Source organism: Phaethon aethereus, assembly GCF_964289735.1.
Source record: "Phaethon aethereus genome assembly, chromosome: 26".
In the NCBI taxonomy this organism is placed as follows: Eukaryota; Metazoa; Chordata; class Aves; order Phaethontiformes; family Phaethontidae; genus Phaethon; species Phaethon aethereus.
The window spans coordinates 2,160,697-2,232,785 of record NC_138602.1 but is presented as its reverse complement, the minus strand read 5'-3'; the positions used below and the strand labels follow the sequence as shown (position 1 = coordinate 2,232,785).

Sequence of the window (72,089 nt, the reverse complement as noted above, 5' to 3'; positions counted from 1 at the left end):
ATATCATCAGAAGAGGAGAATTTTTGCATTCATTGACATGAAATCACATGTCTATACATAACTACACATTGTTTTAACATGTCAGCTGAGTTAAGGAAATTTAAACATTTCTGGTACTTCTGTTTTATCCGGGTGAAATGCAAACACAGCCATCTTCAATAAAAACATGACCCAAAGCTGAAGGTGGGGTTTTGGGGTTTTTTTTCCCCTTTTCCCCCTAACTGGAATGTTTGTGGAAAGTTTGTGTACGGATGTGCCCTGAAATAATTTCTTCTATGCTTTCTGTGCTAAGAAAAGTGAATGACTGGAGGTAGTGCCCCATACAAAAGGATTCCTCTTTGTTCAGTGTTTTAGGGGGTACATGGCTTGCGCTGAAGAAATGTTTTGTCATCTATTTATGTATTTACAGCATAATTTGTTCATATGCTACTTAGGTGGAAACAGCCTAACATGAGAAAGCCAGCATATTCTTAGACAATAAGGTGGATTTGTGATCGTTTGAACGCAGGACTAAAGAACTGCCAGTCTAAATAAGACAAAATACCGAGTCTCAAAGCGCAGATTACAGAAGGAAACCTTGCATATGTTTCAAATATCAGAAACATAATCCCGGATCACTGAGCTGCATGCGCTGACACACAGGGAGGTTAGGCGCTCCTCTCCGCAGCACCCACGGCAAGCCCTGGCACGCCGGTCCGGGCAGCACTTTGCTCCAGCTGGCGGGCGTCCAGACGTTAACTGCGCTGGCATTTGTTTCGAGGGAGGGAAAGAGGGGAAAACTTGGGTTAAATATAACTCGGCAGCCTCCAGCAGAAACTTTGGCTGAGAAGCCGAGCGGTAAGATACGCCTGTTGAATCAGCACTGCCCTCCCTGCGCTGCGACTCTGCACGCTGCAGGACGCTTTTAGCTCTAGAGTGCTAAAATTGAACAAGGAAAATATGCTAGAATACGTGAAAACAGCTATGTTTACAGGCCTGCATTAAAAGGGAAAACGTTGTGATTAAACGTAACAGCTGTCAGTGCTCTGAGGTGTTACAAGCTTGAGACTATTTAAAGACAATGACTGGCGCCATCTATTTTACGGCGATCGAGCTCGGAAAAGCTGCAGTTATTAACCACCGACTGGAGCTTTACAGTTATGGCAGCCCCAAAGAAGTTGTCACAGAGGAGGGTAGCAAGTACAGAGGTGACTTTTAGTGGCAATGAATACTCTCAGCTGGAGAATTTACCTCGCGAGATAGCCAAGACACAAGACATCAGTGGCACTAGCTGCTCATGTCTTCAATGATTATGGCCTTAAATTACCATTTCAGATTTACACATGCAAAAATATACAGAAAGCGTATTTTTAATGTACATGATTTAACAGCTACTCTCTCTAGATGGCACTCAGTCTTGAGGTGGGCAACCCTTTCCCTCCCTCACACCCCTGCTGCAGGGGACTCAATGGGACACGTGGGTGCCAAGTCCCTTGATGAAGATGGGCCTCCACTTACATGCCAAACCTAAAATTTATATGCCAAACCTACAACATGCTCTTTGAGAGGACAGATCTGATGCTAAGGGGCAATTTGCTGCACTGGGCCATTGCCTGCAGGTCTTATACCCTCTCCGGTTGCTGTAGTACGGCGTTGGGATTTCGAACTCGCTCGGACCCGCTCGGACCCTTCCGCAGCCAACAGAGCTGGCACGCAGGGCCCCAGGACAGGGACACGGTACTATGAGAGGAATTCATGAGATGCAAATGGCACAGCAGGGAAATGCAAAGCAGGGACTGTCTGCGGGAGCCCCATGTGAAGTCTGAGGGCCCTGGCTCTTGCATTCCTCTGTAGCAGTGGATGCTCCTATCACCATCCACGAATGCATTGGGATGATTCCCATTTTGCAGAAAGCAAGCAGGGACAAAGAAATTCCAGTTGTCAACCCTTCGCTTGCTTTTGTGTGCACTTTCACCCTCAAGACCAAGATCGTGCAGTTACCTGAGGACCCAGTTTGAAAAGATGAGTATTTCCAAACCTCCCTGGTACGGCAACAGCTTTGAGAACACAGACTGTAAAGGCTCAAAACAAAAAACTGGAGCATGCCCGCATCTGTATACACCAAAAGGCAAATGCAAAACATCTCACAAAATTCAAATAAATTTCATATCCCTTGGGACAGCAATATCAAGAGGTAAAGAACCAGTGGGATATGTTGGTTTTCTTTAAATATGAACTAAGATTTTCAAAATGAAACAATGAGTCTTGCTGTCGGAGCCACTGCATCCCAGTCCTGACATCAGATATCCAACCCCCACAATTTGGTCCTACAAGTGTGGATTTTCCTCACCTGAATTCAGCCATCTAGAAGTCAAACTTTGCTCAATCTAGACTCCCTCAACAGAGAAAGATACCTTCAGAGGCTGATTCAACCCATCTTGAAATAGGTAACTATGAGAGGGCCTTCCAAGATGCCTTCCCTCCCATATTGACTGCCTTCCACTGGACGTGTAACTTTAAAATAAAACCTGAGGTGAGACTGAATTCATCTTAAATTGAATGAAGCAAACTCACACAGAGAAGTCAAACAGCAGAGGCACAGCATGAATCCCGGTCTTTGGGAGCTCAGGGTTTATGTTTTGAGACTGGTTATTTTTCTTTTTTTAAGCCAGCAGTTACTTTCTATTCTCAAATGATTGGTAACAGAGATGGAGAGTTAAAAAGTTTGGGCAGAAGCAGATGAAAAAAAGCCTTGACTAACGAACCTGAAGCTGAGCATGGTTACTTTAAGGATATTCCAAGCCCAGAAACATAAAGTAAAATTTTAAAAATTATTCTTTATTCCACTTTGCTCTTTAATTTGTTAAGAATTGCTTCTTTCAATAGCAAAACCAAAAAAAGACTTTAGAGTAGTATCTAAATAAAAAGAATGGAAAGATTTAATCAGACTGCAGGAACTCAACGCTTGAAATAGGCACATACACAAAATACTGCTTTAACAGGGGATGAGTCTTGTTTCACAACATACTTTATTCAAAACAAACAGGAGAAACCAAGTCAAGAATAGACGGCAGATGCTTAAAAATAGGTCTTATTGCGATTTTCACTCGTTTCTAAGACCGACCAGACAGCACGTGCTGGGATTTCAGAGCTCTGGCAAACTAAAGGGATGAGCAGGAGTTGAGATCAATCCCCCCAGCCAGATTAGGAGGAAGGCCGGGGGGAAGACGGAGACAAGACAAAAGGTGTGCAAGCGGCTCAGCAGGCAGGCGGAGGGGCCTCGCAGCCTGCGTCCCCCTCCCCAGCTCCCCCCGGGGACCGGCGAGCTCGCACGGCCGCGGGCGGCGGGGGCCGCTGTTCCTGAGCGCTTGTTCCGAGCCGGCTGCTCGGAGCACGAAGTTCAAGGAGGAAAAAAAAATAACACCGGGCCGGGGAGAAGTTGGCTGCGCGGAGGGAAGCGGTGCCCCGGAGGGCGGCGGGACGCCCGCTCCCCGCGCAGGGCGCGGCGCGGGGCCGCGGCGCTCCGGGCGGTGTCCCCGGGCCGCGGCACCGGAGCTGGGCGGGGGGGGGAGGGGGCGGGTGCCGCTTCCCCCGCTCCGCCCGGGCGCGACGCCGCTCCCAACTTTCCGGGGGCGGCGCGGGGAGCGCGCTTAGCCCCGGGCGGCACCGAGGGGCGGCGGACCCCGGGGAAACGCTCCGAGGCGCGAAGCCTGCGGCCGGACGGGGCGGAGGGACGGGACAGGGTCCCGCGTCCGCCGCCGCCCCCCGCCTCACCGACCCCCGCGGAGGCCGCGAAGTGCCTCGCACCCCCCCCCCCCGGCGCCCATCCACCCCACCGCGGGCCCTCTCAGCGGGCGGGCCCCCCGCGGCCGGACACCCCCCTCCCCGGCGGGGCGCCGCGCCCCCGCTCACCTGCCCTCCCCGCCGGGCGCCGCGGGCTGCGCTGGGCTCCGGCCGCCGGGGCCGCGCGTTGCTCCCGTTGGCAAGTAACAGTCTCCAGGGCTACGGTCACTATGGCGCCTGGCGCCGGGTCTCGAGGCAACTGTTGCTACCCTCTCCCTTCACGTCACCTCCCAGCCGCGCCCACTCCGCCGCGGGGGAGACGCCGGCAGTTGGCGCGATCGGCTGCCTGTCCCCGGAGAGGCGGGGACGCTGCGGGGATGGACCAATAGCGACGGGGAGGAGGCGGGGCGGAGAGTTGGCGCGCGCTTTGGCGCTTCAGCGAAGGGCGGGGGGGAGAGCGAGAGGCCGCCGTGGGACGGTGCGGGCCCGCCCCGGGCACTGGCGGGCGGGGGGCGGCCGGGGCGGGGGGGTGGCCGGGTGCGGGACACGGGGCGCGGATGGGCGGAAGGCAGCGATCCTGTAAGCTCCGAGACTTGGTATTGGGAAAAAAAAAAAGTTATTTTTTCCACTATTAATTATTAATGTTTAATATTAAATATTTTTTAATTCCCGTTAGCTCCGGGGCAACGGCACAAATCCAGTCCGCACACAGGCGGAATCGTGATTTCTCCGAGTTGCCGCTGGTTTCTCCCTACCTGAGCTACCAGTTCCCCATGACATCAAACCGTTTCCATAGCGACCGGCTGTGAAGTCACAACCAACATGGGGGGGACACACACGGGTGGGAGCCGATAAAGAAACAGGGGTCAGGGGTCCTGGTTTAGCGCAAATTTTAGAAATATAAATGAATTGCTGCACAGCATCCTTATGCTCCAGCTTCTCACCTCAGCGTAGGTGAAAGGAGTTTCGTCGGGGGTTACAATGGATAAGCATCGTCCCACGACACAAAATTATCTGTCTAACAGCAAATGCTTCCTGACGGAGCGTCCATCATGGGGTTTAAAGAACAGGCTAAGTCCACAAAATGCTGGGCTCAAACCCCGAAGGGCTGCAGCAGCAATCGTGTTATCTGGTGAGCTCCGTGCGGAGCCGGAGTGAGGCCGGAGGAGACATCTGCCGGCTGCCTGCAGCTTGGGAATGGCTCCCGCACTCGGCCAGAACCTGTGCAGAATCCATCCACCCCGCAGATAGATAGATATCTATACCTATACCTATATCTATGTATATATATTTGCACATGTGCAGCATGACCAGGCTTTGGGACACTGCACCACATAGCCCCTGCTTATGGGTGGGAAGATGTAACTGATGGTTTTTGTGTTGGTGGTGGAGAGAAAATGAAGCCTAAACTCTGGACTCAGAGAATGGCACAAGCAGCGGCCACCTCGGCTCTACGCTTTCTCCCCTTAAACGAACATCCCTGCTACGCCGGCGGTGAGAACCGCTGCTATCCGGCACAGGTATCCTCTGCCCTCCCGGAAACCCAGCGCATTTCAGGTGGAATGTCCTTGAAATCCCTTCCCTGAGTGACCAGGAGAAACTCGAAAGATTGTGCTGTGCGAAGAAGGGGATTTGTAGCCTTACGCTTACATTTCCAGTCCGGACCTGACTGCCTGACCTCACCAGCAAGGTTCAGGCAGATGAACGCATGCAGACTAAAGTCTATCCATAAGGATGGTCTTTATTCCTTCATTTTGGGGGAAAAAACAGGCTTTTTGTAGTAGGCATCACAAATTCTGCCCCTGCAGGTTTGGGATGCTCCTCTGGCTACAGATTCCTATAAAAACAAATCAGCATGTACAAACCTTTCCAGGCAGTTAGAGCGACTTCCCTTGGAAATTAAGTAGTTGCAAGAATCCCAGCTCATGCTGAGCCGTCTTGTCCTGATCCTAAGAAAGAGACGGCGAAGCAAACACTGACACAGCTATTAATGTGAGTTTTCTCTTTTTCACCTTGCATTTGTAATAGGTGACAAATTTAAACATATTTGAAAGTTAAGATGGTTCTGTTGTTCAAATTCTAAGAGGTTTCTCTTTGCAACCAGTAGGTCTTGGTAGTATTATGATGACAATGATGAGCCTGGTCATGGCTTTGTGCTTAAGCTTAAATATAGTTTTACTCCTAAGGAAGAAATTATGAATGGAAGGATAGCTTTAAAACCAAGTGGGGATATGTCCTTCCTCTTACTGCGTGTAATTGCGTCTCCCACCAACACACACCAACATCACTGCTTCGGAGCTGGCCTGACCCACGCAGAGGTAACCCAGTCCTACATCCTGGGCATTTCTCTTAAGTTTAAAATGACTGATAGACTTGAGGTGGCTAAGACACGGGCTTCAGTCACAGGAGAGGGAGGTCCTCCGCTCCCCACGTGCTCTCCTGTTTATTTTAATGCTGGCAGTAAGGGCTGCATAATGAAAATCAATACGTGCTCTAGGTCGGTCTCAGTTCTTCTCTATGGTTTTTGAAGGCAAGTGCTGCCAAGGAAAGCAACACTTTTTATAAAGCTTTATGGAACACTTTTGTTTGTGGGGGTTTTGTTGGGTTTTTTCCCCCCAGTTAAACCCAGCGGAAACGCCACGTGCGCTTTTCAATTGCTTTGAAAAATCCCTGTCAGACATTTCAAGATTTCAAGGATCACCACACTGACATGCAATAAAAAGCTTTTATGATGTATTTTTTCTGTAACGTTTTCTGAAAAGTATGTCCCAGCCTAAGCCAAGGAAGTGTGTGGAATTTGTACCCATGGAGACTCCAATAACATAGCCAGCTCCAAACACCGCAGGATTATTAGTTTTCTTACCTAACATATCAGGAAAGGAGTTACTGGAAGAGGGAGAAACAGGGAGAAAGTGACTGAGTGAGGCAGTATAAATCGGAGAGACTGGACTTGCTGGTTAGCATTTGGTCTGTCCGCAGATTTGGGGTTAGTATACCTGCTTTCAGTAGGTTACTATGAGAGTTATACAGGAAAAATTCACAGAGTTGCATGTCTGAGCACCCAGGACATGCCAGGTGAGATTTTGAGAAGCTCCAAAGAAAAACAAGTCACTCTCTTAATGGGTTGTAGGCCCTTAAGCCAAGGATGTTTAAAAAGATCAACTTTTAGGTGAGTGTGTTACTGCTTAATAAACAGTAAAATAGAAAATAGAGACGGAATAGTTTTTGAGAAGTCATCTAATGCACATAAACATCCACCTTTACCATGAGAAATGGAGACCAGATTAATATCTTTTTCTTAATAGTGCCTTATGATGTGTTTGAAGATTGTTCTCATTTCTCCCCTCAGTGCCCTGTTTTCTAAATTCAACAACCCTCTGTTTTTTCTCTAAGAAAAATCCAGGCCTTTCCTACAGAAGCGCTATGTAAATAGTTATTTTTGATCCTGCAATACTGTGGTCACTTATTCCTGCTTAAGCACCGTACTTTGCATTTGGCCATATTGAATTGCATCATGTTTATTTTGAGTCATCACTCAAATTTACTAAGAGCTTCATGAAGTCCTTCAGGAGTGCCTGCGGTCCTTCCCAGTTTAGTAGCACCTGCAACGTGTTGCTGCAGATCCGTTATCACTTTAGTTTTTAGGGCATGATTCTCCACTGCACGGCATCCGTACCACTGCAAAAGCAATGTAAAACACATTCAGATGTGCTCTTATTCTTTCCAAAGTGTCAATTATTGTATGAAACCCAAAGCAGAGGTTCCCTGTTTTGTTGTACCCTGCCAGCAATATCCTGACATTCTTGATAATGCCCAGCACACAACCTTTTATCAAAAGTCCTACAAACCTTGGAAGTTAGCCAGTTCCCTCCTGGGAACCTAGGGAGTAATCACAGGGCTGTTATTTTTAATTAGGGACCCATCTATCGCCTCTTGTGTCAAGCTGATCACTGGGAATTAATTTTTCCTTCTTTCTTGCAACCTATTGCATAAGCCAGATCTCATCCCTCTCTGCCTGGACAGTATCGGGGTGGGTCTGGGCGACGGAACCTTGTTTAAGAAAGCTGCTGGTAAAGAGAAGAAATTAAGCCTGCTCGCAAAGGAGCACGTTTGCTGCAGCTGTAACAGATACCCACAGGAGGGCACGTTCCTCAAAGCAAACTGGAATTCAGCTAAAATCCAATCCCGTTCAAAAGATCCATTTGATTTGATTTCACTAAAGGGAAATTTTGATATAACCTAGTCTTTTGATGAAAACAAATGCCCTGCAAAGGTACTGGGATCCTTTGAAATTTCATCTTTATCTGTTAAAAATACTTTTGTTCTGGTTGCTGGTAATGAAACCTTAAATGAAGCTATTCCCTTGAATTGTTTTTACTGATAAAATGAAAAAAAATTCCCAAAGGATTAAAAATGAAACAAAACAAAAATGCATTTAGGGTTTTTTGCTTAAAAAAAAGTTTGGTTGTGTCCAGCCAGTTTTAATGGGGAAAATCCCTATTTTGCTACACATATCAACCCACATGGCACTTTCTGACCTGGAAGCTGTCTGTGTCCGGTTCCCCCCGTCCGTGCTGAGTGATCTCAGTGCATCTGGTGCAAAATAGAAGGAGCCTGAACTGGTGGCTCTCTGTGCCCACTCTACCACAGTATAAACAGCATCATCCCATGCAAGCTAAGAAGTCTAAACTGCAATAATGGATTTTCTTTTAATATATCAGTGATAAAATTTAACTTCACAATCATTTTAAATTGTGATGCAGATGGGAAAGGTTTTGGTTTTGTAGGTAGGTAGCTGCTCAAGAGAAGCAGTTGAGAACAGAGTAAATCTCCATACCAGCTACTCCGGAGAAAACTTCTTCAGAGGGACTGAAGCAAACTGAAGCGGTGGCTTTTCCTGCGTGGAGCTGCTGCATCCCTCGAGCACTGCAGCGTATCGATAACGCTGGATAAGAGCCTGCTCCAACCACGGCCCCAGGAGTGTTGTCTTCTGCATCATGCATGAATTTGCTGCTGGTCAGACAACAACCCTCTTCAGTGCTTTTGGCTGGGCTTAAGAGGATAAATCTGTTGAGTGTGGTTGTGCCAAGGTTATGCTGGAATTTCCCAGTGGCATCGTAGCACATCCTCCTCTGCCCACGCGTCTGTTCAGCAGGAAAATGAAATCCAGGCTGTCGCTGCTCCAGGGTTACAGGATGCCCTCTCCTGTGCCGAGAGCATACCAGAGCTCTGCTTTCCTTCCAGCCTTACCCAACCTGAAAGCAAATGGGTGAGTGTTGAAGATGGGAGAAAGCAGAAACGGTGTTCAGTTCTTCCCTTGCCCTTTCTTCTATCTTCCTTGGGTGGCAGCAAGTATCACAAGAGTCCCTGGCAAAGGCTTCCTGGCTTGCCATTTTGAGGACGTGGACTTTGAAGAGGTTACTCCTCTCAACCTCGTGTCTTCCCCGAACAAGTTTTTAGCACAGCTAGAAACCCAAATGCTCTCTTTCCACTCACCCTGGAAATTTCCATTCAGCCGAATTAATGGACTATGCATTTATCTGGAGTTTTATCTGTTTGGTTTGGCCATAGCTGTCTGGAAATTCTGCAAAAAACACTGAGTATGGTCATGGAAAAAGCAGTGTATGTGGTTTATATGTGCCACACCCACAGGGAGCTGTAGCCTTCTCAGCTTGCAGAAGCTAGAGGAGGATGTGTCCACAACTTGGATGTAATCAAAAATAGTCATATTGATATAACTGAATCAATATAGCTTATGTCAACACAACTTTTGTACGGAGGCGACAAGACTGTGTAATTAAACTTTCAAATGACTGGATAGCCCTGGCATAAGGTTTCAGTGGAAGTTCTGCATTGTACATTCTTTTCTAGCACAGTGAGTTTAAATGAGTCTCCCCTTGTTTCCCAGATAACCACAGGCATTAAGAGTGATGTGGAGGGACAGAGTAACCTGGGAGGCAGTGATGGACAGGATCAACAAGCAAAGGGCCTGGGTTATGTGACAGGAAGGGATTACAAAATCAATGAAATGGCTTAAGCAGTGCCACCTTCAGCATTTGCTTGTGAGCAAAGAAATGTTTATAAGGCAACGTCACAGAGAAATCCCTAAAATCATTTTGCAAAGTCGATGTGCTGAAGTGCCTAAGCAGTCGTGCCAGCAGCATGGGGCATAAATGTGAGGGGTTGGAGACCTGCATGCAGCTACAGGGCTACCATCCATTTGGGATCATAGAGATGTGGTGGGATCACTCCTGTGACCAGATGTGGTGGTGTATCCCTCCCCGCCCTCGCCTTGTACCTGGGCCACTCGAAGTTGCCTGACAAGCCTTGGCCTCCAAACAAAGGCTTTGGCGGTTGAGAACCCCTCAACCGTACCAAGCACTCTTGTGTAGCCAAGGAGGAGAATGGCACTGAGTCTTATCAGGGACGTGATCATCTAAACAAGGTACAGAACAAGAACAGAACTAATCAATTACCTCCTGACAATCCCGGCAGCTTTACCGCTAAAACTTGAGAAACCACCTGCCTGGACTGTGGAAACTCACTGATGCCTAAAGTCAATCATCTCCCAGTCCTATAAAGAGTGGTCCCAAGTGAGACCCTTTGAAGTCTTCTGGACTGCAGCAGGCTGCGACCACCATCTCCCTCAGAGCGGGATGCCTTTCAGAGCCCATGAACCCTCAAGTTCGCGATCAACTCAGAGGCTCAACTGTGCACCCGTTGAGCGTGCAAAGCATTCGATGTGAGTACTTGACTAAATTCGAGGAGGATATTTAATAGGTACCTTTGTACATCTCTATCTCTTTTCTCTACATCTCTTCATGTGTCTCTATCTCTACACCTATATGTGTGTGTGATTAAGGAATCTTAGTAAGTTGATTATGCTGCTAAGTTTTATATGATTCAATACTGTGATTTATCTCAATATCATTGGTGAATTTAATTGCTGTTATTTTGTATCAGATTGTTGCCATCCTAAAGTTACACCAAGCACAAAATATATCACCACATAAGAATCCTCGATACCCTATCCCTTTAGTCATAAACCGTTGACCAAGTCTGGGACTAGGAATGGATTCAGCTGCACCTAGACTCCTCTCTGAGAGCAGTTTAGAAAGCAAGGGGGTCCACTCTGAACCTCATGACTCAACGGGAAAGCATTCCTTTACTTTCCTTACCTAACCTTAGTCATAAACTGTTGACCAAGTCTGGGCCTAAGGGTGGATTTTGGTCCACTCTGCACCTGGTCACTCAACAGGAGGGTCTCCCTCATTTTCTTTCCCTTTTCCCAATCCTTAGACATAAACCACTGACCAAGTCTGGGACCAGGGGTGAATTTCAGTCCACTCTGAACCTGGTGAGTCAACGGGAGGGTCTCCCCTAATTTCCTCAATATACACATTAACTCGATTCGATACACGATTAAATCGTTCCAATCTAATTGTAATTTGGTTTCTCTTTGTATACCTTTTCCATGTTAAATAAGTAATAGAGTGGACCTTGCCATCAAATTCTGTTAAGTCACACTTTTTACAAATTTGTATTAAAATCATTCACTTCCTGGTATCTTTGGCAGTGATTCTTTAAACAGCCTAAGTTATTCATTCGCGACATCAGAGTGCTGCAACAGGGGTGATGCAGGTTCTTTAGGAAGGACATCACCTGGGGATGGGTGAGGATTAAAGAGGAGACAGGTAAGGGTGGCATTGCAGTAGGTGTTTATTACAGGTTGCCTGACCAGGAGGAACGAGTGGCTGAGGACCTCTACAGACAGGAGAGGAGCAGCCTTGTGTTCACAGGTCCCGGTCCCCATGGGGGACTTTAAGTCTCCTGAGAGCTGCTGGAGGGACAGCAGAGCAGGCTACAAGCAATCCAGGAGGTTCCTCGTGATCATCATCATGCTAGGGATGAGGCCAAGGACGACCTAGTTTATATTTCCATGTTTAGTCAGTGCAGCAATGCTCTCTGGTGAGCAAAGAAACCCCAAACACAAACCCCTTACCTCCAAGCTGTTACTACCACTATTTCCAAAAATGCAGCTATGCCAGCAAAAAAGTCCTGCTTTGGGGTTCTTTTCCTCTAGTTAATATTAGAAACAGACAGCTTCTGGTTGAAGATGTTACACCTTCAGCAGTTTGTTGTGTCCTAATAGGTAGGGTTATTTTCCCCACCTCTCTCCTGGCAGACCAGCATGTGTGACCATTTCCCAGTCTGCAGCCATGCAAAATCAGTCACTAGCTCAAACTACCTCTTTCTGTGCCTTACACTAAGGCTGTTTGCCTCCCAGACGCAGGTATGCTGGTGGAAAGATTACTGCCCTAACTCTGCACCACCTTCACGTGTGTTTTGGAGGTGAATATTAGTGAAGCAGAGAAATCAATGATCACTGAAATTACTATCAGGCAAAATCAGTTACCCTAATTTAGACAAGCTATTTACATGATTTAAGCCATAGCTGTGGCTTTTGCCTGAAATGATTTAGCAACCATTTGTGTATCAGCAAATCTACAGGACTGATAATCAGCAGGTGTGGGTACTGGCTTGGGATGAGAACTTTATTCCTCATCTGCTGGATCTGACAGCGATGTGATCTGCTGCTTAAGATGCCTGACTCTGCACTCAGGTGGGTGGGAAGCTGCTGGGTTTCTGTACTAGTGGCCCTATGGAAGAATGATCGCAGCAAACAGTTCAGTTGTATTTAAGGGAGGTGTGGCTGAGTCTTTAAGGTTTTGATGGAAGGCTGTGGTGAACTGCCATGTCTGTCCTCACCTTTCTATTCCAACTCTCTGCTCAAAGCCATCATCTGCCCAGCAGTGCTAAGAGAAAGGTACCTGTGCTTTTGCTTTGCCACCTTCATGCAAAGCCTGGCTTTGTAGCCTCAACCAGCAGCAACGTGAGTCTGAGCTGCAACACTGTGAACTGCAGCAGCTCAGGTAAGGGGGGACAATGGGAGGCAACAACTACTTCAACTGCTATAGCATGATTTTTTTGAGACATCAGATGAGGGACAATTTTCTTCCACAAAAAAAAATTGGGAATTGTGTTGTGGCTGTATGGGCACAAGTGGCTGTCCCACAGGATGGATGAGCAACAGGGCAAAGACCACGCGGCTGGATATAGTGTAACTCATGTGCTGACCAGGTAAGCTGGGATAGAATTATTCTGAAAACCAGACTGTGGGAGGACAACCACTGCCTACCTTGTGAATGTTTTCAATGTTTCACATCACTTCTTCCATCCTGCACTGGGACAAAAAGTTGAAGTCTTATGGAAGTTTGGAACCTGATTATTAAACAGAAGGGTTCAGCTTGTTTGGGGAAGCTGAACATCCTCAGGACTGTGAGCATCTTAAAGTTCTGTCACTTTTTTACTATAATGAGTTTATGTTTAAAAAACACAGAAAAAGATTAAGTAGCCCTGTGGATTATTAACATTTCAGCCTGAATTACAGGTGCATAGGTCTTGCACCACACTCCAACCATCATCAGCAACTTCTCTGCTTGTATTGCCTCAAAGCACACAGAATGGTACCTGGACTTGGTGTAATCAAGCGATAAAGCATGTTTCCTTGTTGCTATCTCCTACTCTGGTTACACATTCATCCCCTTTCCTGGTTACAACACAGTTTAAGTGGGGAGGACAGATGCTGCACAGTGTTGTTCCGCTTTGGGATAGATCTGCCTGGTAAACATTGTGACACCACTGCAACGAAGTCCCTTGGCTTGGGAATGGGGAAGCAAGCCTGCTGTCCTTGATCTACATCAGCTGGCGAAAAGATGTAACTGTTGTCTTTTATTCAAGTTCCACTGTTTGGTTGTTTTGTGTTTTTCTTCTGAGCTGCTGGAAACAAGTCCCCTCTTCCACATGTAACCTCTGTATGTATCTCATGGCTTTCCATCAAACTCTTTTTCAAAAGTGGGCATAAATAGCACTGCAATGTGGTTTTAGCTTTAATGTTCAGAGAATATAGGCAAGACCTCCGAGGACAGGTGATATCTAGCATTAAACTATTATATAGGCTAGAAATTCTAATTCTCCACTGCCTTTCATGCTTTATAAATGTGTATGCCACAAACTATACTTTGCATGTTGCATAAAGAAATGGATAGCTTTTGCCTATACTGTGTTGTTTCAAAATCCACTAGTGTACAAGTTTTAATGAGTACTAAAAAAACATTAAAATGTGTTTGTGCCTACAACAGACAGGACAAATACTTTTTGCTCTAGTTTTATTTGTGAGAACAAAACTGCAGAAGGGTCATGTTATCACAGGCAGAGGCAGATAAAGGTCAGTTATCAGCTGGTGTGCTCTGGTGAAGACTCCTTGGCTTTGTTGAAGCTATGTTGATTTGTGACACCCGAGAGCTGGATATTGAATTTATAACTTAATTTGATGTGGGATTTAAGTGTGTGGAGGGTTTTTTGGGTTTTGGTTTGTTGAGGTTTTTTTTCCAGACCTACACATATTTACTGTAGGCCCTTTCATATGACCAGAAAAATGTTGCAAGTCCTTGCTGGGAAAGATAACGTGACCTGTTTAAGTTTAGAAAAGACTATGCTATAAACAGACTCTTCTGTCTCCCTTCCTTCCTTGTGACCCTGTGCTTACCAGCCTATTTTCTCAGTGCATTCATTCTCCTCTTGTTGAGCTTCATGTGGAAATTGCTAAAATAGTGTATTTCCCCCCTCACTCCATTATCTTTCAAGTCAATGTCCTGAGGTGCAGATACATCTCGTGTTGAGTCACTTGCTACCAGTGACTCTGGAGTTGGGAACTTGTGAGCGTTATCAGAGGAATGCTAGACCAGAATAGCTTACAGATCCAATGCCAGGGCTGGACGGGAAGGGTGATAAAAGTGAAAAGTTGTGTAACTGTCTGGGGTTATTTAGGTGGGCAGATATGACCTGTTCCATGTGGGGAATGATAAAGCTGAAGAAGAAACTTCTTTCCACTCTCTCCCTCTGTCCACAGCTGTATGAAGAGATGATTCTTTGCTTGAGGTAGGAAAGAAGTTGCAAATGGAATTTCTTCTGTTTCACCAGAAAGCAGGGTGATGTTCTGTAGGTCACAGGAAACCTGTGGCCAAGATGAAGAACGCAGCTCCCGGCAGCAGCCAGCCTGTCCCTCACTGACAAACTAACCCCTGTCGGGAAGAAGTGTGCTGTCTGTACGCCAGCGTTTCCAACCACAGCTGAGCAATTTGACATGCACAAGCCTAAAGTACCACGGCCCCAATCTGCATTTATTCTGGGCCTTGGCAAGGCACTTATCCTACCGCTCTTGTCTTGTGAGGGACGCCTCTGTCCTCGACGGCATCTTTCTCCATCATGCTGCAGCATGTTAAATACCTGCAAATGTCAAGGCAGGATAGAAACATGAAGGAACAAAAGAATCATTTAGGTTGGAAAAGACCCTTAAGATCACAGAGTCCAACTGTTAACCTAACACTACCAAGTCCATCACTAAACCATGCCCCCAAGACCCACATCTACATGTCTTTTAAATACCTCAAGGAGTGTGTCTACAGTCAGGAAAAGGTGACTTATAGCGCAGTAATCAACAAGCTGAAACGTCCCAGGCACAGACAACCAAGATGCTGCTGTCCTACTGTAAGTGATCTGAGCAGACCATTAACTGGAGGTTTTATCGAAATCATGCATGAATCTGCGTTTTCAACCTGCTGCAATATCTGGGTATCCTCACCATAGAATAGGAACAAAATGGATTCTGTGGATTTTTTGGTCTTCCCTTCGAGGTCAAGCCTGTGTTACCAACAGAGCTTGAAGCTGTTTAACCTGCAGCTATCTCCTCCTCTCCCACAATCTCACGACACAAGCACAATTTAAAGGTAATGTCAAACTTTGATTGTTAAGAATGACTCTATAATGGGAAGGCATCTTCAAAGGGGAAGGTTTTTTAGTATTTCTTGAATACTCCAGCCACATTTGCCCGGTATTTTCTGGAAGCTTGGTCCACAGCTAGCCTTTGTAACCAAGAACTCTTCCCCAGCCCTCATACTTTGTGACCTGCCCTTTCTAAGGACAGCAGATGTAACAGTTCTTCAAACCTGTGTCAGATGAAAATTGTAACTTTTTACTAGTATTTGACAATTTATTTGGATAACCTACATTAACACTCTAATGTGGGCTGATCATTTAGACAACACATGTCAATTGTTAGGTCTGTCTTACAGAGTCAAACACCAAGGCACTATGCTTGCTTATCTGCTCCTTTACTGGAAAATACACAGCTTTGCTTTAGATGTTGATCTTGGCAGGAAGCATGCCACAGGGCATGGCTGCTTCTGCAGAGCTGTGTTGATTGGCATCAGATGAGAAACTGGCCTTTATTCCCTTTGAAGTCCCAGAGACTGAAAATGTCTATGCCGACAGTAGATACTGTTACACTTTTCTGCACTTGCCTTTCCTCTCTGTAGCCAACAAATGCAGGACTAAGACATGTATGTAATGTTTTTCCCCCGCTCCCCATGCCAGTATACATAACTCATGCTGGTTGCAGTTTTCATGGAATGAAAATTCAGTAAGATCAGTCACGAGCTGACAACTGGAACAACTGATACCTGCAAAGACTTTCCACTCTTTCCTGGTCTAGCCAGCCATTGCTAAAATTCACCCCAGGCAAGCGATTCTGTACTGTGTTAATATTTCCTGCAGCTTTTCAGGCCACTCTGTTCTTGGTGCCTTGGAAAGCAAGAACCCTGGGACTCCGCTTGAGTTAATTGCTAGTAAATATAGAGCCAGCAAAGGCAATACTTGACAAAGAGTGCAGTCACTCTGGTGCATTCACTAGTTCAAGCTTAACAACTCCATGTTTGTTTATAAAGGCTGTGCTATCACCAGTCAATAATAAGGGTTCTTGTAGTTAATGACAAGGTATGAGCTGATCCCCTCAGGCAGCGAGAACGGTTCCTCTCCTCCCCGTGGCAGAGTTGCCTGAGGACCAACTGTACGTATTTTTGCTCTTGTCTGGTCCTTCACCAGTAACGTGGTCCCCTTTGGTCCCAGAACCTATGGGAGTTTTGCAAACACCGTGGCATCTACCTTTGTAGTGATGCAATCTCAGTTTGACAGACAAGGACATTAGGAGCTCAAAAAAGCAGCTTGCCCAAGGTAATTTATTGCTCAGGACATCACCAAAAATAGAACCGGTTACTCCTGCCACATCAGTTAACCTTTAGGTTGTGCCATTGAATCTTTTCTTGGTTCACCAAGAATTACGTGCCCCTTGTCATCACAGCAGCTACTGGCTAACGACCAGTGCATGACTGGACTAAAGGTTAGCAGTCTGCTGTTTACAGATCTCACCAACTTTCCAGATGCTGTTTGTATCCTTGCTTTTCAGAATACATTTGCCATCTGAATTGAAACAGAGCCATGCGAGGGATTTGGACAGGCTGCAGAGAGGAGCAGATGAGATAGCTGGGACAGGGAGGGGAGTGCAGCGGAGCGGCAAAGGAAGGCTCAGGCTGCAAGAGATGGCAAATGTACAGCAAAGCAAGAAATGCTGGGTGCCTGGACCTGCGGACAGCACGGTGCAGGGCTCCTGGGGCTGACTTGGCAATTACCTGTACTGCTGTTTTGCAGCTGCAATATCCTCGGCACTGCTCTGTCCTCTGGACCTGCTGCTGCTCCAGCTGCAATATCCTCGGCACTGCTCTGTCCTCTGGACCTGCTGCTGCTCCAGCTGCAGCCCTGACCTTCTGGCAGGAGCTTCGCTCATGACATATTCCTTAGGTTTGCTCATGAACTAAATGGTGTGAACCATACCCTCCCCACCATGCCCGAGTGGGGAATATCTCATGGCGGTGGGGGGAGGGTGAAAAGAATTCACAGGAAAAAAACGTTTATGAATTCGTGGCCTGCACTAGCAGAAGAGCAGCAATAATTCATTTGACGGATACAGCCCATTTGCTAACAGGATAAACAAAATTCTAGCTTTTCTGTGACTTTATCAGCTAGGAACAACTGAGAATGGCTAGATGATCTACCTGACCATAACCTCCAAAAAAAAAAAAAAGTGCCATTGGACTTCAATATAAATAAGCAAGGCCAGGGAAGGGAGGACATGGTGGACCCTGGTACCACGGGTGTGGTGACTGTGTGCCTGCTGACGCCACAGCCAGAATCACCCGATGCTTGTGCCTACAACGCTGTCAGCACAGATCCAGCCTGTTTCCTTCCCTTCTGGTGATCGGAAAACAACAGCTCAGGGCTGTTTTTTTCGAGGCCAGCCTCCTCCTCTGCTGCAGCACTTCAGCTGTGAGCAACCATCGCACTGTTTCCTCTTTCGCTTTTATTTCTCCTTGCTGGCCAGAGAAGGCCGAACAGCAGCATGCTGCAGGCAGAAACACCTCACTCTTGCAGCTGCTAAATGATTTCTCAGGCATAAAGCCGCGCTCACTGGTTTCGGGGGGACTGTGAGGCAACTCACGCCTCTGCCACCGCCTGGCGGGCGCTGCGCTGGCCCAGCCCGTCCTGCCTGCGGGAGCTGAGGCGCGCTCGGAGGGGCCGCGCTGCTCTGCCCGCGGCCAACGATCGATGCAAAATGGCGGCGCGGGCCTCCGAGTACGGCCCGGCGGCGGGGCAACGACCGCGGGTGACCGCAGCCGCGGGGGGGCGGGGCCTCACCGCCTTCCGACCGCCGCCTCGCCCAATGGCGCGGCCGCACGGGTCCTTCGAGAGAGGGGGGAGAGAGGGCGGGGCGGGGGGAGGGACCCGCCCTTTCGGGGCGGCGGCCCCGCCCCCGCCACAAGCACTCTAAAGGGCCCCGTGTGGCGGCGCGCGGCAGCTGCTGCTGCGCCGTGTGGGGGCTGTCGCGTGCTCGCCATCTCCTGAGGTAACGGCGCGTGCGCGCGGGGCAGCCCACTCGTGAGGTCCCGCCTTCCACTCGCGGTCGGCTGCGCGTGGCGGGGGCGGTTTCGGTTCGTCGTCCCCTCGCAGCAGGGGAAACGCGGCGCGGGAAACCCGCTGGCGCCCACGCGAGTCGTGACAGGCCCACGCACCCGCCGCGGCCGGGGAGGAGGGCGCCGGGGGCTTTGCGGGGGTCGCAGCTCCGCGGGACCCTGCCTGGCCGTGCTCACACCACGTCCCTGTGAACCTTTTGGGGTGTCCCGAGTGGGAGGCTGTGCGGCCGTGGGGCTGGTCTGGGTGTCGAAGCCAGGCCTGAGCCCACCTGTCTCGGGGTGGGGGGGTTCACTCTTTCACTGCAAAATTAACCTCTCTGGCAACTGCTGAGCCCAGGTCTCTCGATGCTCCTTTTGTGAGTGGGGTGGCCTGGCCAATGGAGCTGAAAAACTTTGAGATTTTGGTTAAATGAACCCACAGACCCTTTGGGGTCCACCCGCCCTCTCATGGGAGCTGTGCCGTGGGCTGAGGCAGCACAGGCCATCCGAGGAGAAGGCCTATCCCTTCCCCATGGGCGGCTGTCACCGCTCCCACCCCGGTATGGACAGCGGAATAACAGAGGCGACACGAGCGTTCAGGGATGCTCTGGTCCTGCCTGCGGGCCAGGACGGGCTTCGAGCAGAGCTGAAGCCTTGGGCAGGTGGAAGCTGGCAGAAACATGGGTGACCCACCTCCCGGAATGCATCCCTGGGCTCTCCTACTCTGCTTGAGGGGATTTCCCACCCGCAGGCGAACGAGTACAGATGGCGTGGTAAAGCGAATTGCAGTTTAGGAGAGGAACTTAAAACAGCCTCCTGGTGAGTCACATTGCTGGGGAATTCACCTAAAATATCCCAGTGTCCTGGAAAAGCAATCTGTCTAAAATTTAGACTAATGAGTTAGGCGGTGGTCTACGTGGCTGAGGAACTACGTGGTGCCGATGCCTCTGGCGTCAGCGCACGTTGGCGCCCATCTTGTGGTGGGTAAGCCACAGGTCTGGCTGACAAAGTGATGTTCTGTGGGCGGCCAGAGTTCAGTGCTGAAGGCTCTGGAGTCAAACGTCTGCCTGCAGCTGTGTCCTTCGTTCAAGATCTTTGGCGCGGAGTCATCGTCGTAGGGGTTGGGGTTATTTTTCCTCCTGTTCTCTCTGCTCCTGCATCGGGAGGGCATCGGATGATTTCCCAGCACAGCCGTACACCCACCCGTGGTCAGTGGTGCTGCCCAGGAGAATACCTTTAGTGCTTAGAAGTTTTTATCATCGCCCTTTTAAAAATGGGATTTATTTAAAAGAGTACGAGTGGGTTGCTCAGCTTCTGTGTCCTCACTTAAATCTTTAAAGAAAACAAAGGAACAAAAAGGCTAAGTTTCGCTTTTATGGAAACACAGAAAGGCAGTGAGCTAACGTGGCAATCTCCAAAAGCTGATCTGCACAGTGAAAATTGGATGGAATCAGATGCAGTGTCTTTACCACTAAAAAGAGAAGAAATTGGGAACGGGAAGCAAAGTGGGCTGTGGCGGAAAATGTCAAGATGGCTGATGAACATATGCAGTAATCTGAATTTGAACTGATGTTTCTGAAGCTCTACCTGTGTTTTAAGTAGAGGTGTGTTCAGAGCCTATGATAAACGAAATCTTCACTCCTGTCCTGTTCACTGTCATGAGTTTGCGCATAGTGAAACTTTTATTCTGTTTTGTCAGTAGCGGTTTCAATTAAATTGTTCACCAATTGCCAGTCCTTCTAGGACACGGCGCTCCCTCAAAGCAGAAGTCGCTTTGTATTTAGATGACTTAAGTTTTCACACAGGCTTAATTTAAAGGGAGGTTTCTTTCAGCAGGTTTTTGTTTGGGTGTGTGTTCTTCACGTTCCTGAACATCTGTGGCGCATCACAGTGTGTTAACTCCTCTGGAAACAGCGTGGGGCAGAAGAGGATCGCTCGTGATCCCGTTCATCCCTGGTGAGCTACTGCGAGCATCAGCCTGGTTCTGGTGAGCGTGTGTTTGGCCAGTGCCTTGTGTAGCATAGCTGTGTTCGTAACTAAGAGCCAGTGAAGGAAGGGGCTAGCTGCAGTGCTTAGCAGAGCTAGTGAGAGTATATATTGGCAAATTTTTGTTTCTAACCTGAATTTGTTATATAAAACACGTAACTGACTTGGGATTCCCATGGCCTGCGTTCACAAGGAAACTTGCGCAACCAGGTTCACTTCAGCTTTCTGTTTCGTGGTGCAAGTGTACCTGGGCCCTCCAGAAATTCTGCTGCTGCTTATGCAGGGAGGTGTTGCTGCTCTCCAGGTCTTGAGGGCCATGTGGCATTAACATCTAGATTCTCCTTGAAGAGCCCATCCCACTGGATGCGATGGCGAGAAATGTCCTGCCGTGTCTCCCTGCACTTTCAGGTTGTGCAGCCTCGTGTCCTTGATCTTTGTGCCATACCTGGTGTGCAGACACTGGGAACCAAACACCCATCAGCAGGAGACCCTGCTGTCAGGGTTGTGCCCCGTACAGGGGGTCTTGGTGAAGAGCACGTGCACAGCGCAGCAAGGGCAGAATGCAGTTATGGTCTCCGCTGTGAAGTGCTTTTTTCTCTTCAGTGGCTGGGGGTGACACAGAAAGCCGCAGCCTACCAGCCAAAATGCCTGCCTGGGAGATGAGACTTCTGCGTTTCTTTGGCCAGAGTGTTTCCAGCCAACCTCTGCTGCCCAAGAGCTTGCCGGGCTGTGCTGCGAGATAGCTGGCATGAGGACACTTCCACCCTTTTCCTTGAAACTTTCTTGCTTCATTGAAGAGCAGTTGGCAAGAGAAAAGCTGTAATTAGCGCAGAAAGAAAAGCTTCCTTCAGGGACACAGGGGAGCCTCAAACTCCTTGTTGTGGGGTGCTGGAAAGGAATGTGGGTACAGTCTTGCGAAAGGGGGTCAGGCCTGATGACAGCTGCTATGGTACATTCCTCCTGCCTCATGCCTAGGACTCTCCTTGAGGAAGAGAGGCGGTGGTGACACCTCCAGCAGGCACCATGCAGTCTGGTAACCAGCATGCTCTTCTAGATGTGGCTTTGAGTTCCTCCAGGCTGGGGAGGGACCTAAACCCAGGTTTCACAGGTCTAGGTGGCTGCTCCTAGCACTGGGCTGCTCTGTAGAGATAATGCTCCTTCCCTCATACCTATCTTATTAAAATAAAGAGAAAAAAAACCAAAAACAAAACCAGCCCAGAATAAACCACTCTGGTGTTTTAGCCTAGAGTGGGGTGTTGGGCAACATCTGCCAATTATCTCAGAGCTTGAGAGATGGGATTTTTTTGAGACATCCCTTTCTCAGCTGCTTGTGAATTAAACTATTTGTTGTGTTGTGAATTGTAGCCTGTAGCAGAGTGTGGCGTGAGCAGCAACGTGTCCTTGCATAGATGAGGAAGAGGCAGGGGGGATGCGCCTTCCTGGGCTGGAGGCAGGTCTGTCTGTGGTGACTTGTGGCTGTGGCGTTCCCTGCCCGTCAGAGGCAGAAGGCTGCAGCTCAGCTGTGTCAGATTCATTAGATAAAAGGGCTCTTTCCTTTTGCTCATCTATCATCATGCAGACAAACATCACATTGTCCGCTTTAAATCGCATCTGTCTAATGCAGGTACAAACCAGCATGCTAAAAATCCACTTTTTAAAAAGATCAAGGATATTGAGATTCATCTCCAATCAGTTAGAAATTCCTTGAAACAATTAAAGCTCAGCCTGCCAAGTCATAAGCATCAAAGGCTTTTGACGAATGTAAACCTTAAATAAAACCAACATTGCTTTCAGCATTTGAAAACACTTTGTTTAGGTGACGAGATCCCCTAATGACAAAGTACTGAGAGCGGCGTAGGAGCCGTCAAAAAACACAACGGCTGCAATAGTGCTGATTTTTGAGAACAGGTTAAATCTCTGGGGTGTCCCAGGGCGGCATCCCCCCAGGAGGGACCCCAAAGCCCCAGTGTGCCCGAGGCCAGCGGGCAGACGTGGGGCCAGGGCTTCCTTAAGAGGCAGTGGTGTGGGGTGATGAGCCGCTTCCAATTGCGAGGCAGGCAGCACATGACATAAGATGCTCCCAGATCTGCCTCCTGGGCGCTAGTTTAAAAATAAAGGATATTACACGTCGCAGTCGGTGCTGGTGTGGAGCGGCTGTGGGAGGAGAGGCTGCACAAAGACAATGCGTTGTAAGGCTGGGCCGGGGTCCCTGCAGTGGTGGGTTTGGGGTGGGGGGGTCTGAGAGCCGAGCATGAACGTTTTGGGCAAAGGGAGTGTAAAATTTAAATTGTTAGGCTCGTGTTGCTCTTTCAAAGCTGTAATTGTCACGCTTGTTTTTCAGATGTGGGAGTGGATATATGATCTGATCAGGTTTTTCGAATGAACTGAGTGTGATCTGTCCACTGTTAGAATTTACTGTATTTCATGCAAATACAGCAGTCTCGAGTCATGCCTGCTTCGGGATTGCCTTGGTCAGATAGCTACATCAATGGAAGCTGATTTTACTGTAGCATTTGATTGTATTTTAATTTTTAAAACCTGTTTTTACAGGGACAATGCTGTGTGAATCAGATGCGCGTATGGCACTTGCGGAACCAGTCCCCATGGCTTATTTTAATTCAGATCCTCAAGGGAACTGTGAGGTGTCACTGGATGATGTACGGCTCAACTCTTCAGCTAGGTTTGTCTAAGATTTTATTTTCTCTGTGGTGACCTGTATACATAGGATATAGTTTGTATTCTATCATGTTTACTTAGATTAATTAAGATTTTTTTGGAAGAAATTTCAAGCATTTCTTACTACTTCCAAAATCCAAAATCTGAATCTACAATCTTACCCTCTCAAAAGAAGAGCAACAGAATTAAATTTGCTGTCTGTAGCTACCACACAGAGCATGGAGCTTGAAGTAGGGTACATTTAATACAAATTTAAAGCACAGGAATGGCAGAATATTCTGCATAGTCAGAAAGATCACTTCTTATAAAGGAACTTTGCCTAACTGTTCACCAATGTAACTGGGAGGGCACTGATCAAATACTTAGAATACCTAGCAAGTACTACGTTTTTTGTGAAGTGTTGCTGTACTGTAAACAGAGAGGCGTGCCTCTGTAGGGGATGGTTTGTGTACAGTACCTATGCTGATTTTTATCAAACTCCTGTTAGTCTGTCTGTAAATCTAAGCAGACTCTTACTAAAGAGCAGATTAGTAGTTAAGGGTCTATATTTCACCACAATGTAATGGGATATAGCTGACAAAAAACTCTTTACCTCATTTTTTTCAGGCTGCATTTGAATTACATGTAGTAAGGGGGAGAAAAAGATGACTTGATTTACTGGAAGGGAAATAGCTGGGGCTTTTTTACTCGTATTACTGGGTCATTTGCATGCTTTGATCATAAACTGATGGAGAAATGGTGCAGAACTATTGCAACTGAGGATTAATTTGTGCTGAAAAATGCTCTCAATGAGAAGGAAATGCGTAGTAGAGAACATCTCATAATCCCTTTGGGGGAAATAAAGAAAAAAAAATTATTTACTTCCCTCTGGTTTCTATCTTGCAGCTTAGATAGGAGAAGCAGTTCTGCTTTTGGAGAGTACATGGGAGTAGCCATGTCAAATCTTCTCCATCTTAAATCTTATCCTATGCCGAAAGCAATAATAGTTGACTATCCCCTAGAAATTCAGAGAAAATGTAAAGCAGAGGGAAGCAATTTAGCCCTTACACTGAAATTCACACAGTGCTTGTGCTGACATGTCTCCTCTTTGGTCTGATAGAAAGGGAAGAAAAGGCAGGGCTTGGGAGGGAACCCTGCCTGGATTGGGTTGAGGAGTTTACATGGGACCAGAGGAGCTCCTGCTTCTGGGCAGGTGTGATCTGATCATGGCAGGCAGAGATATCGGGGCTTCTTTTTGCCCCAAAGCTGCCCCCTCGCAGGGCCTGGGGCTGTTGTGATGTCAGGGGCCTGCAGCCCTTCTAGAAGACCCGGGAGCTGGTGCTAGAGAGGAAGCTTGCACTGAACACTGCCATGGGGAAGAGTAGGCACCTAGCACTAGCATGAAGAAACGAACACCTTCGTGATGGCCTGGAGCGAAGCGCCCCGGGAGGGCTGTTTGGCAAGGCAAGATGGGGGATTCAGTTCTCTGAAATGTAATCTTGGGTCAACTAAACCTTGGACCTTAGTGCTAACGTGATGGTACAAGCGGGGTATCGCCCAGGGTAGGGGAACAAGCATCATCTGCCTGTAGGTTGGATGTTGGTTGGGGTGTCCTTCTCGGGAGCAGAGCATGGGGACTCGAATACTGAATCTCAGAGAGTCTGGTTTCCAACCCCTGGTCTGGAGTGGGACAGGCGACTTCATTATTCTTTATCCTCATCACGTAGGGCTGTGAGAAAATCCATCTTGGAAAGGGGTGGCGGAAGAACACAAATGTGGGCTGGTGGTGTTTCACCAGACCTTGCAAGGGTGAAAGTAAAAGGGGCAACTTTCAGCTGGCACCGCAGGACAAGTTCCTGGTGAGAGCGTGGCTGAAGTAGATGGGGGATATGCCTGTTTCTACTTCACAAACATCTGGTGGGAGCCCAATGCACTGACTTTATGAGGAATACCTAAGAACAAGATTTCCTGTTAAATCAATTTCCTGCTCTTCAGCTGGCCTGGCCTTCTGCAGGAAATCTCTGTGGGTTTCCCCACAGGGTGACTAGCCAGGGACTTGCTGTGCTGCACAGAAGAGAGGCCGCTGGGGCCTCCCTTCGTTAGACTCACATATTGCAGACGAGATAAGAACCAGATCCGTGTGTCTGTTCTGACCCCCCTCCTCCTCAGCCCTCGACTCTTGGTTTCAGGCACCTAGAGCAGACCTGTAGTATTAAATTATCCCTGTTCTCTGGATGACGTGTTCATGGATTCTTCTGCAGCTTATCTGAAGTGATAGCCACAGTTAGGACAACATACATTTGTTTAAAAGCAGTGCAGGCAAAGCTTGCATGCTGTCTGAGGGACCTGTTTTGTTGTCATAGCCATGCAGGCTAATAAAAGTCACCCACAGAACTTCAGGAACCACTAATCCTTGATTAGTTTGACATCCAAGGACTAATATAATTAAGTCATGGAGCAAGCATGCCTCAGGCGTTCTTCAGCCAGTGTGCTAAAGCCTATCCAGGGATAATTGCTTTTGCCTTGCAGAACTGTTGAGGTCCACAGCATTGAGACAGTTGAAGGTACTGAGACAGAGGGATGTCAGATGGACCTACTTGGTGTCAAAGGTAAGTGGAAAGAATTTTTAGTTACTGTGGTGTGTATAAAATGATTACTGAAATGAGAGAGGAATTTATCAAACCATAACAATGGAAGAAGAAATTAAAATTGCAGGATGGTCTGTCCAGAAGCCTCTTGAACTTCAACTAAAGCACAGGTGTGCTTCAAGGAGTAAAATAGGTAGTGTCACTGCCTAATGCTTATCTACGAGGTAATAATGTACTACTTTCAGTCCTCCTTAAAAAAAAAAAAAAAAGGCACAGTGTATATGATTGTTGCAGGAAGCTGCCACCTTACCAGTACAAGGGCTTTAGGGCAGTAAAGCAGGTTAGAGGGGGATGTAAATGGGAAATGTTTAAAAAAAATTTGAAAGTGCTTTAGAGGCTTCATCTATTGGTACTGGGAGTCGTGTGGCAAACTTGCCAAGAACAAAAGTTCAAAAAAAGGGTGTGGGAGGGGCTATAATAGCATTTGCTTTCACGTGTTTGATACTTGTATTTATATTTTTTGTTATGGCAGCTAAGTAATTGCTAAATATAAGATGCTGAACACTTTTCTTTCAAATCAGCCTCTTCGCCTCCTGCCTCCAGTGTGTGGACAACACAACGAGATGGAGAAGTCAGACTGAGGATGGATGAACAGGGCATAGGCAGTGAGGCACCAAAGACCGTTCATGAGCTGTTCCAGGAAGCTGCTAGTAAATATGGTGATTATTATGCCCTTGCATCCAAGAAGGGTGGCCAATGGATAAAACTAACATACAAGATGTACTATGATGAGTGCTGGAAAGCAGCAAAAAGCTTTCTGAAGGTAAGCTTTTGTTGAATTCTGCTCTTCCTTCACATCCAGTCAGTTAAAACTGCTGAAATGGCTGTGGTCAACTATATCTTAAACCTGTAACTTCTCTGAGTGTAGGTGAGTCTTAAAGGGACAGGGAAATACCTGAACGTGCCATGAACAGCTTGGTAATTACCGCAGTGTTTTTGTATGACTTTCTTGCACATTGCTTCCACATTCAACTAAAAAAAGTGTATAAAGAAACATTTAAAGCGAGGCTTGAGGTATGTGGCAAACCTGGACAATGCCACTCATGAGGCATGTAAATTTTAGTCCTTCTAAGAAGAAAGTTGAAGGGATGTTTATGAAGCAGACTTAAATGGCCGAAGTGACTGAGCCTTTTGCCTCTACTGTTGGGAGTGAAGACACTCGGAGAGAGAAACCAACATTACATATACTTAACTGTTATTTGATGAAGTCTTATTTCCTGAAGTTAAGGCCACTCTGGTTTTGCTCCTACGGTGGGATCTTCCAGTGCACATACTTCCACTCTCCGGGACAAAACCAGAGAATGGCTGAAGGAGATTTAAAGACTGGGACTTCAACAGCTGGAATTTCATAGCAAAATGCCTCTGACTGTCACTGGAGCTTGTTGCTCTTGTTATTATTGCTATCTGACATATCTAACCTGTACTAAATGACTAAATGTCTCCCTAGGGATTGTCTAACTTAACCTTTACCTTCTCATTCCCAGCCCAAAGGGAAGTGGTAACTACCTGGATTGCAGTTTTATAAAAACATCAGTGTCAGTGAGCTCATCATACTGAGTGCAGACCTAAGCAAATCCCTTTTTTCCTGCCTACTGATAAAGTGAGACAGTGTCTGATGTGAAACTTAACTGGTTCCATATTAGGTCTTAGGAAGTTTTTCAATGTGAATTACCGTATATAATTGCATGAACATTGCCCATGACATTGTGCTCACAGCAAAGATCTGTAAATTAACTCTAGGCCTTCTTCAAAGGAAAAACAAGATTGCTGTAATCTCATCTCTTGTTTACAGCTGGGACTAGAGCGTTTCCATGGAGTGTGCATTTTGGGATTTAATTCTGCAGAGTGGTTTATTGCTGACATTGGAGCTATCCTTGCAGGGTAAGAATGAGCGTTGTCTCTTGACATGCATTTTGCTTCAGCGTTCAGATAGCAATTTCAGTATTCATGTGAGAAGCAGTTTTTGATTAAAAAACAACAAAACAAACCACAAAACGAGAAAACCAAATCAACTGTTTATATTTTAATTTAATGAAGACAGCTAGAACCTAAACTCTCTCTTTACTCCATTAGGAATTAATGAGACAAAAAATATTTTATTTTTTTTTTTAGCCAGCTGCTTCTCTCAAAATAAGATGAACAGTAGGTTAATCCAAAACCGTGCTTACTTACACTTTGATTACAAATGTGATGGGGAAATGCATTCATTTCCCAGCACTGGATTTTAATAGCCTTTTCCCACCTGAGACGTTTTGGTCTCTTATGCCATTCTGACATTTCCCATGCCCCAGAACAGAGCCTTTGCGCTTGGAATTAAGCCTTCCGCTTTTTGATGTTGTTTTATGGGATATTCTTCCTAAAGTTTTCCCTCCATTAAAGTTTGAAAGTTTGCCAGCAATGCTGCTTATCCTCTAATTCTGTGTTTTGGTTTTCTGTTTTGTTTTTTTTTTTTCTTTTGTAGTGGATTTGCTGTTGGTATCTACACTACAAACTCTCCTGAGGCCTGTCATTATGTAGCAGAGAACTGTAGTGCTAACGTTGTGGTTGTGGAAAACCATAAACAGCTACAGAAAATCTTAGAAGTAAATACACTTTTTAAATGGCTTGGGGCTACAGCATCCTATTGACAGATGCAGGAGGGTAAATGCTGCGGGAGGGTAATACCCGAGGGAAATGCTGGATCTGAAAGCAGAGGTGAACTGATCAAGCCTACTTGGTGTGCTCCCTGTTCAAGGCAGATGACTAGTCACTAGTGCTAAATATCACGAGAGGTTAAATGGTGGTTCCACAGCTTAGCAAAGCCTCAAGCTTAAAATATGAGAAGCCAAAAAGCACAATTGAGCATCCCCATGGCTGTCTGGCAACATCCCAGTCCAGATGATTACTGTGCCTAGTTGAGGCTTCCCTGTTCTCTTTCACTAACACAGATGAGATTTTTCTTAGCTTTACTTAAAATGGCAAGTAGCAGTAGCATGTTAAGTGGTGGGTTATTTAGGCTTAAGAGGGACAGGAAGAATTTGCTCCTTCTCATGAATCTCCCTTCTGAACACAGGTTCAGCATAAACTACCTCATCTGAAAGCTATTATCCAGTATGGGGAAGAGCTAAAAGAGAAGAGACCAAATCTGTACTCTGTAAGTACTGGGCATCTTAATGGCTTGTAAATACTGGTGCATTTAGCTGATGGCTTGCAAACAACCATCACCCTCCACAGGACACTCATCATGTGAGCTTGTGTTGGTTTTAGTGAGGGGTTGCCTCGCTGAAGCAGTAGGTGTATACTGTTGTTCAAACCTCGATAATCGGTGTTGTAAGGGAGGGTGTTAGCGTACTGACCTCTGCAAGGCAGCCGCAGGTCCCGCAGTTACTCCAGCTCGGCACCCCCAGTGAATACCAGGGTTGCCACAGAGCTAGTAAGCTTCCTCAGGGTCAATCCATCTCCTTTTCTGCTTCTCGACATGCCTTTTGTGGCAGCCAGAGAACATTGTGGGGCTGACAGTGCATATTTACAACCTCTGCCAGATTCTGCCAGAGGTTTGGATGCAGGTAGCAGTTTCCTTCTCTTCATGTGTAGCAAAGGGTTTAATTTCACGTGTGAATGACAGCCAACAAAGTGATTGAGCTCTTCTCTTTTATGTACAGTGGAGTGAGTTCATGGACCTTGGCAAAGATGTTCCAGATGCTCAGCTCCATGAAGTCATTGCGTCGCAGAAGCCTAACCAGTGCTGTACACTAATATATACCTCAGGGACAACTGGACAGCCAAAGGGAGTAATGCTCAGTCATGACAACGTAAGTATCTTTTTGTACAAATGCCCGCTCTGTGACCTGAAGTGAGTGCTGAGGGAGGGTAGCGATCAGCTAAAAGCTATGCCTGATGCTAAGATCACAGGAAGTCATGGACTTGTTTCGTGAGCTGCACGTTCCGTCTTGCGCCTGCTCGGAAGAGCTGTTACTTGATACTGATGTGGGTTCTTGTTACAGCTGACGTGGACGGCATCGGCGGCAGGGCGTTTCATCATGCTGACAGATGCTAAAGAAAAGCAGGAACTGTTGGTCAGCTATCTGCCCCTCAGTCATGTTGCTGCACAGATGTCAGATATTTGGTCAGCAATGACATTCGGTGTACAAGTTTTCTTTGCTCAACCAGATGCATTAAAGGTAAAAACATAAGAGAATAAAAATCCTACATCCCACCCCAGTTACAAGCAAGTGGATGGTGCTTTAAAACAGACGTGGCTGACTTAGCACAGCTTTCAGAATCATGAGATAGCTTGGTTTATTTGCATAGTGACTGACTGCTCCTGTTTAAGGGTCTCTTGGTTTGATGACTATAGCCTCTCTGACCTTTGCCTTTTGGGTCTGTATTGCAACCTAGGATGAGCTGACCAGGCACTTCACAACTAGGAGCTTCTTGGTGTCCCACCTGACACCAGTTCTCCACCCCAACAGCTTGGTTGAGCAATGGCTTTGTATTTGCTCTGTCCACATTGCAAAATGCCACCGCCATTAAATCTGTCCTGAGAAGAGAACAGTTCTTCCCTTGGTGCTGTGTCAGCATTGGCACTGAAAACATCGACTCTTGCTGTCTTCTCGGAACCACTGTGGCATGTGAATGCTCCTGGGGTTCTTTGCTCTTGGTGGCACTGCAGTTGAAAATGAGCAATTCCTCAAAATTGATGGCAGAGTCCTAAGGTTTGGCTAGTGACCCGTGCTGACCTGAAGTCTACAGTGAAGCACTTTTGAAAGCTGTATTAAATTCTGCTTCGCTCAGGGCACCTTGGTAGACACCCTGCGGGAAGTGAGGCCAACTGCTTTTTTGGGAGTTCCTCGTGTCTGGGAAAAAATGGAAGAAAAAATGAAATCCGTAGGTGCAAAATCCTCAGCACTTAGAAGAAAAGTGGCATCATGGGCCAAGGGAGTCGGGTTGCAGACAAACCTGAAGCGGATGAATGGGTAATTATGAACTACATGTAAGGAATGTTACGAATATTAGGAGAACTTTACTATCAGATCAGGAATTATATCCCATGTAACAGGCCAGACTTATGGACAGTAAAAGCCAAATGTAGCGCTTGGGCCGGGGAGGGGGAGCAGCAGGGGTTAGAGGGGGAAATAGTTTTTTTTACTGAATAAAGTAAAACAGGATGAAGATGAAAGGAGGAAGGGGTTGAAGTTCTACTTGGTGACTGAGATCGTGTAACTGTTTTTCTCCTACAGGTATTCTGAAGTCCCGGTGAATTTCCGCTTAGCCAGGCACTTGGTGTACAAGAAAGTGCGAAAGGCAATTGGGCTGGACCGGTGCACGAAGTGCTACACGGGGGCAGCTCCCATCACTAGAGAGACGCTGGAATTTTTTTTAAGTCTGAACATTCCTGTGTTTGAGCTGTATGGCATGAGTGAGAGCTCTGGGCCTCACACGATCTCTCTACCTCACGCATTCAAGATTACCAGGTAAATGCCTTTCTGTGAGTAGAGCACTGCTGGCTGGGAGGAAGAGTTGTGTAAAGGTTTCTCCTGCATCTGGCATGTCCATCTTGCCTGATGCAGCTCATCCCGAGTCTTGCTGCCAGTAAAATGTTGCTGGGGAGCCTGTTCCTTTGGTCACATCTTGCAGATGAAGAGATCTGCAAGGGCAGCAGCAGTATTGCTTAAACTTAACTTGGCCTGGATTCTGTAGGAATTGAGGAGGGAGCAAGGGATTGATGGGAAGACGGAAGAGTTGGTAACTCTAGCCTACAGTTCACTTCAATGCCAAAAGAATAAATGCAGTAAGACTGTGCTGTTGCTTTGAATGGCTTGTTCAGTCCCATAGGCTGTCTGCAGCATAAATACCACCATCAGTAAAAGTTTGCTGCCAAGGACATAAATCTTCCAATTCAAAGCTCAGGTGTTTTAGAACAATGAGTGGAAAACACCAGGTGTGTGAGCACTGACCTCTCTGCAATAACAACTTTTTCTGTAGTTTCCTTTACATAAGCAGATGCCTTTTAAGTTTGTAAGTTCCTGCTGAAGCAGCTGTAATAAAAAGCTGCCTGGCTTTGTTTGCACATTTTAGTTTGAGAGGGTACTGCTATAATCTCACTCTGCTGCTCAGCTAGTGAATTTAAAAAAAAAAAAAAAAAAAAAAGCCATGGGTTTGTGTTTGTGTTTTCTTTTAAGCTGTGGAAAGGAAGTCACAGGCTGCCGGACGCTGATTCATAAGCCAGATGGAGATGGCAACGGTGAGATCTGCTTCTCAGGAAGGCACATCTTCATGGGCTACTTGAACATGGAAGAAAAAACCAAAGAGGCAATTGATGAAGATGGCTGGCTGCATTCGGGTGACCTTGGCAAGCATGATAAAGATGGATTCCTCTACATCACTGGCAGAATTAAAGGTAGTGCCTCCCCTGACTTTGTTCTCTTGAGGTTATGCAGTACCATGATACGATGCGTTCAGACCCTGCTAGTTACATGGTTGTGACTTACACAGAAGAATATTTAAATGATTCTTAAGTTTTTAAAATGAATATGGCTGCAGTGTGTCCTGCCACTGAGCGTGTGACATGGTGTGTGGTGGGAGGAGAGGGATGCCCTCTGAAAGCAGCGTGTGTTTGCAGAGTGAGGAAGAAGTCCTCTGATTTCAGAAGCAGTAGTTAATGCTTTGTTGGCTTGTCTTATGGTGCTGGACCTGTCCAGGTCCAGCTGTGTGTACTGCCAGCTCCCTCCAGTCCAGACAGCTTTGCTAGTTACCGTCTAAGAGAAAACAGCAGCTTAACACTGTTGTGAAAATGGCTTGCAGCAACACAGTTCTTGGGACGCTGCTTTGACCAACCCCAAACAAATCCAATTTCATGCAAGGCTTCAATCATCAAAAAGAGATATACGGTCATGCAAAGGGGCAGCTTTAAGAAATAAAAAGACTGCCAAGGAAGGCAGGCTCTCCTCAGCTCTGCGTCGCACTTTGTAACTTCAAAAACTCTGCTTTGCCTCTGCAAATTTCTCACTTCAGTTTCTGAACAACTTGGGTACCAACTTACACGCCTTAGAGTCTTAAGGTGCCTGTGGCAGGGTACTGAGGTGCTTGTGTGCCACAGCCTGTGCTCCCAAACTGCAAACACCTCTGAAGCATCAAAGCAGCTTTTGCAGTGCTGTGTGTGCGCATGCCTCGGTCTCATCTCTCCTGGCCTGACTCGAGTCCTTCCGGTTTGCTACCTTCTCCAGATGTTGGGACACAGACTCACTATTTATTTGATCTGGTAGACACAAAGGAGCTATAAAGTCATTTCAGATTGTGAAGGAAGGGGGAAAAGCTCTAAGTGTTAATCAATATTTGACTGTTTTCCAGAGCTCATCATCACTGCAGGAGGTGAGAACATTCCTCCCGTTCCAATCGAGGATGCTGTAAAAGATGCTGTTCCTATCATCAGCAATGCAATGTTGGTTGGAGACAAAGCAAAATTCCTTGCTATGCTTCTAACACTAAAGGTAATGGAAAAGAGGATGGGAATCCACCTTTTTTGCTGAATGCATTTGATTCCAGTGAGGAAGGTAATTGTTACACACTTTTACAGTGTCATGTAGAGACCGGAGCCATTGTGGAGCTTGACTACTTGTAGCTGGGAGTTGTAACTGTACAGAAAAATGAGCGTTGCCACCCAATCAGACAAGCGGGTGGTTCTGGTGTTCAGGGCAGCTGTTTCTGGCTGTAGCACACAGGGCAGAAAGAAACAGAAGTAAAAGACCTAAAAGTGAGACTGAAAAAAGAAACCCTTCTGCTTTTCTTACCCATATTTAGTATCTCCCAGAGCAGTCTGGACAGTAATGAGCTGTCAGTGATTTCTTTTTAAGACACTGGCTTTAAATTCCACAGTGATGCATCTGTGGTGGCCTGCACTGACTTCTGTCTAGAGACCTTGCAGGCTGGTGGCTTTCCAGGACAGTGGTAATTGCTCAGCAGCGTGACTCACTGCCAACCTCCTCGCCCTTGCACAAGAGGTGCCGACCCGGGCCCTGGAGGTGGTGGTGCTGCGTGTGCTGACTTCCAACAAACTGTTATGCTGCTGTGGGGTGTAGGGAAGTAAAGCGTGGCCCAGAAATAAAGGGATCGACTTGGGATAGTGCAGGAGGACTGTGGAAGATGAGCTCTACCCAGCTTGCTTTTTGATATTGACATGGCTGCTGAGTATGCAGAGATCTGACAGAGTTTCATCTGCATTTTTGCCTCAATGAGTTTTCATTTGAAGCAGTGGTTTCCATCAAGCGTGTGAAAAGTGCAGTGGTTGATTCATTGAACAATTATTGCTGGGGTGGGGAAGGAGATAGGGCGGCTTCCCAGGGCTGTAAGGCTCATTGGTATGAAGCGAATCAAGCGTTTAGCAATATAGCGTTACCTGTTCTGACTTGTCCTGCAGTGCAACACAGATGTAGAAACTGGCGAGCCAGGAGATGATCTCACTCCAGAAGCCATTGAATACTGCCAGAAACTGGGCAGTAAGGCTACAAAAATCTCTGAAATCATCAGCAGCAAAGACACGGCTATCTATGCAGCTATCCAGAAGGGAATTTCGGCAGTCAATGAGCGAGCTATCTCAAATGCTCAGAAAGTCCAGAAGTGGGTCCTTCTGCAGAAGGACTTTTCTCTCTCTGGTGGAGAGCTTGGTGAGTGGGGGTGGGCATTTGGGGTTACCCCATCACACTTTCCTTGAATATTGGACAACACAACCAGGACCCCTGATACACAGAGCTACCCCTGGCCTTTCCTTGCTGAGGCTTTTCCATGTCCTGGTCTTGGGGAGAGTGGGGTAAATTCCCACTTCTGCCTGTCAGAACTGAGCTGAGCAGTGCTGACCCTTGGTTCTGTGTTGTCTGTTGGAGGATGGTTGTGCTGTTTCTATTCACAGCAGAACAAGGGGAGATTTTATTGATCACAAAGACAAATGCAGAAGTCAATGTCTGTTCATGTGTTCTCAATCTTCCTCTAGGCTTGCTTCACTCTAATACCAATTTGTGTCTCAAAATGACACCATCTCTAGTACATCACCATTGAAACCTCATGCTGTGTGTGTTGGTTTTTTTTTTTCTGCAGGCCCAACAATGAAGCTGAAGAGACCAGTGGTGGCACAGAAATATAAAGACCAAATCACTCAGTTTTACACAGATGTGGATACACCTACCATGACAGAGAATGCTCTTCGGCAGTAGCGTGGAGGCTTTGTGCACTGAAGCAAGCCTGGAGGGCGATTCCCCTGCTGTCAGCCTGGGCTCCCCAGGAAGGATTCCCTGGGTTCTGTTGAAATAAAGGAGGCTCGGTCATCACGCAGCCCTTCCGCATCACTTAACTGTACAGCTTTGGCCCTCATACTGCAGTGTGGTGAGCCTGTTTGTGCCCAGTGTTTTCCTGTGTCTGTGTTTAATGCTGAGAGATTCTTAAGTTATCTCTGCTTTGTGGTTTTGTCTTTCCGTTTTTATAAGGGCAATACAACATTTACCTTAAATCTGCATTACATGTTATGTTTTAACCAAAGTTTTCTCTTCCTGAGCTGAATGTAAAACAATCAGGAACTGCAGTTTTCCTGCTGAGGGAAAAATGCAGATTTTTATAGTGGTGTACTTCATTCCCCCCATGCATGTTTAACTGCATGCTGATGACATCTGAATTATTTTAAATCTCTTTACCCACAAACTGTCTTCTGTCAAAGATGACGAATGCTGTGTGACTACACATGCTGGCTCAGTGTGTATGTGGAACCTGATGTTTGCTGGGTTTGTCTGTGCAATATTTTGAGTCTGTTTTATCTTGAGTTATAATGAAGCCATAAATTGTTAAAATAGTGTACAGGGCCTGTGTTCTGAGAAGTGTTTTACACAAGGGACTATTTATAAGGCTGTGTACAAATGTGTGTGAAGTCTGGCTGTAGTCTTACAATTGTAGAAATGCTTCCTGAAATGGGTGGAACTCCAGAGCTCAGGGGTGGGCTGAGGCTTTGTACAGAGGGGACAGTGCTGAGAACCCAGCTGCTTGAAGGCTGATTCTTTTGAAGGTCTGTGATCAACCACTCCAGCAACACTGAATTCACTGAACGTCAGACACAGGGGTAGCCTTTTCCCACATACCTGTTACCTGTAGCTTTTGAAGGTATCTTCTCAGTGGTTCTGCAAGGCTTAGTTCAGTCTGCCCACTGCCTGGAGGGACTGTTAATCCCAACAGCAAATGAAGGATTGCTTGTAAAATGGCTTATTTAAAACTAGAAATCCTGCTCTGATTACAAGTGGCATAATATGCCTTGGTTCTGGGGTAGGGTTTCCCATGGAGGAGCAGCAGGAGCTGCCAGGTGCTTTGAGGGGAAGCAGCCTGCAGGGGCAAGGCAAGAGGCATCTACACCCATTAAATAATGCAACCAGTGCCAGCAAGCTGCTGGCTGCAGGTCACGGTACTACATAATACCAAAACCAGGCTGTGGTGGGCATTAACAGTACCTAGAACTGGGCACCTTGAGGGAGGTTTTTAAACCTAAAACTTTGTATCTGCTCTGGGCTCAGTTGCACATGTGCCTATAGCACCTGCATGGAAGGGGGGGTAATGCACTCCTGTAACTGCTGCTGATCCTGTGCAAACATTTGTGTTCTCAGCTGTATGAATTTGAAATGCAGAGGAATGCCTAATAAATAAACTCTGCACTTTGTCTCTTTTAATACTTCAGTAATTTCTGCAAAATAATGCTCAACCCTACAATGAGGTCAGGGTCCAAGGTGACAGTGTGGTAAGCAGCAAAAATGTTAATTTGCTTTTTACCAGGAAAGCTGATCGTTACCCAGGCTGGAGCTGCTCCCTGCAGCACCACTGCCCTGGACACAGACAGATTCACCCTTGCTCAGAGCCTGTGGCAGAAGAGTGCCTGCAGCAGGGCTGGGCCTGGTCTGGGTTTATGACAAGTTCCAAGACATTTATTTTGAGAGCAGGGGAAAACCTCTTCAGGCCTGCTCACTCCACCTAGTGCCCACAGCTCCTTCCTCCTGCTGGCAGATCGCAGGGAACCCAGGCACAAAGCTGCAACAGGATTTAAGCAACAGACTTAAAAACCCCCTTAGCATGGGACAGCAGAGCCTTCTCCTGACAAGTTTCCCTTTTCTTCATTTTTCATCTCCTGTGGCCTGGTCCCAGCTTCTATATTGCTAATGGAAAGCATTTTCAATACCAAGGTGCTGTCCATGGAGAAGCAATCCAACAAACAAAAAACGCTTGAAGTTTTACTTTTCCATCTTACTTTATTTCACTTTTTCTAGAAAATTCCTCCATAGTTCCACAAATTTAACAAAAAGTTTAAAAGTCAGGACAAACAATCCTGTAATGTATTACAAACATGATTTTTTTTTTTTTTAATCTTGAAGTTAGTCTTGGGCCAGCTGAATTTCTTACAGCTGAGTGAAGAATTCATTTCCCAACACAACTTTTAAAATCCTCAAGTCACAAGGTATTTAATACCTTGGCTCTAGGCAGAAATACAATTAAAAATTATCTAGAAGTTGAAGTACTTACATTTTTCTTTAGGAGTGCAAACTCATCTTGTCAGTTTTTGATGGCTATTTCATGCCCCCAGGAAAGCAATACCGATCAAATTTTCATCTTTTTAGAAGTAATACTCATACAAGGTGCACAATGGTTGTCTACAGCATTGACACGAGCATGCCAACTAGTGAGTGCCAGGCACCTGGGCTAGTAGAGAGAAGCTTCGTCCGAGAACACCACCCGTGCTCCAGTGCATTTGCCAACGTGACAGCTGAAATCTGCAGAACCAGAGTGACTCGGGTCTCTGCTTGCAGAGGATGTGACAGGGCAAGCTCCATAAGGGAAGTTTAAATCTCTCTCGCCATCGAATACGCTCAAGATCTGACAAAAACTGCTTCTGGATTGTTGCCTAGTTCTGATGCTACCACCGCACACAGCAATAGAACTGGTGGCAAAATCATTGCACTTCCATATATTCAGCCTGACCACAGCACAGCCAGTCTCGTTACCTATGTGTCCAATATTCCTCAGCTGGTGTTTCAGGATCCAGCCAGCCTTACTATCTTTTTTTTTTTTATAGTAACTGTCAGTAACCAAAGCCTCAAGGCTTAATACATACGCAGACCAAGACAACAGGAAAATACTCCTGACCCCACTTTTGCCCTTTAATACAAAGGCCAAGGACAAAGGAAACACTGTGTCCTGATCTTACCTCCAACACTATTCACTTCAAAGCAACTCTGAAAGCCTTCAGACTGCTGGGCACTTGCTCATGCCTTCAGTAACAAGATGAAGGACACTGAAAAGTAACAGAGTTCTGTCCATTTTCCTTGGAAAAACCATTATGGCTAGAAGTCAATTTTGGGTATTTTTTTTTTTCCTCCTTTTTTTAACAATGCAAACTACTACACATCCTCGAAGACCTGAAGCAATGCTGACACCAGCACTGCCACTTCCTTCCTATAGTACAATAATCCATCCATGCTCTCAAGAGTGACACAAGAACAAACACTTTATCCACAAATACCTGTACACGGCATGTTCAGAACAGCATTCAGCCAGCCTATAGAGAACTACACGGGGAACTCGTTCATATGTAACTAGAAGGGGACACAAGATGAGGCCCAAATTTGACCATTTTTTGCTTGCAGAGTCATTCCTCCTGTGGTCCCCAACGCTACCACATACCCCAAAAAACAACAACTCTGTAGAACAACTAAGTACTTGCAAGAAACCTTTTAGTAACAAATCAGCATGTGCACACAATGGAAAAGAACTATTGCTGGGGGAACAATCCTATTTCAGGTTTTCAAGGAGATTATAAACAGTCTAAAAAAATCCATGTGTAAAATACTTCTTATAAAAACCAAACAAAATTCCTATCAATGCTCATTAGACTTCAGGAATAAAGTCGGATTCTAGGACAGGACGATGCCACAGCCACAGGCAGGAGCCCCAGGTACTTCCAGCCGAGTTCGGGAATATGCTCCCACTTACGTTCTTGGACTGGCTGGGAGCAGCGTGGTCATTCAGATCTTAACATGAGAAGGGGGCAGAAGGGAGGTGGCACCTCGATCCCTCGGGGGGTACCCCTGGAGGCTACTGATAGTCCTGGGAGAAATGCTGCCAGGACAGGTGACACAGATGCCACAGCAGTTACCCAGATGGAGAGAGGAGGCAAAGACCTCCGGAGATCTCAGGCTCAGGCTGGATACCTCCGCTGCTCCTGTTGCTTCAGGGACAGGACAATGTCACCAACCCCACCCTTCGCCAGGGGCAGCGGGCAGGAGACACCGCGTGCCAGGGGCCCCTCCGCACGCCCAGGGAGCCAAGTTTGGGGCTGTAGCAACCGCACAAGGCTTGCCTCCTCTACACCACAGACCCAACAGAGACCATGAGTAGTTCGCACATACCCACCATGCCTAACAGCACACAGGTGAGTCTGTGACACTTGTGGACTGCGTCTGCCATCCTCCACTGCGGTGCATCCCACTGCCAACCAAGACAGAACTGCAGCTCCTCCTCTTCCCGCTGTCCTCCACCTCTCCACCTTCTCAGTGTACATTTGCGCACAGGGTTTCTATCCAGGCTTGGCATTGTCCATCAAGAAAGAAAACAGCTGAGATCACTGTCGTGACAGGGTTTGCACCTGGCATGAGCTTGATTTTTTTTTATATATATATATACACACACAAGACACATGAAAGATGGTACAAAGACAAAATTAATGGGAATCGGGTCAACATGACCCAACTCAAACAAGCTTATCATCATATTGCCACTTAAGTTGATTAGTTGCAACATTTCCATGATAAAGAAAGGGGTAACCCAAAACAAGGGACTGCAATTTCATAAGGGAGAAGGGACAGCAAATCCTGCAGTGATACAACCCCCCAGCTCCCACACAGGGCTTTCACAGATATGGGGGAGGTCCAATCATGAGCTGAGGGCTCCTCTGGACCGCTGCTCTCCTCACTGCCTGCAGCCCACTTAACATTTGGCAAAAGCTTACACACTGATTGGAAAAACTGAGCAATTCTTAAAAAAAAAATCAAAACAACCCCACCTGAATTTAGGGAACAGGAGTGTAACAGAGTTTTGATGAAAGCTACAGGACTTCCTCACACTCACCTAAACAACACTTGGAAGTCAATACTAGTTTAACTAGAAATATATGAAAGATTCTGGATTAGTGTTTACTGTTTCCTGCCATTTCTTGAACAGGCAGCAGGGCTGGAGAGGGAGGAGGAAACAAACCTGACTTCACCTGGTTTTTACATCACCGTTTTCCAGGTGTGTCCCAAGATAAAATTCTCCCTTGTTTTGGTTTTCCCAAAGTACAGCCACTACTATAGGGGCCACTGTAGGAGATTCCTCTTTGAGAACATACAACAAAACCAATCGCGTATTTTGGCAAAGTTATTCAACACTGACAAATGAAAAGACGACAGGTGAGTCCCTTCCAGAACACGAAATGCTTTGAAGATCGCTGTTCAGCTTTCATACACTAAAAATTGTCCACAAGAGGCATTTTAACAAACAAGTCAAATCTTATTAAGCGCCCTTCCCCTGCCATAAGCCATTAAAAAAACATAACAGAAAAACACACCCTTAAGATCATAAGACCCAACTAGGCCCTTCTTATACATACAGTACATACATATATATATAATATATATATAAAATATACAGCTTACAGTTTTGTAGTCCTATTACAGTTAAAGCAGACTGAAAGGAGTGAGACTTTGTTTAGGAGCTCAGATCAACAAACAAGACATCTCAAAACTCCAGCAGGAGACAGCAGATTCTAGAGGCCTCTTCAAAGAGCACAAACTGTCTCTGCAGGAAGCTGAAGGTCCTGCGTGTGGAACAATGCCCTGTAGGAATCGGGAGCCAAGTTACAGCAGTGCTCTGTACCGAACCGCGGCAGAACTAACTTGCAAGTGATCAAAACTGAAATCTGTCCACTTTCCTCTGCAGCAGACCAGCAGGACCCCTGGGAAGCCTCCTCTGTCATCAGTCTCTCGGCTAGCTTTGTAAAAGCCAATCTCGCTTACACAGCATGAACGCTTCTTCACAGAGCTGGAGGAAACGGGACTCGCTAGAGCTCTCTGCAGGCAGGCTGGTCCCTAGATTTGGTGAAGAAAACATCATCCACACTTCTTCAGATCTCAGAGACGCCTGAAAATGTGCTCTTAAAACACAGTTTCTTGAAGTAAAACCGAAAAGGTCACACTGTGCAGCTAAGTGCAGCACGTCTTTTGCTCTACTCAGGACCTGTGCCCAAGCGTACTTATGAAGCTAGGGAGGACAGACTCAGCAATACGGGCGCTTGTTTGAAGCCTACAAGAAAGTGCAGCTGGCTGTGCATTCATAGAGCATGGCTGTTCTCTAAGGCAGTGCTTCGGGTGAATCAAGAGAATAAGAAGGCCTAGTTCCATGGGTTCGTTTCCTGGTACCAATAAACGGGATTTCTGGTTTCAAAAGCAGCCTGCTTCTAAGGCCAAGCGTCATGTTGCTACTGCTTCCAAGTAGCTCTGCAGCTTACGGACGGTTGTCTCATCCAGGGAGAAGAGGTCAAAGTCAAAGGTTGTGTTGGTAACATTAAAATGCCCAGTTTCCTCAATGAGATTTACAATCTGTACAGAAAGGAGACAAGCAAGGATGTATCCAGAGACCCCATAAAGACTAAGTACAGCAGAAAAGCCAGCAGATACAGAGCAACCCATCCAGTCCTTTTCTCATCCCTTCAGAATAGCCTCAGAGATGAGAATGTCTCGCAACACAGAGGGAATCCTCTCCCAAAAAAGCAAACCACCTCCACCTGCATGCCTGACTATCTCAGTCCAGAAAGCAATGTGGGCACATTTCCTTCCCTTTAAATTAGACCGAGAGTGCCCAGCTTTGGGACCGCTACCAGGATGGTACACAAACCATGCTTCTGTATCTTTTTCCAACAGAAACACTGCATGCACATGATTTTTTTTTTTTTCCCTACATATCTCTGCTTTCAGAGTGAACCAAACCCTCTCATGAAGGAGAGGTCAAGCATCACAGGGGTCCGGCTGAGACCCTTGGACACAAAGATTACCAGAGTACGACAGCTTGCCAGAAAGCTGACAAATGATCTCTACCTGCTGTAGCACATTGCGCTCTCGTAGTGCCATTAGTCGCCTGTGAAGCTCCACTAATTCATCAGTGTAGGCCTGTAAAGGAGTCATGAACAGAAAGAATGACATACGTGGCATGTTTGTATGGCTGCCAAAGTGACTTTCCTAGTGAGGATCAGAGGAACTTGAGACCCTTTCAGACATGTTCCTATTCTCAGTTTTTCCCCTAAATTTTTTACTGCCTCCTCCATCCTTATCAAGTACTGGGAGACTAAAGACTTGACATAAATATGGATGGTCTGAAGACCTTGCATCAGCAAGGCTACTTAATGATACCATTAAACACACACCTGTAACCAGCTTTAAAAAAGCAGTCAGAACCTTTGAGCTTAGAGGACCTCAACAAGGTGAAGTTCATCTTTATGAACTTCAGTGCAAGTTCTTCATCAGCGGGTTGTACTAATAAACTACTCATTACCTGAAAATACGTGCATGAATGCTCAGTGACCGACACCCCAGCAATCTGCTGAACAATGATTTGTGTTTAGGTAAGGAAAAAAATTCTTTGAGTGCCTTGTATTCCCAGGAACATTTACATACACCACAATGGGAAATGCAGGATTGTCTACAAGCTCAACACGTTAATTGTTCTTATATAAGAACAGTTTGTTTCTTCCTTCTTTTCTTTAATTAGACAGCCAACAAGGCAAATTTCTGTTGGCACATTATTGCTCACAGGGAATAGATTCTTTATCCATAAAACTGCCCCAGAGTTGTTCATGTCTGTATCAGCAAAACTGAACTCATTTAAGTAATTGCACAAAGGCAAAAAAAAAAAAAACCCTCCAACAAAACCAAACCCAAAAGACAGGAAATACACCCCTCCCCAGCACATTCACACACAGAAAAGCATTTTTCCCCAAGACACCTAAGCAGTACTGAATGCTATGCTTCCTGGGAGAGCTAGTATCTTATAAACCTCTGACAATTGGAAACACTGATGGTATTTCAGGAACTCTCTTCAATGGGTGTCTCCTATCTGTATTAAGTAGTCTAATAAAAGATAGTATTACCTACAAACCTTGCCTCAGCCATCTCAGCTACGGTTAACAGTGGAAGATTTTGTAGCTAGCAGGAGATTCAGATGCAAATATCTCCAAGATCACACACCTAACTTTAAGTGATTAACCTGTGCTGTATTCTCCTGCTGAAAAAATGTTAAAACACACAGTGAGAACTACAGACTGATTCTTTGATTACTGTAGTGTAAAGGCCTCAATGATTAGACTAAGGAAAAGTATTAAGCTCCCACTTGATCGATTCCTTTAAAAAAAAAAAAAAATCACAGTGAGAGACTTTTGTGGACAAGTTGAGGTTTGGCTGTTTGCTTGCAAGTTAGCCATGCTTTAGGAGCACATACACTGCTCTGCTTTCCTTGGAGGCCAGAAAGGAGGGCATTTCACTGAACAAACAAAAGTTTCAACTAAACCAGCAAAGCAGAGCATCAAACAATCTTTAATTTGTAAGATTAAAGACAGATGAAAACTGCCTTTTAATGAAGAGGCACTCGCCACTGCAGCAGTGGCCAGACCATTGGTTCAGACAAAGGGCAAACAAATAAAACAATTTTAACATTTTGCATATGGAAATGACCTGGGGTCCATCTATTTAATATACACAACTTCTGCAGCGTCACTCTCCAAAGTCTGTCCTTTCAACATTTGTTTTTCATTATACTCAAGCTTTTAAGCTGCCAAGAAAGAACGATCTGAACAGGCTAGGCTGATTCAAATTGTTTTCCACACAAACGTCAGTGAGCATCCAACAGTTCTGAGATATGCAAATCCTCAAACATACCTTGTCATATGTTCCCTTCTTCAGGATCTTCTCTGGCTTGTTACAAGACTCTGGGCTTTTTCTTCCAGATGCCTGAGGGTAAAAGAAATCAACATTAGGGACCAAAATTAGTTCAGACAACATGGTGGTTTAATGGTTTGGATGCACAGCACTGAACAGAGAGAAGTTACCTGTCTGATGAAGGCAGTGAAACAGGGAAACTTTGGTGCAAGTCAGAACTAACACCACGGACTGAACACAAAGCAGGAACCAAGAGTGGTGCAAAGAAGCATTGTATGGACACATAGGATGCAATACCTTATTATTTGCTGGGGGCAGTTTCTGACCAGGAGGTGGCTCTCGACTTGGCAGGCAGGAATCTGCACTGTTATCACTGTCACTGTCACTAAGGCTCAGTCTGAAAAACAAGTAGTAGAGAATTAGCATCACTGGGTAATAGGAAACTTACTTAGCTGTCAACTGAACCACGCAGAGTTAAATGAAATTCTCTTCTTTATTATAGATTACTAAATTGTCTGGGAGAAACAGTCAGTCTGGAATTTCCAAGAATCCCTTTTACCCTAGCTGACGTCACCTTTGCCATCTTCCTAGCCAGGCAGAGTAGGGAGTTTTAGTTTACACGTTACAGCTAGCAGTTCATCTCTTTCATACACAAGTCCCCTTAGAACAACTGAGAAGCACCACCTGATTTTCACAAATGACTACTGTTCATTTTGGGGATTCATTCCAAGATCACCGAGAGGCTTCCCGACACCTCCACTGAGAACACAGGCAAAAAAATTTCATTTAGTGTTTCTGTTCTGACCTTTGAGACTTCCTGTTTATTCCCATTTTTCTTGTGGCCCTACAGATGTATTACAGCAGGTACCCTACTTTGGATAAGCTTGAAAAACTGTTTATTACCTATCCCCTAAGGGTATAAGAAGTATCCTTCAAAATCTCTCCATTCCTGTTTAGTTGATAATGACAGAGTGCAACAACAGGTTTTTTTAAACTTTTTTTTTTTCCCCCCCAGGTTTTGGTGAACACAAGCATCATCTGAAACTTGCAGCAGCTATCTGCGCCAAGCATTTGGTTTCAAACATTCAGCCTCAGATTCCCGGTTTTGGCTACAACAGTGTTTCCTGAGGGGAGAAGGATGAAATTCAACTATTTCCACTGACTAAAGCAGGAAACAGCTGTTAGCCAAGTCCCATAGGAGTCAAGTAACCAACTGTCAGCACACTATCAGCAAAGACTAAGGCTCCTCCGTTTTGTATCAGTCATATGCAGTAAGAAGAGCACACATGCTGGCAGCCTCCACAACGCTCCTCTAATCTCTGCAGATCAAAGGTGTCACACACCATTCAGCTCAGCAGAGATCTAAAGACAACAATTAGGTGACTATTTTAAGGGGCTCAGTTACTAACACTTGCAAGCTCAACACATACTACTTCCCAGAGGCTTCCTCTGGGCTCCAACGATCTCTCCTCATCCGATTCTGTTCTCACCCTGCTGTTCTCATCAACTCTGTGTCCCCTCCCCATGGGTACTTAACTCCCCACATCTGCCCTTTCCCTCTTTCTCTCACACTTTCCTCTCACACATAGCTCCATCACTTTGATTCCTCCCTCCAAACGGAGGGCAAACAAAAATACCAAGCACAGAGGGCAAAAAGACAACAAACATCTATCTTTCTGATTTGTTACCACCTGGAATCCCGGCTGACTGGGTTTGCTTTGACTGCTGCCTCTTCTCCAGAGGAGCTGTCATCATCATCTGACTCCTCTGACTGCAGATCTTCCACCATGGAGCGCAGCGGGCCTGGGATCAGAGGGGAGAAAGCAATTCAACGCTACGACACAGGCAGCAGAACTCCATCCGAGCTATCTGATCTGACCTGGATTCATTGTTATTAAGACACATCAAGATTTCTCAATAAGATGACGCTGGTATTTTCATGTTGCACAAAGCTGTTGCTAAAGGACACTGTATTCCAGTCTCAAAACTAAAGCAGAGTTGACAAACTTTACAACTGCCACAAAGCCACCCTAGCCTCCCCCCAAATCCTCCCACTCTCTTCTGAGATGAAAACAAAAGGACAAATTTTTCATGCATTTGCAGACTATTGTAAATGTCACTCAAGAGACAGTATTTGTAGCAACACAGCATTTGCTAAGGTTAGAACATTTACTATTGCCACAGTATATCTCTTTGGATTATCACTGGAGGGATCTGAAAAAGAAGCTATGTTATGCACTGGAAAAATGATGAATGTCACATTTACAATTTTTAATAAAACATATATGAAATTGGAGGAGAAATATTCTGGTGACACTATAGATCAAGCAGCAGCAAACACATTTATAAACTGATGCAGAAACCAAACAGGGAAAGAAGCAAATCCAGAGAGATGCTCTACTCAAAAATTAACTGCCAAAACAAGAAAAATACTTGTTCATGATTACGCTACGACATTATTGCCTCTTCTTGCTGCAGCGTCACAGCTTCCACACATGGTTGCATGCAAGAAAACGTATTAGCCTTATGTATGGTGCTGGGAAAACAGACCTAATTCTCATGAGCCTTTTAAGGTTATGCAAAGAAGATTTTAACAAATTTTATTTCTTGCAACACACCTTGACTGTGGTTCTGAGATGGCTCGAAATCAGAGTCAGAGCTGGAGTCGGAGCTGGAGCTGGAGTTGGAAGGGCTGGACTGGACAGACTTAACCCCCCATAAAAGGGAAAAAAAGAAAAAGAATCTTAACCTTTCTAATCCAGAAAACCAGCGCAGAGCACAAAGCACAGCTGAGACAGAAGCATTTGAACACTCTACAACATCACACATCACTGAATGCAGCTCTTGGAATTACAGAAAATATAAAAAAGGCAAGGTGAATAAAAACAACATTTATGAAAACTTTAGCATGCTGTAGCACAGCGCTCCTGGGCAGCAGCATCAACAGGTCCCCCAAAACCCTTCACACCACTAGTTTCAAATAGCCTCAAGTGATGAAATATAGCATCTGTAAAATGTCAAAGTGAAAAAACCCTTATTTTGAAATGTGGACGATGACTAGCATATAACCTAGAACAACTATCAAAGCCCTCTTAAAAAGTGTATTTATTGTAACCCACCAACATTCCCTCTGACCACCTCGTACAGATCATTAAACAGATGCCTATCCTAACTAGCTCACTTGACTCCAAAATCAGTTCTAATTCATTACTATACCCTCAAAACAGTTGTTTCTACACCAATTTGAGCAATCCACTGTACTGTTTCCAGTTTATTGTGAAAACATAACAGAAAACAGCTAAACTCTAGTGAAACGAACTCTACTGTCAGTATTCGGCTGAAATGCCAGGAGCATACTATGCAGTAAGAGTGAGTAAAAAGATATAATGAACTAATAATGCTAATAACAGCACCCAGAAACAAAGTTTTAGTGCTACGTATGTTTTTAACTTAAAACCAGATATTGTACAGCAATCACATGCTTTAGCTTAAAGGACCACGAGGTGGCAGTGAAGGCTAAATCAACAATTTCATCCCCAATAGCAGCAAGGACTATTACAACAATATTAAAGGTGGGATTTTATTTTTTTTTAACTCAGTAGGATCTAGTTTAAAGATTCTCGGTGTACTGTAATATTATCCTCCTTTCTAAAAGCAATTCCTTGGAAATTTAGCATTTCCATTTCATTGCACTGTTCCTGGGAATCCACCTATTACTTCCACTACCAAATCCTGATGCTAGAAAAATCACACATTCCCATTGATCAATCAACTTTATTACAGAAAGTGTTAATACTATAAAAACATTGTAAACAGATAGAAAGAGGCACGTCAGCAGCTTTGGGCATTAATAAGTGAAAGCAGCAGCAGGACTTCCATCCCAATACCACCCTTCCCTATAATTTATCACCCAATATTGTTAAGTTTCATTTATTCAACTCTAAGAAGGCTGGGAAAAATATCAAAAAGAGGTATTACAACCCTTGTGAATGATTGCGTAGCAAAGCAGAATAATTTAATAATTCCAGTATCTGACATATTGTCACACTGCCCTATTTGCTTAGAAAAATTACAACATGCAAGTAAAGAGCAGTATTTTCAAGATAAGGAAGCGCAGCTCCTGTGTCTTACCCTGTACAGATTCAATCCTAACATCCTTCATTCCTGATAATCTAGCATGTGTTCTCTTAAAATTACTTTAATAGGACCTAAGAAGCAGAAGATGGAATTTGTATAGACCCCATTTCTCCTTTTGCCATTAACCCTATGAGCCATTTCAACCGTTTAGGAGGCATCCAGCTGGACATACTCTGCATGCTCAGGCTGCAGTTACTGTCACCATGATATGACAAAAGCACATGCCAACAATGGAAAAAACAATCCTGCCCTCACATCTCAGCCTCTCCCTTTTGTCAGCGCTAGCACTTAGGCAGCCAAGCATGAGGCCAGTTCAGGGAACTGGACTTGATGGGGGAAGGAAAAAAAAAAAAGAGAAAAAAAAAAAGATGGACAACTAACTTTCAGCAGGAGCTGAAATGGAAGGAGAAACTCCTCCAGCCCATTGCAAAGTCACACGAGCTCTCACGCCAGCAGCAAAAACGAGAGCAAGACTGTTCCTTTCAACAGCAGCCTGCAAAGATGTCAACTCAAAGCAATCGTGGACTTGCAGCCTCAGAGCATGTTGCACAATACGCTGGCTGCGGCAGCAAAGCTGATTTAAGAGTTTCTGGGCCCCGCTCCACCTCCAGCTGCTCATTCGCTTTAGTGATGTGGCTTACCACACAGATCCAAACAGCTGTACCAGTACAAACGATGGAGTAGCAAACTGCAGCGTTGGGAGCAAAAAGAACCCCCCAGGGTGGAAAAGGAACTCAGTCAGTCTTCTCTGCTGATGCCAACGCATTATGCAGTTATACCCTTAAGCTTCAAATTCCACAGAAACCTAAGCTGATCTGACTGGTAGCTGCCACGGTTCCCCCTCCATCACACTAAGTATTCCTACCCTCCTTCTGGGCTAGCACTCAAATACTTCTGTCAGGCATCCAACAGACACGAGAGCTGGTGCAAGAGAGGACACAGAAGCATACAAAGCTTGGTGGGGGCAGGACAGGACGGCAGCAGACACTGTGGAACCACAACCACGGTTTGTGGTTACACGGAACAGTCTAAACAGCACTATCAGCGTACAGCTGCATGGCAAGTCCCAAGGGGATGGATGACACCTAAGAAACAGTGAAGTACAAGACACTCAGGACTTAACAGAGATCAGCAGAGTACAGATGCTCACAGTGAGGGCCATGGATCTGGTACAGAAATGACAGGTTTGCTACACACTGGATGCACTTCAGGTATGAGGCTAAAAGGGGAGAGGAGCTGCCTCTTTTTAATGCACGAGCTACACATTTAATCAATCTGGAAAAAGTCTTTGTAGAGTAACTTGAATTAACGCTTCCCCAATGAAGTCTTCTACTAGGAATCTTTTGAGAAAAAAAAAATCCTTTCTGAAATAAACACATCAATACTTACTGCATCATGGTGCTGATTAAGTCATAATATGAATTGTCCCTAGAAGATTTATTCTAGTAAAACAAACCTTTCTAAAAGTGGTCAGTAGGAAGCAGTTCAAAAATGAATGTGACATTATCTTGTGAATCCTGTTAGAAGATATATGGCTTCTTACAACCGAAAAGTAGCAAGAGTTTGGATTTAAGTCATGCCTTTTCCCTCCTGCTTTTTTTTTTGTCTTCTTTTGGAAGACAGTTTTTAGAAGACAGAGGATGATGAATGTTCTTAGTAGTAAAAAGGAAAAAATATTTAGACAGCTTTTAAAAATAGTAGTACAATAACATAATTTGGTTTATGTTTTACAACACAACTTATTTAGGTTTAGTGGCATGTGGTTGTATTTTGAGCTTTAGCCAATAGCACATTTCTTACACGCTATGTCAGGAATAGGGGTTTTTATTTACATTTTAATACTGGGGGTTCTTTTTTCAGAAACAAAATTGAAATTATTTCCTCCTTTTCTGAATTAAGATCATGTTCAAAAACATTATGTTACCATAAGCAGGTGGGAAGTGTGCCTATGCCTACTATACTCTAGCTCTATAAATGTCACTGCAAGGGATGAACAAGAGACAGTTAACAAACTCCAGTTTTTAGATAACTCTGCCTGTAGATAAATCTAAATAGAACTGCCTATCTGAAACAGGAGGTAAACCACACAGCAGTAACTCACAGGATTTTCACCGAAGAGTTTTATTTGAACTACAACCCAGCCTAAGCATTTGCCAATCTGGATCTTTATCTTATCTAAGGGAATATTTTTGAACACCTTTCTTGTGCAGGGATTTAAACAGCGTGCTTAAAAATTCTGGTAAAGGACAAATCCCTACTCACCTCTGACTTGAAAGAAGTTTCATCCTCTGAATTCGACTCCTCCATTTCCACAGGCTTTTTTAACTCCTTGGCCTCACTTTCAGATTTTACCTTTTCCACTTTGGCGTTCATCTTCTCCTTGGTTTGTTTCTTCTCCGGATATGAGGAAGACGAGGTTCTGGGAGATGTCCCTAGGATATTCTTTACCCCTTTGGAGCTACTCTTTTTTTGTTTTTTGGCACTAGGCTTTGGTGACTCCACATTGGAGGGCCTCTTGCTGGAAGACTTTAACTCCGGCTGCGGCCCACCCTTTGGAGAAGTGTTCTCCAGTTTGGTCTCCTTCACGGCCAGTTTTGGTTCCTTGAAAGCAGCTTTTGGAGGTGCCTTCTCCTCCTTAGGCAGTTTGTTCTCAGTTGGTTTTCTGGAGGAGTCCTTCAAAGGCTTGTTTTGTTCTCTTTCAAGGTCTTTGGAGGAGTTTTTGCTCTCAGAGTCTTTTCTTGGCCTTTCTCTGTGCTCCTTGGTTACTTTGTGCGGCTTGGATGCCTTGCTACTTTCCTTGTTTGCATCCTAAAATTCAGCAACAGAAACATGCAAGCTAGGTATGAAATTGAAGATCTGCACAGAATTATAAAACACACTGAAGCATCTGTTTCAGGTAGACATCCACCCACAAATGCCTAATGTACTTATCTACCTCTGAGGCAGAGGTCTAGATTGCCTGAAAGCTGATGGGCAGAAATTGACAGTAGGCACCTAAACATCTACATCAGGACAGGATGTTTCACAAATGCTTGTTCCTTTCCATGGCCTATAAAAGGAGGTCTTTAAACATCTATAGATGTTTAGTTCAAGGTTAACATCTGAAGCCAGGTAAGAGGAAATTCATTCTAGCTGTGTTGCACAAAGTTATATGTCAAAGCACGTTTTAGGGGAAAAAAAAAACCCAGCAGCTAAAGAGATTTTTTTTTTAAGATTAAATCACATCCATGGCAAATGCAAGTTACGTTCGCAGCCTAGCCCCCAACTCACCTCAACACCACGGCAACTTGACAAAAATACTGAGTGTCCCAACAACTGTAAAACAGCCAAAGTATCTGATATCAGCAGGCATTTTATCACCTTTAGCAAGAGCTTTAAGACACCAATCATTAGGAACCTGCCCATCCTAAGAGTCAGGTATGCATGAAGGCAAAGGAGTACTTCCCTTTGCGAATAATATGTGAACTCAAAACACTTATAGAAGTGGGTCTTATGGGGAGACACTGGTGTATGAACTGGACACGCCAAGATGCAAACACACGTGCACTTCTGAGGGCAACATGGAGGAAGAGAAGCAGGAGACTATTGTCTCTTTGGCACTGGCAATTTTCACCAGAGCTTGGGTCAGAGCACTTTTTTTCTCTTCTGTCTTCTCTGTTTTCTAATGCTTCATTCCTGACCAAAATTACATCAGCCACTAATAGATAAGTCATCTTTATTCCGTTTCATAACATCAACATCAAGAGACATGACTGAAGTGCTGGAAGTGTTTGGGGAATACAATGGATATCAGAACAAAATGCATATCAGAATTAAATTACACCATAAAATGAATTGCTGTTAATATTTGTGACTGTTCAGTGCTGTAATCTGCTTCAAAACACATGGCCTGTGGGTTGTTTCTCCTATTACACAAAAATAGCTTCATCACACAAGTGAAAAAAAGAAAACTTAAGCTTCTTCTGAAGTTTCAAGAACTGCTGGATGCAAACATCAAAACTTGAAACCGCTAGTTTGACCAAGTGTAGCATGTTCTATGTTCTGGACCTTCTACCAGAAGGTCTTTACACCACGACCCTAAGTAGTCCTAAAGACAGAGCAAATGCTGACTCTCTACTCAGCCTTGCTGCCAAGAGATCGAAATCCCCCAGGACTTAGAGCACAGCTTAACATGACAGAGTGAAAGAGCCATATAATTCATCTTCAGCATCAAGTCAGAACAGAGAGGACTTCATTCAACTTTATTGCTATAGCAGTTCATGAGGAAGATATCATTCACCAAAAATTACCCAAAATTGAACATCTAATTTTCTTTTGAAATTTCCCTGTAGAGAAGTCTAGCAAATCATAAAAAGGCCTCATAAATTATGCTAAGTTCCAGACCATTAGCTAGTGAACTACGGAGTACAAGGAAGAAGTTTTCAGAATTAGAAGTAGCCAGAAGCGGCTGCTAAACAAGCTCTCAGCAGCAAGTCCTGAAAGACTTCTTCACCTCAGGATGACACAAAAGCATGCTTCACTGACCTTTGATCCATGGGATGGTTTGGTCTTCTTGGGATCAGAGAAGGCAGAGAGCGGTATTGTGGGTAACATAGGATAATCAGGACTTGGCCTCGAAACAGTTTCTGCTCCTTCTGGCATTACCATCACCTAGTAATAAAGAGGAGAAAAATTACGTATGAGTAAAGTTGCACAGACTATTAACACATGATTATGTTAAGTCGCTTGCTCAGTTAACACACTATTATTCATCTTTTGGATGTTTTTCCCCTGCTTAAGGGCCATAAAGATATTGTCTAGGTAATGCTCAGTTTAAAGGCAACTCCTCAAATACAGAACATTAAAACCACAAAAAAAAAAGGCAACATGCAATATCAAGTATCTTTCCCAAAGGGAACTCCAATGTTCTGAGCACAAGCACGCAATAAAGCTCTGGTTGAGAACTGTGTGTTCTGCTGCAAATGCTCTTATCCTGCAAACAGGTAGCAAGGTAAATCTGGAGGGAATGAGCAAGACTTCATCAATTTAGGAGAAGCTGAATTCACTCATTCGGGGGGGGGGTGGGGAGGAAGCAGGCCTTGTGTCTCTCCTTTGACTAGATCTTACCACCAGTGAGTTCCATGAAACACTTCCCTTCTTACTTCCCTTATATTCTGCCAGAATAATCCTGTAGAAAATTTCCACTAGGTGAATGGTATCAAAAGTGATTCACAGAAGAAACACCTCAATACATAAGGAATACAATAATGTACTATGAAAAGCCTAGAAAGCAAACAATGTTCTAGCCATCCTACAGCCAAAATAAGCACCTTCCTCTTTGTGCCCCATACAGAAAAGCACTGCCACACTGTGGAAGATCTGGACAGATCAGCTTGAAATACTTGCGACTCTTGAGATTTATTATTGACAAACTTCCCCACAGCTTTGTTTGTTTTTTTTTTTAATTTTTCAGGCTAGAAACATGGGGTTTTTTCAGAAGAAAATGTTGCCAGCAATTAGGACCACCTTGAATAAAGTCCTTGAATAGAACATAATTATACATTGCTATATATGAGGGTGTCTCAGAATACAGTCATGACATTCTCCGTCTGGTTAAGAACTTCATGCACTTTGTGGCTTGTACTAATTTGCCTAGATCTTGTAGTTATTTGAAGATCATTTGTTTAGTTTATCACTGCATATTAGTTTCCCAGAAGTAAGAGTTCATCCACTGTAGCAACTCATATTTTATTGTGCCTTCAAGAATATATCTATTTTTTTCCCCTCCACACCCATTTTCACTCTGAATTCTAACACTCTTCCTTAATTTTTTGTTGTCTAAGGCACAAGCAGCAGACCTCAGGTTTAGAGGGCATTTCTTGACCAGGAAGCACCAAGTATTAAGCTTTCCTGTGGCAAAAATGAGTAAGGAATAGACTGGAAGTGTCTCCCTTTTCTTGAGCTTTTCTATACTGATACAGCTTTCAACACTAGGAAGGTCACAGATGACTGTAACTGCCCAATGGACAGCGCACAACATTCACAGAACTCCTCCTTTTCCAGAGGGGTTTTAGTGCTTTGATATTAATGGTCACATTTAAATTGAAAATGTAGTGCCACCAATCACACAAGCAATAGTTTAGTTCTGCTTCAAGTGCTGCAGTCATATAACCAGGAGTAAAATTGGCTGGGTCATCCTTTAGATGAACATAGAAAACTGTAGCCTGCTGGGCTGCAGCTGAAAAGAAACCCCAAAGCAAATAGAGATCACTACACATTTTAGCAGAACCTCTTCAGATCTCCAATCCCTTTGGCACTTACCCCTCCAGCCCTAATGAGTTTACGTCTGAATTCCTTGGTGGGGTTGTTGAAAGTGAGTTTCTCACAACGAAGGTGGTTCACAGGTGGATTTCCCTCCAAATTTAAGAACAGGTCGTATGTGAAACAAACCTTTTTCGGCTCCTCCTAAAAACAAGAAAGACTTTGGGAAAACAGAAGAAGTCTGGCAAGCACAGTAAGTCAGAGGATTCAAACAGTCACTCATGAAAATCCCAGATAAACCACTATGTGTTGCATTCATAGAGTTTTCCATCATGCAATCGGAGAGCTAGGAAATAAATTATTTGAGCCTAAAGTGCCTGAAGTTCAGTGCCATACTGTTCATCAGAAACTCAGGCATGGCTTTTCACTGCAGAAGAAACGCACAGACAAGGATACTGACGGACAATTGTCTGTTTAAGGCTGTTCAACTCATCCTAGGAGAGCAGATTCACAAGCTTTATCCACTATTCTATTTTCACTGAAATTCAGATCCTATCTCCTTTGGGAAGCAACTGAACTGTAAGTATCAATATTAGGAAAAAGCATAATCCTTTATTCGGAAAAGGAACAAATTCTGAACTCACAGGAACTCTGTGGGTACTGAGAAAAGATTAAATGCAACGGTAAAAGGATGGCTTGTTTTGTAAAATCCTTTTCAATATGCATATTGCACGAGCTGAATAAGAAGATATCCTAGGCTTTTGAGCTTTCCAAGGGCACTTTCACTGAAGAAATCCGGAGTTTGTATGCATGTTGGGGATCATCTGCGCCTCACTGGTTTTGTTCCACCTGCTGCAGAAGCACAGCAAACACTCTGCATTTGCAGTACAGAAGGGAAGAAATCTCTTCCTTTTTTCTCTCCCAAAGTGGCAAATATTGCACACTACTTGTATATTACAAATATCGCTATGACATTTCCTGGTATTATCTTGTATTCTGTATTTCAAGATGAAAACTCAAGATGTGACAAAAGAGACTCTCCTGCAAACCACACAGAGACTTACAGTACATTCAGTATTTACATGAATGCATCCCACATGTCTCATTCAATGCGCAACATCAAGCAGCTGCACAGCAGTCTTTTCCACAATTCATATCCAGCAGCTTGATTTCCTGGTGTAGTTGCATTGTTGTATGGGAACAGACGCCGCAGGCTGCTAGCCCAAGCCATTAGATTTGCTGAAAATAGGTTGAAGCGTCAAACAGCTTCAGACCACACCGAGTCCTGCTGTTTGCTTGGTGGATGCAAACATCACTGAAGCAGCCATTTCTTGTACAAACTATAGCTCTAATAAGAAAAACTGTGGTAACCCCACCTGGTTTACATCAAAGTCAGTACCCTAAGCTCACCTGGGAGTCAAGGTCTTGGGTCCTATCTCCCCAAACAGGGGAAGGCAGACATCCAAGCAGACACATACAACAGAATTGTCTCCCATTAACAAGCAAGAACATGCTACCAAAACAAGGGTCTTTAGACCCTCTTTTGGAAAAGTCCTGAAGAATCTACATGCACTTAAAAGGGTTCTAAGTCTACTAAAACAGATGAATGGTAAGATAAAAAGTACTTGCAAAATACACTGCATTGTCATTTTCCTCTTTTGCTACAACCATTCTCATTAACTGAATCATTAGTGAGCTCTGCATGTGTGTGCTTGCACTGGATTTAAAACAGCAGCTGTAGAGGGTCCCTCAAAGTCTAATAAACTTAAATGAAGGATGAATAGAAATCCAAAGGTGGCCTAAGAATTGTTTCTAAAATGCTTTTCCTGGTTAACAACATAGAATAAATTGATATTGGATATATTAGCAAAAGCAGGCTTTAGTCAAAAGCTGTTATGCCATCACATTATCAGAGTTCTGCTTTGTCATTTGCCTGTTTGCTTTCAGAGCAGGAGAGGGGCAGCAGATTCATTTCCCTTTTAGGTGTCCCATTTTTATAGATACTCAAAAGCATCAGAGAACCTCCCAAATATTTATTGTACCTCTGTTGACGACCTTCCACTTTTTGTAAAATTAAGACCATTTTTCAACGTGATTTTTCTCCAACTCAGAGATCACGACCACCCTGGGAACAGAGCCTAGCCAAGTACCATGACCATTAAAATATCCTTTGTATCATCTCAGGCCATCAGAAGCCCCCCACCCAAGTGAATAGTTAAGATTACAGCACTCATAAAAGAACAAGTACAAAAGTCTCAAAGCAAAAAGCTGCAAATAAACATTCTTTCCTTTACTGCCTTCACTGACAGCTAATGATTACAGCTCAAGACACTCCAAAGCTTAACCCATCCGGTCCTCCCTAAAAGGTTCTTCCCTCCAAACAACCACCAAGGAGGGCGTGGGGAAAAGAAAAGCAAGGAAAATCTCTCTCAATTGACCTGGACCTACACATCCTCTAACTTTAAATGGAAAGCCACACTGAATCCACAGTGCTACACTTCAAAGCCTTTCTAAACATGTTAGGATCTACACATCTTACTGCTTGGAGTTGCAAACATATAGGTACTTTTTCACCCTACGAACTCAGGTCCAGGCAGTCTGTTTTCATACTGCAACACCGCTCTAAGTACTCCTGCTGGAGTAGCAACTATACAGGCAAGCTAAGCTTTACTCGTAGATGAATCCACCTTCTGATAGTCAACCCTTGATGTCAACAAGTAAAACTGAAAAGGGGAGAGACCTACTTTCTGTGGACATTTTGTTGCTTTCCGAGACCATAAGCTTTTCTAAACGGCCTTACTTCCAAGAAAGGCTTTAGAAAAGATGGATCACATCAATTTCTAACTGGTAGATACTACTGTTATTCAGATAAAAATTCAATGGTCAATTTGGGCATGAAATAGTTAACCTGGTACGGTATCTCTGAGCAAGCCATCTTAGAACCTCAGTTTCTATCTGCCCCTTAAATCTCAGATGCCAGAGAAGTAAACAAGAAATATGTACCACAAACTTAGGGCCAGGCTTTATTTGCAGCTGCTGTAAATTTCCGTCCATCTAGTGAATCCCCCTACTCCACCTCCAATCTCCAAAGCAGAGTACGTTACACTTTATTTTTACTGTTTTCCAGCTTCCTGTCTGCACTGACTGCCACTGCACTGTTACAAACACTGGAGTTGCTTTATTTTTCTTCTGAGTTCTGAAGTAATGGGTTAAAGTTCTTTTGGCACTTTTCGTAAGAGAAGGGATTTTTCAAAGTCTTTTGTTAAAATTTCCTTGTCCTGTTTTTAAGGCAGGGTGTGCCCTTTGCCACTTAAATACAAATCAAAAGAATTTCACTGGTAGCGTGCACATAAAGCTCATAAATCACTTTTAGAAAGCCATAAAACAAAATTATCTACAAAAATCTAGCACACCAAGGAAGCAGACTCATGGTTATTCAATAACTATAACATCTAACACTACTTCCCTTTTGCCATAGATCCAGCCTAACAGAGTCATTTATCTGTAACCGGTTCATAACGTCTGTATAAATGAAACCCCCTTTCCAGGCTTGTACAACCCGTTTGACTAGTCTTCCACTGCACTTGGAGACAGGACATTTAAAAGTGAATAGCCCAATATTCATTTTTTGAAGCAAGCAGCCTTATAGTACACCCTGCTAACAAGTCCATAAAACACCCTTATCTTTTTTGAGATTCTACAGAGTTAAGTAACAGAGAACAGCATTTTGGAACTGTTCCCCATCTGAAGCCTATTACTTTGTTTGAGAACTAGGAAAATATACTCGCTGCTCAAAGACAAGCATTTAATAATCTACTAGCTCTTACAAGTACATGATATGATGCTGGCATGGCTAGTAAAGCTGCCACGTTCGACGATTCCTTGCCAGGCACTGCAACCTATGCAGCATGCGGAGATGCCTATCAGTGTGCCACACTGAACAGTGACTGAAACACACGCAGCCCCCGTGTTTTGATCAGGAAAACAGTCCACTCAGAAGAATGGGTAAACTGATAGTATGTATTAATTTATGACAGAAAGGTAAAAAAAGATTCACCACTCAGCAGCAGCACAAAAGAAAGTACTGCAGGTTTGGCAAGTAAGACAATACAGAACAGACTTAAAAAAAAATGTGAGCAACAAATGCTTCCACTTAAAGTCTAGACAAAATGACAAGTATTACTCCTCCTTCCCCAACTTTTAACAACACTGGATAAATACTAACAGGCTAAATCTACTCGTCTCTTCCTCAAACCTGTGCAGACCCTGCCCCAATAACACAGCAATTTGTTAAGTAAAATGCAATGTCTCACACAAAAATAGGCTCTTCAGCAACCTTCCTTAGTAGTATTTCACAAGCCGATACCTTCCTGATGGCACAGTCCTGACACGTAGTTCTAACTGATCTCCAGTTTCACCTACCCTGCCATATGTGCACACATGTACAATGTCTATACCGAGTTCCTAATTCTAAACACAAATAATTTTTCCCTTGTCCAATATTTTTCTATGTATTTTATATATTATGCCTAGAAATATTGCAGAAGGGGCAAAATATACATGTTTTTATTGTGAACCTAACTGGAAGAATCAAACTTATTTCTCCACTTATCTCCCTTTTCGCTAATAGAAAAAGCCCAAGTTACATGTATCCATTATGTAAATACTGGAAGCCTTTTATCTCTAGCACTGAAATTGGGAGGGAGTATCTTTAAAGAGACTTTAATACAACATCTTATCCATGTTGCATTAATATAATCTGCCTTATATCAGAAGAGCATGAAAGTACACTAGACCTTTGGGTGAGGGGGGGAGATCTAATTTGATTAGGATGCAAAAAAATGTGACGGGATGAATACAAAGTCATACCTGCATTACAGCCCCCAGATTACAACATACGCCACTCTAAGATGTATTTGGAGACAACAATGAGGCCATGAAAAAAAGCCTCAAGACTGTTGAAATTGAGTGGGGAAGAGGGAAGGGGAAGAGCAGTAGAAAAACAGCAAGGCATTTATTGTACCCAGTTTGTATTGATTCAAGCACCAGAAGCCACTAACAGCAGCCCTCATTACAGGAAGGAACACAAAGAATTTTAAAACAAAAATAGCATACTAACATTTTCAGGCCAACAATCCCAAGCGATCCACTATCATTAGTCAACTGCACTTTCAAAAGCTTTATCATTCAACCTGCTGAGACCCTGCCATTTGTTTTTCAGGTTCAGTTACAGAGGCAAAGGCTCTAGCAGGCCATCCGTATCAAATGAGACTGCAAATCCTGTGGCCTGTATAGACCACTGCAACTCTCTAGAAAGCTCAAATATACAAATTTTCCAAGTTGACAACAATATTGAAAATATACGTTCTGTAATTCAAATGACAGGACTGAGAAAGCACCTACTTAATGAGGAACTGAATTACACAGTCCACAGGAAGGACAAACAGATGCCAACAAGACGTAACTGTCCGTAGAGAATAAGAACAGGCTCTTGCACCTTTTTTAATACTCTGCTGACACTTCCCTGTCTGACACAAAGGCATCAAAAGCTTCAGTGGGGCTGAGAGCACTGACTCTACTACTCCAAACAGACAACAATAACAAAAAGAGAGTACTCCAACACAAAGAGTTAATGGACACTTTTATGCAAAGTTGCCTAAAAAAAAAATTTCCCTGTTTCAGTGAAATTCATTGAAAAGCTTCTTAAGCCATTCTTAGTAAAACTGTTCCGTAGCAGTGAACAGGCTGATGTTTCTTTAGCCAAAGCGAGAGTATACTGGCTCCAACAACCACTATTTTTCATCCTAGTATCAAATTAGAACAGGGAAAGGAAACAGCTGAGAAGGGAGACAAACTGGAAAAAAAATTTTCAGCCATGGCAAAGATCAGCCTCCACAGATTAGTTCACTCCCTCTTTAAACCCTTTCTCTTCTCACCTTTACAAAGCTAAACATGCATCGATAAACAAATCCCAAAGCCTTTGCAACTCTTCTTTCAACTGAGAGGACACACATCAACAAAAACGTGCTAGAATGTAGGGAGCATATGGCCAGAAAGACCCACACAACTCCTCCTGTCCAGCCACCTACAAAACAGCGTTTTCTACCCAATCCCAGAATCAATCCATAACATCTACTTGAAAAGGGTTATTCAAGGATGAGTCCCAAATGCTGTAATCAATTCAGGCAAACTCAAAACAATATATGCTCCTCACACAACAGCTGATCCCCACCAGTGTCAACAGGTTTACAGAGATCAGAGTGAACATATGGTCTTGAAGTAGTAAAGACTTATTTATTTGGTGCTTTAATGTCACGTTCTTTAATCAGGAGAAAATAGGCTGTGTTCTAAGCCTTTGCCATTCCTCCTCCTCTTTCCTAATCTTTTTAATTTCTACTATATCCCAGTCTTTACTTGTCTTTTGTCCTTGCATTTCCATCTTTGCAGAAGTATTCACCTCTTACCTTGCCTTCAACTCCACTTACTGAAAATAATCACAGCTCTTAATATTTCAATATGGCATTATCACCAAGCAATAGCAGTCAGAGGAACCAAGTTCTTCACATTGTCAGGCCGCTTTTCTAAGCTTCTAGCAATCATAAGTACCACGCATAACTTACAAATGTGCAGAGAGTATTACATTTGCTAACATAAGGATGGAAAAATTACTTTTAAGCAGTAAAAGCAAATGTCAAACAACTTCAGTATAGCTCACGTATTTCAAGTTCATGGTTGAGCCTGGGAACATGGCTCTGATCAAATGACATACTGGAAGATGGAAGATATCATATTTTCCCTCAATCACCACTTGCCCCAATTAAACAATGGGAGGTGCTGTCTGAAACTCCTTGATTAGTCAATTCATCGATAAGCTTAAAAGTGAAAAAGAAATTCTCCATAACACATAAATATAAAAAAAACAGGGCAAAGATGAGTATTTTGAAGACTTGTAGTTTTGCAAACAAGTCTGCAAATAAACTTGTTCTTCTATTTATTTTTCATGTTCCTGAAAACCAAAATGCCGAAAACAAACCGCCTTCTCCTAAATTAACTGCTACTTCCATTGTTTCCACTAAGAACAGAGACCACCTATTTCCCTTATTTATAAAAGCTATCCTATCCCTATTGCTAGAAGGAACAACTATGCAGTCACGTGTTTATAGAAACAATGAGAAGTGATGACCCCGATGGGTGTGAAACCAAGTTATACTCAGAAAAGCTGCCAGTTCCATGTTCTATGAGGACCGTACGAATATAAGGGACAGAGAGAACGAAAACATATGAATGCAGATGACAGTCAATGCAAACAAGTGCACCTACAAAAAGAATATAGGCGAGGCAGAAGCGAGAGAGAAAGATCTGAGGACTTGTGAAAGACAAAACCATCAGAGACCTGCAGGGAAAAGGCAAGTGTGAGAAAAGACTGCGTAAAGAAAGGAAGGGAAAATAAAAGGTAAGAGTAGAGACGAAACATAGCTCACCCATCACAGTCATTAGAGATTCCCTTTACAAGAAATCAGCATGGAGACGTTCACATTTTTTGGTCAGGAATGTAAAGGTAGATTTTGAACCTGAATTAAGCCAACATACAGTGCAGATGAAGAGTTTCCTGATTTCCATCCAAACCCTCAGAAAAGCCACCAGAAGTCAAACTACTTTTAAGCTTTTGAGGTGTTTGGGGTTTGGGGGGGTTTTTTTGCACTCAAGTCGTAGTTTTCAGTGGTTGCCAAAAAAGCTGCTTCTGTCAACAACTTTCATCCCCTACCCTCTAACTGCCATTTCTCTTCACATCCTTTTGGCTTACCCCACCCAAAAGAAAGTTGTGGGCAAAACGTTCCCAGGTTTAGAAGACAAGTCTTCTTGCGGTTCAGTCTCATTATTTGCCTTATTACTCAGACTCATAAAGTGGGGTAAGAGTAATGCAGTAGGCCAAAAACACAAACTAAAATGTTAATTATTCGCAAATGACACTGCCAGGACAGTATACTCTGCTAGACTGGGGTGAGAAGGAAACGACAGACACATTTGTGGGGGGTGCAATAGAAAGGATGCTGGGAAGCTAAATGGAATTAGATTGTTATATGTGGTCTGCTGTCAACAACACCTGGAGTAATGGCTTGTGCTCAGAGGGTCAAGGGGGTGGGGGTGAGAGCATACATTATAGTGATGGGGCTTAACGGTCAAATTTAGTTTAGCTAGGTTCCCTCTTAGAGATAATAAGCAGAACATTTTTTTATTGTTTATTTAAGTAGTAATCAAAACCAGAACAATTCACTATTCATGTTTAACAAAACAATTTAACTGAAACTGAGTTAATATGAACGCAAGTGCCCAAATCTCTATTTTCATAACCTTCTTCAAGTCATGTAGCATGTGACCTCTGCGGTAAGACTTAAAGCAAGCAATAAATTCCAAATTTTAACTTTCATATACTTGTTGGCATAACATCTTAAGATTTAAAATATTTAGTGTTTTCTTTTTGGAAGAGTATTGAATAAGAATGACAGTATTTTTAACATAGCTGTAAATACCTGTCCTATATATGCAAATGTTTGTCTTGAGCCTAATGAAATTTTATACCTGTACAGTTCATTTAGTAACACCGCAAATAAAAAAAATGGATTTTTTTAATATATTGACAGTCAACACAGTATTTACAAATGTTTATAAAATCAGTGTTTTATGTTTATTTACTTCCCTATTTGCATAAAATATTTTAACCTGCTTTAATATTAGCCATGCTAGAGAAGCTTATTACAAGTGGTACAATCTCTGTTCAGAATCTCTAGGACCATCACACTGTCCTGATATTACCTTTCTATACAATTCCACTCCTGCCAAAAGCTTTCTTTTGAAGTCTGGCAGGAGCTTCCAACTCCCAGTTAAATTCTATTTATTAGACTAATAAAAAACACACACATAAAACAGTCACATAATTTAGAGTCCTTCTGTCAGGCAGTTTCAGGCTCTGGCACAGCTCAAAGCAATTAGAAGACCAGAAATCAGATTCTACCTTATTTTTGAAGTACACTTCAATGGGCATAATGAAGCCTGCATAGCCAGACTCCTCCACTTTGTAAGGGGGCTCCTTGCACACTGAAAAGAGAACAGAAAAATGTTAACTTTGAATATAATGTAACTTAATCTGAGCCAAAAAGGAGTTGCAAGATGAGAAATAGGCCTCTGACAACTCAGGACACATTTAAAACACTGACCTTTGTGAAAAAACAAAATAAGATGGTGGTCATGGGCTTAGTTAAGAACATGAAAATCTGTTCTTAGCTCCTCCCATGGAAAGGAAACATAAAACACTCCGTGCCAGAGACTCCATGAGATTCTCCCCCCACTTTTGCAGTCAGATACAATTACATTTTTGTGCTGTTCCACAACAATGCAAACTGCCAGTTAAAGCTGTCTTGCAAAAAAAAGGCGAACACCCAAAAGGTGAGAATTTGAACAGTACGGAAAGGTAAAATTTACTTTGATGCCCACATTTATGAATCAAAACACTATACCATGCGAGCAGATTTTTTTTTTTTAAATGCTCAATCTTCATAATTACGTAACAACCATACTACAAGCTGCTTCATCCAAACCTCGTAACAACCCTGAAGGGCAGGTAAGCATTGCTATTTATTTCGCATACAAGGAAACCCGGAAAGGTTGAACAGTTTGCCACTAAGGTCACAGCGCTCCTTACTGCGGAAACATCGATTACAAAAGTTAATCGCTTCTAAGAAATTAATCTACATGCTTCCTGTCTCAGTTCCCCCTGTCCCACTACCTGCTGTATCTTCACACTACTGAATCCTTCCTATCACCTACCACCGCATTTCAATGTAACGATAGCTGACTCGAAGGACTCTAGGATCATTTATTTGTCCATGACATGGCTATATGTAACAGCTGCCAGGAGAAACATGATACCAACACAGATATTCTCCCTCTCAAGAACCGGATGCACTTGCATATAATTTCTGCACTACAATATATGTAAATAAAGTCAATTAAGTAATTAGAGGAATTCAATGCACAACTTTTTACTTTCTCTAAAGAATTCCAAGTAATTAATATGATTAGGAAACAGTACCTCAAACCTAAAAAGCACACAAATTATTTTCCTATAATGAAGATATATTATTCCCAGCTCTAAGCACTCCTACCATCATTAAGGTGCTAGAAAGCAGTACTCAAAATTCAACTGTGAAAAAAGAGCATATCTAAAAATAATCAAAATCTCTAGACTTGTTTTAACTTGAATTTCATACAAGAACCCTATCATTTAGGGGAAAAAGCCCAAAACCAAAGAACAGTGCCAATAAGGCAGCAGGAATCTTAAGGCTATCTGCCAAGCAGCCTTTGTTCCTTTGCCGCTCTATTCTAACAAATTAAAATTACTACACAAGCAATCTGCTAGCAGCACAAGCCTACCTTCACCAGTAGATTTTGCTCCAAGTAAGAGCAAACCATCTGAAGAAACCCTTCAAACAAATCTAGAGATAGTATGCATCTGCCATACCATTTACGTACAGCCTAGACACACTTTGGTCAAAAGCAAGCTGGCATTACAAGCAAGCTTAAGAAAGCACACAAAACCCAGAGACTGGAAATAACAGTCTCTTTAAAGGTAGATGAGATGGCAACCACCTGAGCAAAGACCATCTACTATCCCAACACAGTTGTTTGTAATAAAGTAATTACACCAGATGACAAGAATTGTAGCACAGCAGATTGTAACTTTTATTCTATAAATTAGCTTTCAGCTCAGTATCACACTTGCTTATCATACATCAGTTTTACTACATCAATTTGACAGAGACATTATTAACATACAGACTAGATTCACATCCTTACTAGCTGAACACCTTTGAGTTACCTTCCACTGTGGAATCTCACAAATAACCACTGCAGTAGGTAGTCCTGAGACACCCTGCATGACCAGCAGTTTTCCAAAGAAGTATTTCAAAGAATGCACATTACGAATTAATTTACAGCAATATTCTTAGGCAGCCAGCATTCCTTGTAACACTACATAACAATAACACTGCAGACACAGTTACACAATCTCAAGCAGATCTAAGTCTTTGTTGCTGCTGAAAAAGGGCAATTCCTGCTCCTCCACCTCAACCATGCTGCCCCATGCCAAGAATAAGGTTCATGTTGCTGGACAGGCAGAAAGAGCAAAGAACAGACCCAACAGAAAATAACACTAGAATTCGTATACTCTCCCCAATCTTGCTGACTGCACAATGCTTGCACAACACATGCAGCTGGAACATACAGCCAGTAGCAAAGAGACCACAACCCCCTTGGCATCACTGATTGCTGGTGGCTTAAATACTACCTGAACTGGCACCTGAAATTGGAAGAATTCTGATGGCTACTTAATGACCAATGCAAAAGCCTATATGCTCCAGTATGTTAGATGAGCCCAGTATTTCAGCATCTTTCAGCAATCACATGCTTCCAGCTTTTGTTGGCAAATACCAACAAATCAAACCCGCCCTTCCCATTTTGTAACATGAATTATCTTCTGCTGTCACTGTACTAATGCCTAAGTAAGAGAATAAAGCATCTGACCTCCAGCCCTTTCATCAGAAGAAGGTCCCATTCTCCCTGACCTTCCTCAAACAAAGACAGTAAAGGTTAAAGCTGAAGTGCCTGCAACATACATTTTGCTCCTCTTTAATGAGATATTTTACAGAAAAGTGACAATCCCAATGCTCTTTCATACAAAGACCTAATAACGCATCTTCAAAAATACACTCACCTCGCTTGGGTTTTGGGAAGCTCTCATGTAGCCGGAAGACCACCCTTTCCACAAAATGCTGGATGTCACACTGTTCCGGGCCACGGACAAACACCATCCAGTCATGAGTAAAGCCTTCGGTGGTGGGCTTTTTCCGCAGTTGGGCTCGGTGCCCCAGCTCCAATTTTACTTGAACCGTGCACTGTTTTAGGATAGAGGTAAGACTATAAGCAAAATGAAACAGCTTACATGTTATGCATAATGCTGAGCCCCACAGACAGAAGATGCTAGATCACCGCAGGGGAGGAATACAACACAGAGAGATTAGTCTAATTCTGAAAACAACAGTGTTGTCAACAGAAAAGTTATCATAAAAATAGCTCCTAGCACCATTTCATACCTATTTTGTTCCTAATATTAGCACTGCAGAGAAAACAGCTTTAGAAGAAGGATAGATTTATCTGCCTCACCAACCAAATTGACAGCAAAGCCCTAATTGCAGAACCTTTATTTCTAGAAAGCGTCAGAGACAGAACTTCACAGCTTACAGAATTCACTGCACTGATAGAAAACTAATCTTAAAACAGAAAAAACTAAATCACGAATTGGTGGTTTGTGATATTCTCCCCTGGAATATGTAATCTATTAGAATACAGTCATACAGCCATGATGCTCCTTGTATTTTCAAATGCATTTTATTAATGCACTTTCAAAGACCAAGACTAACACACAGCATGCCTCCACAATATCCAACACCAAAACAACCTAATTCTGATTTGCACTCCTGAATCCTACTCTAATCATAGAATAACAGAGAAGGTGTATTCCCTGGCTTGCTCAAAGCACAAAAATCCCATTAAATGTCTTAAAAAACAGATTAAATTAATTGTGAAGATCCACGTATTATTGCAGACTTCACAGTCAGAAGAAAGCAAATGAATTAAACAGATACAACAGAGGAAAGGCAAATGTGATTCAGACACAAGTTAAAGCAAGCAAATCTTAGGGCAAGATCTGTAGAGGCAGGGAATAACACTTAAGGTGCCCAACTACTTACTAATTTTGTGCATATATGTTATACAAACTAGGCCAGCAGCACATCAGTCTCAAACTAAACCCAACAAAATCCAGCTTCAGCAACTGGGAGCTTATTAAAAAAGGGGCAATTTTTAGTCCTGACCCCCTTCTTCACCTAAGACTTGAAAATAAGTGTCTTTTTCTGGCAGTTCTCAGTTACCATTGGGAGAGCCAACATTATTTGGCATTACCTGTATTACAGGTGTACACAGACCCAAACTGAGAGCATGATGTTAGTGAACGTGGAAAGAGTGAGCTTCCCAAGACCTAGACAAATGTTTAGGAAAAGTATTATCCTCATTTTCCCATTGAGGAACTGCAACAAGGAGTATGACCATGATTATCGCTCAAAAAATATTTCACATATCCAGCCTGATGTTTTATGGGAACGTGATTTTCAGAGCATTGTTCATGCTTTCTGATAAAGCATAAGTCACTCAATCTCATTCTTTTCTTCGTAAAAGGATCACACAGAAGGTCTACAGAGTACCAGGCATCAAAGATCAACCTCCCAAACTGCAGTCCAGTTCTAATTTCAACTATAAGCCTCAACACACTCTTTCAGGCAGTTATCTTTATAGCAAAATACCTTCAGCTGCCATCCAACATTATCAATTCTAAGACTCAGGGACTAACTCATCTAATTAATTACTTCACCTGTTTTACTACAACATTTCTTTAGGTAACCTTCCTCTGCAAGTCCTCTTGGCAGGCCATTTTTTTCCCATTCTGTGCTTTAGGGCTTATCTGCACTGGCTCAATCTCGCTCCTGAGCTAAAAATGAAGGTATACGGCTGCCTGTTCTTTCATGCCGTATTAAGGAATAAGAAAAAAGGCAAGGTGTGTTTCACTCAAAGCACAGCAATCTCTCCTACAGTGGAAGAGCATTATGTGGAGACAGTCTGCCTAAATCCCAAGCTCACATAGGAGGGTGCTTGCAGGCCTGCTTTATCTCAGATACTTCCCACAGTGTTCATGCAAGCGTTCACATCAACTGAGCCAGTCTGTTCGGCAGCTTCACGTTATCGATTCCATAATTACCCTTTAAATTGTGCTACTGTTGCCAGTTACTACCCCTCTCCAGAGAAGTGCAAATGACTGTCAGTCTAAAAAATTTGCCTTTCTAGTTGAAACGGCTGAGAAATTTTAGCTGAGAAACAGATGGGACTATGTGGAAGAGAACAAAATTAAACATAAAAGAGAACTGTTTAACTGAGAGTGAAAGTTGTACTTGCTATACTCCGCACATACCCGTCCAATTAACAATCACTGTGAATTAAGCTAGAAGTTGAAACACATTTGAAAATAAGATCTCCTAACATAACAAACATCCAAAGTTGCTCCATGGAAAATGGAGGATTTGTTTTTTTTTTTCCCCAAGCGTGTCTCTCAACAAAGGGAAATCAGGATCCTATTCAAACAATTTGTAATAATACAAAGGAGTCTGCTTTTCAACTTCTCAATGAACATTCTGAAGGCTGCTCTGGTGGTTTGGGGTTTTTTTTGTTTGATGTGCTAATTGCCTGAAAGCCATAATCAGTCTCCATTCGCTCTCCTTTAGATGATTACTCAGAGGATAGCGGGGCTCACCTCCCGAACCCCAGGCTGGTAAGTGACCTGTTACCAGCTCGCAGGCACTCGCACACAAAAGGCCCGAGCCAGCCGGCTCTACATCACCTCAGGTAAACTTCCAGCATCCATCCCCGCCTGCTGCAGCGCCGCAGCGACTCGTCAGCTTCCCGGCGGCTTCCCACCGCCTCCCCGGAGCGGCGAGAACTCTCCCGGTGGCATTAACCCTTCGCACCGCGGCTGACGGGGTAGCAAGGCCGGCACCCCCCCTCCCCGTAAATAAGCCCGGGCAGGAATTTGCGGGAAATGCTGCTGCCACCCCCCGCCGCGGGCGAGGCTGCGGCGCGGCCGCCCATGAAGGGGCGAGGGCTGAGCAACCCCCCCTCAAAAAAAGGGGGTGTGGGGAGGAGGTGTGCCTCCCCAATGGGGGGGCGATGCCCCCCAACACCACCGGGGGATCACACACACCCCCCTCCTCCATGACGGAGTGGGGGTCCGCCCACTGCAGCCCCCCCCTCACCCGGTGCAAGGGGGCCCCGGCCCCTCCCCACGCGTGTCCCCGCGCGGGGGGGGGGGGGGAGGGGCGCCGCCGAGGGGCCCCACCCCCACGGCGGCGCGGCGCCGCTCCCCTCACCTGATTGTCCATGGCTGGGCGCAGCGCCGCGGGCCCCGCTCCCTCGCTCGCTCGCTCCCGCCGCGGCGGTTTCGCTGGCCGGTCGGCGGGGGGAGGGTCTCTTCCCCCCCCCTCCGTTCCCCCCCTCTACGAGCGAAGCCGCTCTCCGTCCCCCCCACCCCCCTCCCCGCCGCCTCGGCCGCCGCCGCCGCCGCCTCCTCGGTCGCGGCCCCTCACGGCCCCGCCGCTGCCGCTCGCCTCATTGTGTGTCACTCACAGGCAGCAGCCCCGCCACCCCCCCGGCGCCCGCCCCGCGGAACCGGAAACCGACGCCACCAGAGAGGCACCCGCCCGCCGCCAATAGCTGCGTCGTCTCACGCCTGGAGGCGGGGCTTCCGCCCGGGCATCGCCGGCCTCCCCCGCCTCCGCCTGATGGGCAGCCGCTGCGCCCAATCGGCGGCGAGCGGGCTGCCGAACGGGGCGGAGTCAGAGGCGGGGTCTGCGCTGGGTCAGGCGGGTGGTGGGAGGGAACGGGGCCTCGCCACCTCCCTTGCTTCCCTATTCCCCCCGCGGCGGGGGCTGCGCGGCGGCGCGCTTCTGCCCTGCGGCGTGGCTGGGCTCGGGCCCGCGCCCCGGCCCCCCAGGACGGCGCAGCGCGGCCGCTAAACGGCACCGGGAGCAAGCGCTTGGGCCTTGTTGTGCGTCCTGGCCGCGCCAACCCGCCCCTTTTCCTTCCTTCGGCCCACGCTTCCCCGCCGCTGGCGGCAGCGAATCTCACCCGTTTATTAATTTCCTACACAAATGAGCTGCGAACAAGGGAAACCGCAGCTCCTAGTACAGCGGACACGGCAGTCCAGAATGACTGGGCAGGGCTGAGCCTTGGCTGGGGAGGAAGCTGGCGGCACTGCTCGCCCTCGGTTCTCCTTGTTCTCCCTCAGCTTCTCGCCTTCTCGTTTTCCCTCCATCTCTTCTCCCCTCATTTTTTCTCGGTCTCATTTTTCCCCTCACTGTCCTTCATTTTTCGTCAATGCGCCCCCCTTTTCCCTCTATATCCCTTGTTTCTCCTCAGTTTCTCATTTTCTCCTGTTCTCCCTCGTTCCCCTCTCCTTCATTCTCCCTTGTTCTCCCTGAGTCTTCCTCATTTTCCCCCTTGCTCTCCCTCATTTCCTCTTGCTGCCCTCGGTCTCCCTCATTTCCCCTCAGACTCCCTCATTTTCTTTCCATTTCTCTCTTTATTCCCTCAGTCTCCTACATTTCCCTCGTTCTCCCTCAATTTTTCCTTCAGTTTCCCATATTTTCTTTCACTTTTCCCTCAGTCTGCCACATTTTCTCTCATTTTTCCCTCAGTCTCCCTCAACTTTTCCCCCTCATTTTCCCTCCTTTTTCTGTGTTTCTCATTTTTCCCTTGGTCTCCCTCATTTTTCCCTCAGTCTCCCTTAACTTTTCCCCCTCATTTTCCCTCCTTTTTCTGTGTTTCTCATTTTTCCCTTGGTCTCCCTCATTTTTCCCTCAGTCTCCCTTATTTTCTATCCATTTCTCTCAGTTTTTCCTCAGTTTCCCACATTTCTCTCCCTCATTTTTCTCTCAGTTTATCACATTTCTCTCCCTCATTTTTCTCTCAGTTTATCACATTTCTCTCCCTCATTTTTCTCTCAGTTTATCTCGTTTCCCCTCAATTTCCCCCATCTTCCCCCGTCTCCCTCATCTTCTCTCATTTTCCCCTCGGTCACCCTTATTCGCCCCTCCCTCCCCCTTTTCTCCTTTTTCTGTGTTTCTCTCATTTTCCCCTCGGTCTCCCACATTTTCATCGAACCACAGAGCGGTTTCGGTTGGAAGGGACCTTTAAGGCCATCTGCTCCAACCCCCCTGCAACGAGCAGGGACATTTTTTTTTTCCCCTGCCCGTTTCAATTTTCCCCTCGGTCTCCTTCATTTTCGCCTCAGCTTCTCTCCCGTCTCCTCTTCCTCCCTCACGTTCCCCTCGCCCTCCCGCGGCTCCTCTCGCCTTCCCGCGCTCGCCCCGCAGCCCTCTCCGGCCCGGGCCTCGCGCGCCGCCCGCCCAGCGGCGCCTTCCCGCCGGCCGCCGCGCCGTGAGGGAGACCGGGGGGCCGGGGCGAGTTCGCCGCAGGGGAAACAGTATCTCGGCTCCTGCTGTGTAGCGGGGGCTATTTGCAATGCAAATGCACCCGGGGATTCCTTCACTGAAGCGGTGGTTATCAGCCGCGGGCTCAGCTGGGTGACGAGCCCGGAGGTCACTGTCCTGGCTGGAGAAAGAAGCTGCTGGCTGCGGCGGAGGCATCATTAAAGCCGCCCGCCCCCCGAAGGCGGTTTTCTCAGCACCGCTGCTGACTCGGAGCGTGACATTTGCATCTGAAAAGTGGGTTTTGTTTACCTTTTCTTAGCGCTCTAAATGACAAGTTATTGCGCTCAATTTTGTGATCCTTAAATTAACGCGGGACTGTCGTTACAAGTGCAAATTGTGGCTGTTTCTGAGCAAATTTTTCTTTTAGATGCAAGGCAGAATTTTTTCTTCGTGCAACTTTCTTGTTTGAAATTGTTGCTCTCTGTAAGGCAGCAGAGAAATGCGTGTTAGCCAATAACGCTGTGTGTGTGTTGCTAACTGATAGCCACAGGCAAGGATTAATCGGTTCCCAAATCATTCTAAAGAGCCAGTTTACCTCATCAACCTGATAGAGGATATTAGTAAAGCAAAATGCTTAATCGCTTCAGTTAACAACAACAACAACAAAAAAGGAGCTTGATTTGGATTCTTTTAATTGCTCCAGTTTTAATT

General features: G+C 44.8%; 2 protein-coding genes across 2 annotated transcripts; one reads left to right on the top strand and one right to left on the bottom strand.

Annotated features, from left to right (window-relative positions):
* Positions 1-23,148: 23,148 nt before the first annotated feature.
* Positions 23,149-35,139, top strand: ACSBG2 (acyl-CoA synthetase bubblegum family member 2; the record flags this gene model as incomplete). Its single annotated transcript, XM_082011089.1, has 14 exons — positions 23,149-23,331; positions 25,836-25,915; positions 26,476-26,717; positions 27,747-27,835; positions 28,416-28,536; positions 29,007-29,087; positions 29,596-29,745; positions 29,938-30,114; positions 30,728-30,909; positions 31,174-31,407; positions 32,116-32,333; positions 33,284-33,423; positions 34,350-34,596; positions 35,024-35,139. Exons 1-14 carry the CDS (start codon positions 23,207-23,209, stop codon positions 35,137-35,139), a joined length of 2,202 nt encoding a protein of 733 aa, XP_081867215.1. The 5' UTR covers positions 23,149-23,206.
* Positions 35,140-41,454: 6,315 nt separating this feature from the next.
* MLLT1 (MLLT1 super elongation complex subunit) lies at positions 41,455-68,815 on the bottom strand (the record flags this gene model as incomplete). Its single annotated transcript, XM_082010803.1, has 12 exons — positions 41,455-41,583; positions 42,079-42,150; positions 43,912-43,983; positions 44,209-44,308; positions 45,603-45,714; positions 46,530-46,617; positions 50,311-50,856; positions 52,573-52,698; positions 54,349-54,492; positions 63,302-63,384; positions 66,059-66,239; positions 68,792-68,815. The coding sequence occupies 12 exons, from the start codon at positions 68,813-68,815 to the stop codon at positions 41,455-41,457; spliced, it is 1,677 nt and encodes a 558-aa protein (XP_081866929.1).
* Between the last annotated feature and the right edge of the window lie 3,274 nt (positions 68,816-72,089).